At 38.3% G+C, this 71,072-nt stretch overlaps 6 protein-coding genes and 1 long non-coding RNA gene across 12 annotated transcripts; 5 read left to right on the top strand and 2 right to left on the bottom strand.

Moving 5' to 3' along the window:
- The first annotated feature begins 1,198 nt into the window (after positions 1-1,198).
- On the top strand, positions 1,199-3,862 carry ALKBH2 (oxidoreductase, 2OG-Fe(II) oxygenase family protein). The gene is made up of 4 exons (XM_089147354.1): positions 1,199-1,434; positions 2,385-2,501; positions 2,599-2,788; positions 3,139-3,862. The coding sequence occupies exons 1-4, from the start codon at positions 1,219-1,221 to the stop codon at positions 3,351-3,353; spliced, it is 738 nt and encodes a 245-aa protein (XP_089003480.1). The 5' UTR covers positions 1,199-1,218; the 3' UTR covers positions 3,354-3,862.
- Positions 3,863-5,361: 1,499 nt separating this feature from the next.
- On the top strand, positions 5,362-17,332 carry LOC149022848 (Serinc-domain containing serine and sphingolipid biosynthesis protein). 6 transcript variants are annotated; one of them, XM_089150742.1, is made up of 13 exons: positions 5,362-5,595; positions 5,805-6,043; positions 6,873-6,949; positions 7,329-7,488; positions 7,852-7,876; positions 8,068-8,157; positions 11,251-11,422; positions 12,351-12,427; positions 15,675-15,744; positions 16,164-16,235; positions 16,356-16,489; positions 16,592-16,665; positions 16,922-17,332. In XM_089150742.1, exons 2-13 carry the CDS (start codon positions 5,806-5,808, stop codon positions 17,002-17,004), a joined length of 1,272 nt encoding a protein of 423 aa, XP_089006868.1. In that variant the 5' UTR covers positions 5,362-5,595; position 5,805; the 3' UTR covers positions 17,005-17,332. The 6 variants fall into 6 exon arrangements, with proteins under 6 accessions (XP_089006868.1, XP_089006867.1, XP_089006869.1 ...); XM_089150741.1 differs by having other exon boundaries at positions 5,362-5,558; XM_089150743.1 differs by having other exon boundaries at positions 5,362-5,558; positions 12,354-12,427; positions 16,922-17,318.
- Positions 17,333-18,390: 1,058 nt separating this feature from the next.
- LOC149022849 (Disease resistance-responsive (dirigent-like protein) family protein) lies at positions 18,391-19,942 on the top strand. The gene has a single exon (XM_089150748.1). It carries the CDS (start codon positions 18,937-18,939, stop codon positions 19,687-19,689), a length of 753 nt encoding a protein of 250 aa, XP_089006874.1. The 5' UTR covers positions 18,391-18,936; the 3' UTR covers positions 19,690-19,942.
- Positions 19,943-22,181: 2,239 nt separating this feature from the next.
- LOC149022850 (Core-2/I-branching beta-1,6-N-acetylglucosaminyltransferase family protein) lies at positions 22,182-43,005 on the top strand. The gene is made up of 4 exons (XM_089150747.1): positions 22,182-23,406; positions 23,502-23,577; positions 23,685-23,800; positions 42,109-43,005. Exons 1-4 carry the CDS (start codon positions 22,830-22,832, stop codon positions 42,621-42,623), a joined length of 1,284 nt encoding a protein of 427 aa, XP_089006873.1. The 5' UTR covers positions 22,182-22,829; the 3' UTR covers positions 42,624-43,005.
- Positions 43,006-49,371: 6,366 nt separating this feature from the next.
- Positions 49,372-55,560, bottom strand: LOC149022851 (uncharacterized). The gene is made up of 3 exons (XR_016172472.1): positions 52,530-55,560; positions 49,892-49,996; positions 49,372-49,801 (listed from the first exon to the last, which is right to left on the bottom strand). It is a non-coding gene; the product is annotated as an uncharacterized LOC149022851 (long non-coding RNA).
- A 2,383-nt stretch (positions 55,561-57,943) lies between these two features.
- LOC149022852 (uncharacterized) lies at positions 57,944-58,797 on the top strand. The gene is made up of 2 exons (XM_089147716.1): positions 57,944-58,195; positions 58,312-58,797. The coding sequence occupies exons 1-2, from the start codon at positions 57,944-57,946 to the stop codon at positions 58,795-58,797; spliced, it is 738 nt and encodes a 245-aa protein (XP_089003842.1).
- Positions 58,798-59,735: 938 nt separating this feature from the next.
- Positions 59,736-60,535, bottom strand: LOC149022853 (nodulin-related protein 1-like). The gene has a single exon (XM_089150749.1). The coding sequence runs from the start codon at positions 60,405-60,407 to the stop codon at positions 59,964-59,966; it is 444 nt and encodes a 147-aa protein (XP_089006875.1). The 5' UTR covers positions 60,408-60,535; the 3' UTR covers positions 59,736-59,963.
- Positions 60,536-71,072: the final 10,537 nt, after the last annotated feature.

Below are 71,072 nucleotides of genomic sequence, written 5' to 3' on the forward strand. Positions count from 1 at the left end.
TTTTCAGTAACAATGTAGAAATTTGTTTGCTATAGGTACACAATTTAAAATGTATTAATTGTTGTTGAAATTTAGGAGTGTAATAATCTCTAAAAATGAAGCTAATACACTTTGAAATTTAAATCTTTGGTTTAAAAATTACTATTTGATCAATGTATAATAATGATTGATGATTATGTCAAAATTTATGTAGTTATGATATTGATAATTTGCTAGAATATCGTTATATGTGTGTCTTGTATTTGAATCCTAAAGAACAAGGGATTCTAATTATATGTGTATTGTATTTGAACCCTAAACAACAAGGGGGGGGGGGAAATCCGTCTTTGATCTTGATTGTCCTACTTTGCTAGTTAGCATTTAGCGATAATACAAAAATTGAAATAAAACACTAATGAATTTTTTTTTTTTCTATAAATAGGATTGAAATTTCGTTGAAAAAAAAAATAGAAACCAAATTCGCGGAAAGGCATAAAATTTGAAGAAAACTTTCTCTAGGTTGACATAAAATTTTGAAATTTTATGCTTTTAAAAAGGTAATTATTAATTATCTGAATTTTATAAATTTATAATTCAAACAACTTAAATAAAAATAAAAATATAAAGAATTGAATAAAAACAAACAATAAGATAATCAATGTACAATTTATGTGGCTCGATATTTTTTTCTAATTATTCTCTTCTTCTTTTGTCTTTCTTTTAAAATTAACTTCTTAATATATTGTTATTCTTTCTCAAAGATTCTAATAGAGAAAATGAAAACAGAAATCCTCGAAGGAATGACAGAATTTTGGAGAAGATTTTATTTTTAATTTTTAAAGTATTTTTAGTCAAGGGTAATTTAGGGTTTTAGAAAAATATGTAAAGGTAAAATTTAAATTTAACCGAGAAAGTTAGTGTGTGTTTAATATATTTGCTAGGTAAAAGGGGAGGTAAGTGATATTATCTAACTAAGAGGGAATGTAAGTGCTATTTGTCCAGTTAAGAAGGAGAGGTAAGTGATATTTACCCTTCCTTCTTTCTTTTTTTTTTTTTTTTTTTTTTTTTTTTTTTTTTTTTTTCTTCTTTTTTTCTTCTTTTTTTTTTTTTTTTTTTTTTTTTTTTTTTTTTTTTTTTTTTTTTTTTTTTGTAAACTTGTAAATTGAAATTACAATCTCATGGCTTTTACAACGCAGGCTCCGTTATCGATTTCCCTTTGGCGCCAATTTCTTTTCTATTATGAATGCCAAGCTTTTGGCAATGTCAGAAACCGTGAACCCTAACCCTAGCGAGAAGAAAAAGAAAGGAACGATCGATCTGGGTAACGGGAGTGAAGTCATTTACTTTCCTCGATTTCTTTCGTTCGATGATTCCTGGGAATGGTTTCGTTACCTCGATAAAGAAATTCCGTGGACGAGGCCTTCAATTCACGTCTTCGGTAGATCTTGCATCCAGGTACTGGTTCATGGGATAAAATTCTTCCTTAGTCGTCGAAATCATTTCATTCCTTTGTTCGATCGCTAATAAATTTAGGTTGGGAGGTAAGGGCTTTTCTAGTTATTGCAGGGTTTTGAGAATGGAAGAATATTCCTGAAGGAGAAATTCTGAAATTGAGTAGCATTGGTTGAGATCTGAAAATTTAGTTGTCATAATCATTTTTTCCTGCATTCAAGGATTTTCTGCAGGACATGGTTCGGCCCTTCTATGCAAAGATGTTGTGAAACTAAGCCATCTAACCTGGGTGAGGGCCGGACCACTGGGAGTACAAAAATACTCTTGCTTTTATTGTTGTATGAAAAGGGGGTGGAGGAACCTATGTTACTAATATTCATTTCTTGCCTCAAAGGTACTTGATCAATGTTTCAACTCTAGTGCTTCATTATAGATGAAGTCAACTTTTTTTTTGGTTGATCTCTTTGCTGTCATGTTCTGAAGAGGAGCATGTGGCTCACACTTTTCATCTGTATTTCCTATTGCATTTAACTGTTCTTGATTTCACTGTTTGGTGTTCTAATTTGTCAGATGGTTGTAGGGTTAAAATAGCTGGACTAAGATTAGGACCTGGTGGCAAGAGTTCTTGAAGTTTATATTGGACATGTTTGGTCTGGAAGCTCTAGACTAAGCACTTAGGTTAATTTTGGACAAGAGATTACTGCCTGGTCATGTGACCCCTGCAAGCATACAAAGGAGGCATCAACATAGATGTTTTATTTTTTCCTTTTGGGCACAGGAGGTGGGGTTGAATTTATTGTGCTCGTCAGTGTGGGTTCAGGGGCTATGCAAACCAAGGATCTTTTTTTGTTTTTGTTTTTCCCTCCCCTTAATTTTTCTTCCAAAATATTGATTTGTGTTGCTTCAATGTATTTTCTGGTTCTTGATATCTAATGATACATCCTTCTCTGCAGCCCAGGGATACTTGTTATTTTGCAAGTGAGGGGTTGCCTGAACTTCGTTATAGTGGGTATCAGCCACATGCTTATTCTTGGGATGATTACCCTCCACTAAAGGACTTGTTGGCTGCAGTGAGAACACCATGACCGTAACAGTTCCATTCTTTTGCTGCTTTGTTATGGCACATGTATTTTCCATACACTTAGCTTTCTCTTGTTTATTGTGTAGGTTCATAAAGCACTTCCAGGAACTAGTTTTAATAGCTTGCTTCTGAACAGATACAAGTGTGGGTCTGACTATGTTTCTTGGCATTCTGATGATGAAAAATTATATGGGCCAACCCCTGAGATTGCATCATTGTCCTTCGGTTGTGACCGTGAATTTTTACTGAGGAAAAAGCCCAGCAAAGCACCCAAAGGCATGAATCAAGCATCTCTATATTGTTATAGGATATCAAGATGCCTGCTCTTCTTAGATGTCTAATTTCTCTCGTGGGTTTCATTGTCTAAACCAGAACTTGATGTTGATTTCCTCTTCTTTTATTTTTTAGTGTTAACTTTGTTCTTTCTTTGCCATAAATCCCCCTATAGATTGGCAGGTTGATTTGGTCCAGGTCCAACTCCTAATAGATTCTGGGTTACAAATCCAGAGCACATGTATTTGAGTTTGGCAGTTCTAAAAAGCATGGACACCATAAACATGTTTCTTCATCTTATTAAATTGTAGTACTGTCATGGGAAACATAACCATCTTTCTTTCTTTCTGCAGTTCAAGTATCGAGTTCCAGTTGTGTGAAAGAACCAGCACATAAGAGATTGAAAAAGAATAATCAAGTTGATCAGCATTCGCTTACACTAAAGCATGGATCATTGTTGGTTATGAGAGGCTATACCCAAAGGGATTGGGTTCATTCTGTGCCCAAGCGTGCAAAAATAGATGCAGTTAGGATCAATCTTACTTTCAGGCATGTATTTATGAGCTGATGCATTCAGTACCCATCGAGACAGAAGAAAACAGTCATAACCCATTTTCCAGGTTTTTGGCTGAAGCAACAGTCAGAGGTGGAGTCACTCAAATTTGCAGTTCAATCAATTCCCATCAAACTCCCCCACCCCGCCCAAACTATAAAAAAAGTTGTAATGGTCTCACAGCTCTTAGTTTAGTGTTTTTTTTTTTTTGACTGCACTGCTCTCCATTGTTGTGGATCAAATCTGTGGAAGTAGAAGTTGTAACAAGTTAATTTATAGAGGTTTTGTTTGTCTAGTGAAGATGGAATTATGGTTTATGTGTATTTGTTCTTGGAAACCGCATGTAAGTCTTCAAGAATATCATTTGATGTTTTGCAAACTGGGACAGCTTAGGTGTATTTAGGATTTGACACCTTATTTTCATTTTCTTTTGTTAAGTTGGATAAATAAATTTTCTTCACATCTTTGGAGAACAAATATGAAATAATAGGATCAATACTCATGAAAAGAAAAATTTGTTATTCTCAAAGGGGTTTTCCAATAATGATTTATGATCAAATTATACAGCTTTCTTTGCATCTAACCTCTTTTTGTTATTTCTGTCACTGCTCTTTTGGCTTCCTTCAGAACAGTCCAAGTGACTCTTAAATATTCCAAAAAGGGAAAGAAAGAAAAGGCAAAGCAGGCCAAACCTGTTATTGGTATCTGATTGATAATGCTCTATTTTGTCATGCCCTACTGGAAATATTTATTTGGATGTGAACCAGTGACTGAGAAATAGAAGACAAGTTAAATGGTTTTTCTCCTCGGCCGCCCTGAAAGGTCACCGGTTCGACAGGTTTTGTGTAAATTAGGCTGGTGAAAATGGTTCAGACTTCCCAGTTTCTGTTCTAGATCAAAATTGTAACCTGGGAGTTGCATCCGAGAAGCAAAGTCTGCAAGCTCCAAATCAATCCAATTTGAAGCAAGTTACAATTATGTTTTCACACTGTTGTTAATTCCCTAATTCTTTAATTTCATAAATTATAATAAGAATGATTTTAATGTTTTCTTTGAGACTGACCCCACCCTTCACCTTTCCAGCTTCTCTTAGCAACCTCACCTAACCCCACAACCATATCCTTCTTTCATTTCTTCTTAGGGTTTATACTTACTAGTTAGTAGTAGTTACTACAGAACAAACCCAAAGACCAATAATACAAAAAACTTACCAAACACATATGTACAGCAACCAACGTGGCAGTGTGGGACCCATTATGCTGTTCATATCATTATCTAGAAGGTCATCCTTAAATTCCAGATCAAATTCACAGCATCACCATATCAAACAAATATATTCTAGATTTTGCTCCCATCCTCCTTTGTTGATGGTAAACCTTTCTTCGGGTTTTATCATTCCTAACCGATTCTGATCTGAATCGGATATAAATCGTTTGAACCAGTCTGGGTCAACTGGTCGTATAGGTGGTCATGAAATCTGATCATAGGTGGTTTACAAAAGAGAATGAGTGAGCATCTGCCTATCTAATTGATGAAAATCAAGATTGATAATAGGCCGATTCTGATCCGAACTGAACGATTTCACATTCTAGAAATCTTGCTCCATATTATAAATTTATAATACATGATTACTAGTTCTCAATTTTTTTTCTTTTTGAAGTTAACGGTTACTTATGGGCAACAGCTTTTCAAAAAGTACAGAAATCCCGCGCCACCGCCATCCCAACGGTAACTCAGACCTGGGTTTCTACAAACGCGTAGATTTGGGGAGTGTGGGACCCACTCCTTTGTTCCCTTGCGCTTGTCATTACATTTTTAAACATTCCTTGAGTCACACACTCACACCTAAACACTCCTTAATTTCAATCCCTCACATGCTACGCATTAGCTGTAATTCTCTCACATAGGAACAAGACAAAAGCATCGGACGGTTGTTATTTACCTAAAATGATTTTCAAACAAAAATTTTGGCATCCAACCGCAGGGAGCCCTGGTAGTGCTGTAACCGGTAATTCTTAAAGAACCCAGAAGAGTTTCAATTTTAATAAATCTAAACCTTCAGAACCCACATTTGAAGGAAGTGTTTTTCACTTCACTTCACTTCACTTCACTGAGTTCTCCTAGTAGTTCTTAATTTGGATGGATGGAATAATGTAGCTTACAAGTTTATCTGTGTTGCCTTAATCCATTCTACCAAGACCAGAGGGATTCTTTTCACAGGTACAATTCGAAATTGGATCTCCTTTTAAGATTTAAGGTTAGTTGAATTGCTTTTGAAAGCTTGAATCTCTGGTTAGATCCCACCCTACTCTTGTGTTTTGGTTCTCACTTAGTCTATGATTTTTCTTCTTGGTTTTCTTGAGCTTCTCAAGAAATTATGTTATATCATCACTTTAATTTCTTGGGTTTCTGTGCCAATATTGCTTGTAGATAAAACTAAAGATTTCCTTTTTCCTGCTATGGCAGAATGGAAAGCCACATTGAGACTGTAGACAATGGGGCAGTAAAAGTTAACCCTAGGGGATCAGAAGTGATTCCATTGGAAGAAACATCTGCAACCGTGCAGAAAAAGTGTGTTGATTACTCATTGGAGAGGAGGAAATCTCTCAAAGCTCGCTTTGTTTATGGCTTTGTCTTCTTATTGACAAATCTTATGGCTTGGTTGATTCGTGATTATGGACACCAAGCTCTCTCTGAGCTCCATTGTAAGTCAAGAATCTTTGCTGCTTCTTAAATTTCCACAACTGCTTCACCTGCTAACTTAAAGCTGAAGTGAAGACAGGTTTGTTGTTCAGTATTAGGGAAGACTAGGCTGTTAACTCTTATGGTGATCTTGACAACCAGTTTAAACTTCAATTGAGAAGCAACAAAAAAGATTTAGCGAATATAACATAAAAAATGAGAGAAGGAAAAGTTTATGGACAATACCCTAATACCACGAAACAGCTCAAGAACCTTTGGGGCGATATCAATGAAATAATCAACATTAAGTAGTACATTTATTCATAATTTGGTAGTGTCTTTGTATCGGCTGCCTTAGCTGTAGAGATTTTATGAGTTTATGGCTTGCAGTTCCACAATCATGTACTGTTCTGGAAATCATCTAGTCATATTTGATCCTTTACTTTTAGTTTAAAATCATTTGTTCCCTTATCAGGGCTCTATTTAATCAACATTTACTTTTCTCGTAGTCAGATTCAGAAGATTGATACCCTAAACTTTCTCAGATAGGCATTCTTGACTCCTTTTGGAGTGATTGGCAACATCAAGAATTTAATTTTATTACATTATGCTACAATATTACCTCTGCCTATTTATTTGAACAAATATCTGTCACATATGCATTAAATTTCAACATTAATTTGTGCAAGACGTGTGCTTTACAATATGCTCACTCTTTCCCCAAGGAAAACCAGCAGGAACCAAAGATACTTCCCTTGCATAGATTCTCCAGATACAAGGAAATCAGTAAAAAAATTCTTGAATATTTATAGTATTCTTTTTTTATTATTTATTTTTAAATCTGTTTTGCAGATCTAAAAGCGTGTGGAAATGAGGGTCAAGATTGTTTTGACATAATGGGAGTTCTTCGTGTCAGTTTAGGATGTTTTGTATCTTTCTCTCTATATATATAACATAAGCATCCTCTTGCCACTGTGAAGGAACTTCTCCATGCTTCATCATCTTGAATATTCGCATGGACAGTGGCATACCTAAGATATATAACTATGGGATTTGTCATTTGGAGTTTGGTCCTTTATTGTCTCATCATTAGCTAGTTCTGATGCCATCTATACCTTCTTTAAAAGAAGGTTATGGAGGGATGAAAGGATAGTGTTAGACCATATGCACACTCCCCCAGCCTAAAAGCAAACACACATTAACCATTTTGCTTTTGTTTACCTCCCCCTCTCTCATATCAACAGTGTGGCTTTACTCCATTTCCAAATATTATTTTCCTCAGTTTTTTCATCCTTAACAAGAATACAGATATTTTTCCTGTTAATGTTTCTGACAACATTCAAGACCAGAAAGTTGCATGGAGCTGGAAATACTTGGCATTCCAAATGGTGGAGTTTGAAGTTTGTTTTGTTGGTGGTATCAGTGGCAGTTCCTTTTTTCTGCCCTTCGTCCTTCATTCAATTATATGGTATGCAATGCCATTCATAGAGTTACGAATTTAAATGTGCTGGTTCTCTTTTTTTATTCCTGTTTTCAGTATATAGGTGAATTTCATTTCATTGGAGTAATTTATTCTTCATTCTTCCACCATTTCCTTTCTATTCATGAAATTTGATTTTTTTCCTTTGTCTCCTAATGCTAAAATTTGAAGGATACACAACTTTAGGAATTTCTCCAATCACTAAAAGCTCTGGCTCCAAAATTCCTTTCTGGTTGTTTTTAAATATCCTTGACTATAGCAGACCAATTTTAAGCCTTACAGTTATAGGCTACCCACCCAGTATAATGTACCATGAAAGCCCATTTGTAATATATATCTATCTTCTTGCAGGTGAAGTCGCTCGAATTGGTGCAGGGTAATCTTCATATCCTTTCTAAAATCTTATACTTAAATGTAATAGATAAACTTTTTCTGTCAAACATAACTGCAATTTGCCATGACAAAAACATACCTTTCACTGTTACCTCCTTTGATGCTCATTCTCTTGTGTTCTCATATTTGGATCTCCCATAGAGGTTGTGATTGTTGATTTGGTTCATGCTATAGGATTTTTCTTCTTCTTCAACTCATTAGTGTGATTGAATTCATCACATTGTGGAATAACTACTGGATGCCTGAAGAAGAATTAAAGCAATGGTACGGGTTTCCTGTTCTTTGCAAAAATTAAAGAAAGTTTGTAGCCAGTCTTGAAATATTTAGTAAATTCTTGTGAATAAACTAATGCATAAAGCTTCAGGATAAGGCTTTGAGAAATTCAATTCCAAAAGCTTGACTAGGAGAAAACATAGATCCTTCATGGTTGATCCCCAATTACCAAAACTCTTTTGATATATGAACTTCACTGCACCATTCCAGATCCTGTATGAAAAAGTGTTAGAAGATATGCATCCTTGATTGCTTGGTTAAAGTCTTAGTTGCTTGACTGATTAATTATGCAATGATCAAATGATGGACAATAAAATTTGCATGGCTAGAAAATTAAAATGCTGAATGACTTACACACACACACACAGAAATTGGTAAACTTTGTGAGGAGATTTGAAGCAGGGGATTGATATGCCATTGAGAGTAAAAGCTATGCATTATATGATAATAATCAAAGGTCACCAGACTTTTTTTTTAAAAAGTCCTTACTCCTTACATTGGTACCATGTTTAGAGATGAAATAAGATATCTTTTCTAACAAGTGAATACAAACCTTCTGAGGACTCTCTTTATCCATAAACTCTGGGTTCCAAGAGAAGGAAACAAATTATAATCTTGAAGAAAACCCAAAATTCACTGTGGGAGTCACACACTCCCACTGTATGTAAGGAAACCAGATTCACGAGCAGGAAGCATATTTGGGTACATCACCAACAAAATAATCTAATGAACTCTCTTGAGGTGGAAGCACTGCCGGATGATTCCTAAAGGAGGAACTGGTTTTTACTGGATTGTTCCATAACAGTATATTGCATAGAAATTTGAAAAAAAAAAAATGCTTAATCAAATATCGAAATGTGCTTCTCTGATGGCAATCAATTCAACGATGTCAGATTGCCTTACACCACCTACCTTACAATTTTACAGCAAAAAAATTGCTTGTTTCCAGTCAAGCTAGCCCAAGACTTTTGAAAAGGTTTTAGGTTTTCTGCATGAACACTGCCAAGAAAGGCACAATTTTTGGGATTATAGTCACCATTCATAGAGTCAAGAAAGAAAGGAAAAGAAGGAACAGAATGAAAACTTCATTCTTGATTCAATGAGAGTTATTATGAAAGCATTTCATTTGCTTTTCCTTGATGAAATTTCATTCCAGAATGTATCGTTAGTTAAAAGTAGTCTGCCAGCTAGTAGTACTCATAGTCAGAATGAGTAAATCTAAATTACCATATTAAATTTAGTTTCTTCCCTATATCTTGTGGGTGTGGCAATCCTAGGAAAATAATAGAAAATAAAATCCTTATAGTGGCAAAAACAGGACTTCATGAGAAAAAGTGCAATGAATAATTATTTGTTTACAAGCTCCTCTCCCTCCTCTCTTCCCCTCTCTGTTTGATGCATATCATACTCACATAGGGTATTGAATCTCGGTTTTGACCTAGGCCTCAAAACACACACACACACACACAAAACATTCAAAATGGTACTTGAGGTTTTGAACCAAGTTTGACTGTATATCTTTTTCTTGGATATTGGCTTGAAAACTAGGACTGTCACTTATTTATGCCAAATATCAGAGTATCATAAATCCTTTAATACATATCAGATTTAAGTAATCTTGGATTTATATGGAAGAAGTTATGTCAGAAAAAAATCCAGGATTGGTTAAATCATATTTATCTTGAAGGAATTATGTTTTTGTCAAACCTTGTTTTGTATGTGTAAATTCTGTCAAAATCTCTTTTAGTTAAAACTTTTCTTTTTTAGATATCAAAAGAAAAGCACATTTTTTTGACAATGTTTTACGATATTAAGGTTTATGTAATTCTTATATTTAACAAAACCTACAATTTGAAAGTTGAAAGTAGTACCTAGCTATGGAAATCTTGCTTTTGTTCTTGGCTGGGGATTGATTGTCTATCCTTTTAGAATCTAAAATTTTAACTACTCTTTTTTGGCTTCAAATAGAGAAACGATAATATGATAATGTTATCACTCAAATAAAAAGGTTATTTTTTTCATTTATATTTTGGACATATTTTTAGTAAATGTATTAGCAACTACAAAAACATTTATGTCAATGATATTTAGCATAAATAAGGTTTTTGTCCTAGTCTCAAATAAGATTTCCTCAAGTTTTGGTGAGTATAAGTGAATATATGTAGCTATTAAGATTGAAATTTGCCAAATTACTGAAGTATGGTCAGAACAGTTTAGTAGCCATACATTTTTGTAGAGTACCTGGTGATTTCATCGCAGATGTTGGTTTGTTTCTGTGGCTCAAAACTTGGAAAATAGCCTATCTTGAGAAGCAGGGTATCAGTCCATGTACATTTGCACCTCCCAAACCAGGTAATTGTGGGAGCCTTTGCACTAGGATTCTCTTTTTCTAATCATGTGACAAGTGCTGATCATAATGTCATCCTGTCCTCAATAAAACTAATATCATTTAAGACTCAGGAAATACTATGAAAGTTTGTGTAAATGACCAAGGTGACATTTGAGAACAAAGAAACAGAATTTAGAATGGAAACCTGCTTACTCAGAGAAATAGGCACTTCTCTAGTTCTCTTAGGTGATCAATAGTGGTATCCAAAGCAGTAACTTTGAATTCTCAAGGCACCTACACAAACATTCACATGATACCCCAACATCAAGAGGATGGTATAAAGTATAGTCAGAAATGTTTTGCAATAGTTTGTTAATTATTTTTCTGAAATTCAATTTGGTCATAGCCTCATAGGGTCCGAGCAACATATGAAATTAGAAGTCACAATACTGAATAGGCTTTATTCACACCCACCATTATCCTGCAAAGCAAGCACTTTATTCTGTTCTCTCTTTAGTTTTATGTCTTTCGATAAATGTGTGGAAATAAAATTAACTGGGAGAACCGTAGCACCTTCATTTATTGTGTGTAAAAGATCCATCCTCCAGAGGTTAATAAACCTCCAACTTAAAGGGAAGAGCATTGCCATGCTTACAACAGATTCCTAGACCTTTTCCAGTTTTCATTATATATTCTTCATCTCTCACATGTACTAGCTTCTTCTGCTTATATATCAATCTTTTCCTTATTCACAGTGGCTGCCTTGGGTTATTCACGTCAACCATTTTCTATATTGCTTCTATATGTGGAATCGGTCTGATGTACTTTCTTTATGCTCCACACCGTTCTTGCATGCTCAACATCTTTTTCATTACATGGACTGCAGTCTTGCTTATGGTGATGATGGTTATATCGCTACATTCAAAGGTATTTCTTTTGTCTGAACTAATCCAGATGTAATTTTTTCAAATAAGAGTTATTGATTGATCATTCAATTATTATTATTTTCTTGAATAAGTTTTACATCTCAAGTTTCTTGGTTGAATAGAAAACAGAAACATATGACTTCTATGTCACTGTGTCAAGAATAAATTAGAAGAGATGCTGCAAGTTTTATTAAAGTAGTCAGATGCTAATACTTTTCCAGTTTTTTTTAACATGGCTTATAACAAAGGAAACCTTTAGAAGCCTTGCAAATTTCAAGAACTTCAAAGAAGTTGTATTTTCTTCATGGTTTGTCTCATTTTCAGAACAATCAATGTTGTCTCTGTTATTATGGAACATCAGTTTGTGATCACTCAATATGTACCTTCCTCAATGTTATCTCCTGTTTACCCTTTGTGTCAAGCAGTCATAGACACTCTCTGGAATGTTTTCTGACATGATAACAACTCCAAAGACCCTCTTAGACTTAGAAATATGCATGAGTAGAGTGACATGAAGAGAACTTTCGAGAACTCCATAAATGGAACTCCCTAGTCCCTCCCCTCCCCTGATACTTCAAAGAGAACTAATTACTTTTCTACTTGATTTTGTAACCTTATGTAGTTGAAACAGGTTTTCATTGTGAAGGTCAGCTTTTTATTTTTAAAATCTTCTTACTTTCCATCTATTGAATGTTTAAAAATGAACTAAAAGTGGTATAAGTGCCATACAATCCCCACCCCACAACAAAAGAAACAGAAAAATAGTATTACCATAATGCTTCTATTGTGACGTTAAAACAAAGTTCACTCTAAGATTGCAAGTTATAACATGACTAATATCAGGAATGAACCAATTCTTTTCTGACATGTTTATTTTGATGACATTTAGTTTGCATCTTGCATTTGATATCTGGCCATGGTGCTTCCAGCAGGTCAATCGAGGTTTATTGTCTTCTGGGATTATGGCTTCATACATTGTATTCCTGTGTTGGTCTGCTATTAGAAGGTTAGAATTTAAACACTTCCACACAAAAATTCGTCAAAATGGAATCTCCATGGAAAATTACAGTTTTATGTTATCTGTACTGCAAATGATAATTCTATTTCTTCAATATTCAAATATTACCTGCCCTTGCATCAAACTACTTTGAATTAATTGAGACTGTAGTTTATTGATAGTCCTGATAATTGGAATAGAGCGAAAGCCTAGGTGCAGTGATGAGGTTGCTTCATGCTGGCTAAATGGTAGTCATGGGTTCAAGTCTAGGAACAACCTCTATGCAAAAGCATGGGTATGGCTAACTAAATTATAACCATCCTTGGACCCCACAGTGGCAGGAGCCTTGTGCACTGCATAGCTCTTTCCTTGGTTCTGATAATCAGAGTGCAAATGAGAATTAATTATCTGTCTCAACACAATTCATTTCATTACATATAAATATCTCTAAAAGGCCACTGTGGAGTAAGGTCCTGATCTGCATTCAGAACAGAGTGAATAAGAGAAGAAAAAAAATTCAAGGATACTGGATGGTGAAGAATGCTTCATGAAGGACAAGTTATACAGTACTTTTCAGTCAGAAATGATCCTAGCACACTGCTCAGCTCCTTTTGTGTTGACCAAAGGGAAACCTTTATCAATAAAATGAAGCTCCAACTGTGCTCAAGTGATGCACAATATAGCAGGAAAAGTAGGTCTTTTTCCCTGTAATAGAATCATTACAGCAATAACCAATATCTAGCTTTGTGCAAGGGACTAACAGAGGAATTAGAGAAAAATGATAAAGGAAAAGTAGTTGAGGAGGGTAGGCTGATTAGGGAAGAAGGTATCCTATTCAGATGTGAAGTATAATATTTACATTTAAGTAATTTTTTTTTCAATTACAATAAACATGCTGAATTATGTGCACTTACACATAAGCCCCTGAATAGATATTGTGAATTCATAAAACTCTTGTCAAAATAGAGCACCAATTTCACTTATGGTCTTGGGAAATATTTTATGCTTATGCAGTTGATTTGCTTGACTAACAAAAGGAGTGGAAATTAACTTCTGCATCACAGCCTTATAACAAATGAGAATCAACTTCTATATGTATACTGATGGATAACAAGACCATTAGTGACATAATTAGGAGCCCAATTATCACAACATATATTAGTAGTTTTATAAATAAGATAATTCAAAACTTCTTTCAGTCACATTAATTTAGCTGCAGATTGAGCCATAGCTATGTGCTCAGCTTTTGCACTAGACCAGGCAACCTTAGTTTCTTTGTTACTCTTCTAAGTTACTAAATTACCAGTAACCAGTTATAGACCTCCTATCAATTGCAGCTCCGTCTCTGTCAGCATGAGAATAATCAACACCATCAATATGATTATGTGGTTTATGACTAAGAAATTTTCCTTGAGCACCCTTAAGATATTTCAAGATGTGACTTGTTGCCCCAGTTCATTTGCTTAGATTTTTCTATAAACTAATTGATAAGATTGTGAGTGTTATGTCAAGTCTAGTGATGGTTAGATGAGGTAGCAATCAACCTTTTGTGCTGGTGCTTGTTCACAAAATCTTTATGATCACTATGTTTAGGATGAGGATAAACAGTAGTATCACAGTCTTGGAGCCTAAAATATTTATGTTAACAAAAAGATCTAATATACCTTCTGGGATAAGCCAAGATCCTTTTTTCTTCAAACAACTTCAGCTTCAAAGAATATCTAAGAGCTCCCAAATCCTTTATCTAGATGTATTGCTGCACATAAACTTTGCATGGTAGATGGCTGCTGAATTATCATATCAATGAAACAAAGCATCAGGGTCAAAACAACCTTGTGTAATTCAGTAACCAGTAACCACCAATCAAACCAGGCTCTTGGTGGTTGCTTCAAAGTACAGATGACTACAAAACTTGCACACTTCTTATTCATTCTCTCTCTGAGACTTGCTCCATCCAAACTTCACTTTAAAGTGCATATTTAATGTGAATTGATGCAAGAGCCAATGAGAAAAAATGTCAGAGAAATCAAGACACTTGCAGAATGCTTGCTGAACTAGCAGAGAAATGGATGAAAATGTCTTGAAATAACCACCTCCATGAAACTAGATGAACTTCACTTAATAGTGCATGAGAGCTGTATTTCGTTACATACACCCAGTGACACCTCACAAGTTCCTTACCAAGAGGTAAATTAACTAGTTCCCTAGCTGGTGGCTATAAAGAGCATCCATATTAATATCCATAGCCATCTTCAATCCAGAATAGGAAAAAGAACTTGCTGATAAGTTTTAGGAATAGAACTCTCAGACAACTAGACAAGCAAAAAGGCGCACGTTAGAGTAGGAAGATGATACATGAGAACAGATTGAGCAATAGAATATGCAGCAAAAATTTCTTGCGTATATGAAGGGATTTTCTCCAAATGGCTACAGGTAAATGATGTCAAATGGAGCTCCAGATGGATTCTGATGGTGGATGGGCTAGCAAGGAGGAAGCTTTATCTAGTGCTCTAAGATGGAAGTTATAAACTTGAGTAGCTTTAGAGCTTGACCAGTGAGGACCACCTACAAGAGGAACAGAATGAGGGAAATCAAAGAACTCATTGTTCAACATACAACCTTGATTGGAAAAATATGGAAAACCCTCAAAGAAAGCAACATTAGCACGAACATAATGTCAATGAGAAACAGGATTCTAGCATCAATAACCTTTTTGAATATGATACTACCTAAGAGGAATACACTTCATGGTATTAAGGAAAAACTAATCAGTTTCAGGGCATGATAAGTGAACAAAATAGATGCAAACTGACACTTTAGGTGGTAAAGAAAACAAAGAAGAATTTAGCAAAACAACAGAGAACAAAGATTGATGGGCAAAAACAGTAGAAATTTTGTGGTTAATGAGATAATAGATAGTAAGAAAAACAAAAGGGTGTACCCACTGCACTAGGCTCTAGCCACTGTGGGGTCTGGGGAGAGTCATAATGTTCTTTATGCACCTATTAGCATGCTAACATATCATTTTTTTTTCTTTTCATTTTTAAGTTAGGACATATATACTCACCAATAAAATGGAAATCTGATTTTGTGTCTAAAAATGTGTTATTTATTATCTTTATGTCATCAAATTATTAGTTATAAGGTGACCTATCTTAGTTTCAAAATTCATTTTGAATGCACAGATAATGCTTTTTTGCATGAAATTTTTCATGGCTATGAGTGTCTGACAATTTGTAAACTCATGGATTCCTAGTGAGCCTGCCATTGAGAAATGCAGCCCACAAAGAGAAGCGACTGGAAATGGCAATTGGACCACTGTGGTGGTAAGAAGCAACAGCGTTTCTCCGCCTTGTCCTTTTATTCCTTTCTCCTTCATGATGCTTTCATTGAATATGATTGTGTTGATTAGTGTCAAAGTACTCTTTTTCGCCTTTTCATTTCATTGCATTTATTTGCTTGCTTTATAATCTTAAATTGTTCACTGGTCTACAAGTTCCTTTCAACTTAAAATATTTCCTAGTGCTCATTTGGGAGAGAGCAGCTTTTTCTGAAAATAAAGAACTCTTGGTCTTACAGGCAAAGTTATAACAAATGCATCCATCCAGTTTAAGTTCTACCATTGAATTTTTTATTTTATTTTTAAGGCTCCTCCTAGGGTCACTACCTAATAATAAGTTTGTCTATCATGTCCCTCTCATTTTGCACTCACTGAAATTTTGAGTTTTGATTTTATTGCTTTCAGGGCTTCCTCATAGCAATATGTTCTATTGTCATGGCAACATTTTCCACTGGAATTGACTCTCAGTCCTTTCAGGTGAATTAAGCTTCTCCATTGATTTTACAAAGCTTTAGATATGGCAGTCACAAAGACAGCTAAGTCAGTTGTACTTCTTCCTTTTTGTTTAATTTGATGAAACCTTGATATGCTTTCCAGTTTCACAAGGATAAAGTTCAAAAAGAAGATGACATCCTTTATGACTATGGTTTTTTCCATTTTGTATTCTCAATGGGGGCCATGTACTTTGCAATGCTATTCATCAGTTGGAACCTTGATCACTCAACCAGAAAGTAAGGAACCTAGTTGCCTAAATTTCAAACCCATCCATTTCAGGTCGTGCACATCTTTACCCTATTTTCTCATTGTTTGCTTTCACCATTTACAAAAATCAGGTGGAGCATCGATGTCGGCTGGGCTAGCACATGGGTAAAGATCATCAACGAGTGGATTGCAGCCAGTATATACCGTAAGAATTCCATGAATGATGGGTTTCCTCTTGTAACTCCTAAATGGAATGTCCCTGTACAGTAAGATTGGCTTTCTTGTTTCATATGCTAATCAGCTTTAGGAGTTTTACTTAGGAAGGAACTTGTTCCCCTTTGGAGTGATTCAAAAGCTGAGGGGGAAAAGGCAAAATATTTGAAAAGTTGCATTATAGGCTTGTACATTAATTCCATGTTGAGATGCAAGTGTTGACTCTTCATCATTTATACTGATTGCAGTGTGGAAATTGATCTCTCCAGTTGTAAGGCAAGCCAAAGTGATGGATCCTGAAGCGCAAATTCATCACACAGCTTCATCTTAGTTCAGAATTTAGTTCTAAGGTCTTTTAAGTCACAAATTGTATATGGGATAGTAGTATTCTTTACAGGTTCTTTATTGTTTTACTATTATTCTTTCTTTATTTGTAATCCTAATCTGTAAAGCTCAAGTCACTGTTAGATGCTAAGAGAGACTGAAGAAGTTCAGCACACCAAGAAATCCCAAAATAAAGTGCATGCTTTTGGAGATTCCCAGTTATAAAAAGCAATTTCTTGTTATTTAGCTTATTCTTGGCATCTTGTTTGACTCAAAAGCAGTCTTCTCCATCAAGCTATGCTACTGATTTGGCAAAGCTCTACGTTTGGTCAAAAACTTAACGCGGAAGTATGCAGAGAATCTTTAGATTGTTGAAATAATTCACATTCCAGATATGTTGAAAGTGGATCTCAAAAAAGTGAATCACTGTGATTACCATCAAGGTTCATTCACTCTGGTTCATGATAATTAAAACTGATCTGGGTAGCTTGGCATCTAGCAAATTACTTGATTTGCATCTGTTTCTTTCTTGGGCAAAATCAAGCTGAGTTACACGCTACTGCAGTGGTGTGGCAGGCTTGATTTGGAAATCAGGGTGACAAGTCAGTCAACCAGGTTGGCTCAGTTCAACCTTACAATGATACTCTTTTTTCTATACAACTGAGCAAATGTGCCTGGGTATATGCCCGAGCTAAAGGGTTGAGCTGTCTCCAGCGAGCCCAACCACCACAGAGCACCACCACAGAGCACACCTCACGACTAGGCTATGTGGCACACATCTTGCTGGTCTCTAGGCATTGAGCTTTCTGAAGACGAGCCAAATCATCGGGATGAACGGCTTGTTGACATAATGAGAACCCAGGTTTAGCAGAGTTGAGTTCTGTTGATCCATCACTACTCATACATATCAGAGTCAGAGAGAGCTTATTCTTCATGGGATCCGTGGGAAATGTACAATGAATTAGGACCAGCTGGGTCCGGTTCAAGTTAGGTAAGGGACTGGAGCTGTTGCGACTTCCCGCCCTACCTGTCTGGATTAAAGATCATCATTCTGGACCCACTGCATCACCTAAACAAAAAGGGTTCTTAACTTAAAAGGCAGAAAATAAGAGGACAGAAAAAATAATGAAATCACGAGCACATTGCCATAAAACAGTACACACATGACACAACAAGATTCCCGTGATTCTACAAGATTGTCTTTATCATCCCAACAGTAAGATGAGATTTTCTATCTCATCTTTACTATCAATTTACAATAAGAATTGTTTGACGAGAACGCCTTTGACCAAGGTGAGAGACCCAACAACCATTTTAGCCACTTAGGCAGGTGATGGAGTAGAACTGTAGAAAGACATCATCACCCCACCATGATTGAACATACCAACGTCCAATATGTAGACCAGATCATACAAATGGGTCCAGATATGAAGAACCATGTCAAAGCCACAACAATCCAAACGCCAACAACTTCTTTTTGCCCCCAATTTGGTTTAGTTGTACCCACTATCCATGTGCTGATCATCTTCCAGACACTATTATTGTTGGCAATGGCCAATGAAATAGAATCCAGTATTGCTTGAAGAAGCTTTACAGACAAGTCTCTTCCCAATCCAATTAGGCCATAAACGTCACATGCAGGTGCTGTAAAAAGGAGGGTTATCGGTATGGTATGAGCTTATACTAAAACCAATCAAAAATTTCTATCTGTGAGAAGGGAGAATACTACACTTTCCAGGCTTTGACTGAATATTTACATAGCTCTAACTGCTTCACTTTCTGGATATTGGATCAATCAGTCCAACAGCTCCATCTTGATCATGTATTATTCTTCCTATTTAAACAGAGAGAAGCCAGAGTCTCAGTCCAGAAACCTGAGAAACCTTTATTCTTGTCTTCCTTCAGCACTTGTAGAGTTACCAACTGTGCAGAAATCAAGATGTTCGGGCAAGTATCACCTTCTCTCTCCCTTCTGGTGCTAATTGCCACTGTTCAAATGACAAGAATCATTAATGCAGTTGGTGGTGCCACAGCCGGTGGAGATACTGTTATGGAGTTGTACATGCACGACATACTTGGGGGAAGTAATCCAACGGCTAGGCCAATAACTGGTTTGCTTGGAAATATTTACAGTGGCCAGGTACCCTTTGCCAGGCAAATAGGATTCTTTCCCCCACAAAATGGGGTTGCCATCCCAAATGCCAATGGTGCAATCCCCACTGTCAATGCCAATGGTGTCCCACTTGGTACAGGTTTAGCTGGTACAACTTTTGCTGGGACTCCAAATGGCCAACCCACAAATAATCAGGCTGCAGCTCTGGGACCTGATGGTCTGGGATTGGCATTTGGTACAATCACCACCATCGACGACACTTTGACGGCTTCACCTGACTTGGGATCTCAGCAAATTGGAAAAGCACAGGGTGTGTATGTGGCAAGCTCTGCTGATGGTACGACACAAATGATGGTGTTCACCGCGATGATTGAGGGTGGAGAATATGGTGACAGTCTCAACTTCTTTGGAGTGTACAAGATTGGGAGTTCCATGTCACGTTTATCAGTGACCGGTGGGACTGGAAAGTTTGAAAATGCTTCTGGATATGCTGAGGTTCGGCAACTCGTCCCACCTGGTCAGCAAGTCACTGATGGAGCAGAGGCATTGCTGAGAATCACAGCCCATCTCACCTACTAAGACTGATCTGGACATTGAAAAGCAGATATTTGTTGGTTGTTTGTTTGGAAGTTGGAAATTATTGTGAGCTTCTTTTGTAGTTTCCCTGCTATAGTGTGATTGTGGTAGTTTTGTGAATCATGCCATACGTTAATGTGTATCAACACTAAAACGTTATAAATATAATTTCTGCGAATGAAGTACTGTAAGTGTTGCTTAAATCTCCAACTCGCGTTCAAACATATGGATTTACAATGAGAGATATAAAGGTGGTTCAGAATTACGGCAAGAGAGCGATCTTGAGCCCTCAGATCTGGAGTTAAAACCAGGATTACTAGAGATAGTCCAAGTTATTAAGGGGAAAAAACCTTAGTTCAAAGATAAGCATAGAAGATGAGTCCACAAAGTCCTAGGAATCATATCCAAAGCTCTGAAATCACGAAGAAAAATCCTGGAAAAAGCTCTTGATGCAGATATCCCCCCCCCCCCCCCCCCCAAAAAAAAAGAAGAAGAAGAAGAAGAAGAAGAAGAAGAAGAAGAAGAAGAAGAAGAAGAAGAAGAAGAGAAAGAATGTATCACCATACTAGTAGCTCCACAAACATGTAAGCTAAAATAATTCACTGGTCCAATCATAAGAAATTCTTAAGCATACGTACAGATCTAAACATCAGTTTGACATCAATGACAAAATCAGTGAATTCTCCTCTACTTTCTACTTCTATAATTATAATTAACAAAAACATTTTATTGCAGTAAAAATTCAAACTTATAAGTTATAACCAAGTTCATGATCTATCCTAATAGTCTTGTAAAACAAATACTGCCTCGTCAAGCATAGCTCTTTTGATTTCCAAGAGAACTGTGACGTTTGGTAGGATAAAGAAAATACCTTTTTTTTTTTTGGGGGGGGGGGTTGTCATCGAAATTAATTCAAGGGTATTTTCTTATCCCTTAACACCACCCCCCTAATGACAAACTGGGATAAACCTTAGAATGCAGTTAAATGTCAAGAGGGGGTCAACTAGCTTTTGTTCTGTAAATCAACTTAAGTTAACTTCAGATAGACGATAAACCTTTTATTGAACATCCCTTGTTGTAGACATGCATCGAACTTTAAACCAGGATTAAGCCCAAATGGTCGACATGCACAGAACTTTAAACCAGAATTTAAGCCCAAACTGGGGGAAGTTCAAAATGAAGTTTAGACACATACAGATTACACAAAATTTTATAATCCAACCACAACCAAAATATGCATGGGATTCATCTTTTGAACATATCAAGCCATCTACTTGTCTCACTTGGTGCAATGACAAGATCATCAGGAAATAAAACCCAAAACAACAAAGCATAATACGTGCAAGTTACAACAGTTTTAAGGAGTAGATGCTGAGGATATGCTGGGAAGGAAGTCAAGGAACCTACTACATTTTCATTTAACTTGCACACCACAGGAAATGAAATGAAGAAATTACGAAGGCCATTCTGATATCAACTTGCCTTCCAGGAAAAGCTATTCATTTTATCAACTTAAGCAGAGGATCCATACACACCACTGAAAACAAATTTATGGGAGCTAAACAATACCAACTCCCCAATGAGATGTTTTGTGTGGTGACCTCGGACAATACAGTAGCTTGATCAAGCCCATGCAATTAATCAATTAAGTGGATCCATAGCAAAGCTGAACCTCAATGTGCCAATCTCGCTGTTAAGGCTAAAAATGGAGAGTCTATAAGCCACTGCTTCAAAAGCATGTACGGTCAACCAATTCAGCATGAGAAAGCGAATCATCCTTCACCAGAACCAAAACTAAGTTGGAAGCACCGTCCAGCAGAACCGAGATGGAGTTCAAGTCAAGATTATCTCATTCAATGGGTTATCCAGGCAAAGAACAAGAAACTATCAAAGCTTGAGAAAATTTATTGCCAAGGTTTGGAGTTCTATATGAATGCACAAGCTTTAACATTCCACAACAGTGATTTGGAGAAAAAAAAACAACGACGACTGGGTCTGTTGTGTCACAGCTGTACGCTGGAAACAATTTTTTCAGGATACGAAACAAATCTAGCCACCCAAAGGAAAGAAGAAACGCTTAAGATATCCACACAACAAGGAATTAAGAAATAGAATTAAGACAGACATGGAACTAAAGCATAAAGGATTTTAAAGGACTAAATAAAAATTAAGGTATGGTTATGCCATATTGCCATTACACCCTGTATGATTTTTTACTTTATTTATTCTAACTTCTGGATGGGAATCTTTGAATTTTTTGAAGTTCAATTGCACCAGTCATATAGAAAGAACAGATGCTCACGAAAAGCATGGAACAACTCTTCAAGCGGGCGAGGACGAATGATGTTGGGTTGGACCTTGGCCCTCCTCACATGGAGAATACGTTTTAGACTTTAATTCCAGCGTCATATACTCAATCAAAGTCAGCTTTTTTACGGGCACAACTCAAATTCAATAATCAAAGAAACCCAAAAATATGGTTTTTCATGTATGATACCTCATATAACCACGGTGACGAAGGTGGTGACGAAGGTGGTGACGAACTGGATAAGCGATGTAAATTCTCTGTATTCCGCTAAAAATCTCCCTGTCTTCTTACCCGATATAGTTCCTTCTCCTTCCATCTTTCTTTCCTTTCTGTTTTCTTCCGAATGACTCGTTTTCCCATTTCGAGTTTCCAGAGATTGAGAAACTCTAGAAAACCGCTTTCCATAATTTGGAATTAGGGCTCACCAGTCACCATTACAATGACATGAGATGGACAAAATCATTCAGAGTTTGCTTCAGTGGCACGTCAGCAGAAAGACACGTTTCCAGAATATTTTTCTAATTGGTGTACACTAATGCCCATACCGTTTTGCAGATTTACCTGTATAGCCCAAGTCGTATCCATGAGCTCTCTCTCTCGCTCTTGTCTCTCTCAGTTGCTGTGACAAAAACCTCTCGTTCTCGAAAATTTAAAATAGAATATTGGCACATCCAAATCCAACAACTCCTCACCCTGCTCTTTCCGCCCTTTTGACGTTTGGGCAACACAGAGATTGAAAGAGTAACGAAGAGGAGGGGGAGAGAGATATGGGTAGAGAATGAAATTTTTAGAGAGAACCGAACCGAAGAGAGAATAATAAAGTTAGACAGGGAAGATGCAGAACACACCATTACCCACCACTGCCTTGCACGCAAATGCAACAACAAGCAAAGAAAAAAGGAAGTTTTACTCTCTGGTAGCCACGTCTGTTGTTTTTCTGATCTTCGTCTTCTGTGTTTCGTCGTCATCTTCTTCTGGGTCTTCTTCTTCGTTGCATTACCAACAGAAACAACGCCTTATCCTTAGCGGCCGAAATCAAGATGGTAACAATCATGGGTCCTCTTCGCTACCTTCCATTGCCTATTTTATAACCGGTTCCGACGGCGATTTGAATCGTCTCCTTCGCCTCCTCTTCTCTTTGTACCACCCCAATAACCAATACCTCCTTCATCTAGACCTCACTGCTTCTCAATCCCAGAGAGACGAACTCGCTGTCGCTGTACAATCCATCCCTGTTTTTCGTGAATTTCAGAATGTTAATGTTATTGGAAAAGCCGATTTTGCTTACGAAAAAGGGTCCTCCGCTATTGCCTCGACTCTCCATGGTGCTTCAATTCTCCTTCGACTCCCAATTCATTGGGATTGGTTCATTAACCTCTCTGCCGCCGATTACCCACTTGTTACACAGGACGGTATGTATCAGATCCCTCCAAAATTCTTATTCCACCCCTCAAGAAAACTTCTTTGATTGGTTAAAAATCTAATCTGGATTTTTATGGGTTTTCAGATCTTCTTCACATATTGTCGTTCCTACCTAAGGATCTCAATTTTGTCAATCACACAAGTCACATTGGCTGGAGAGAGTATGAAAACTCACCTTTTCCCCTGTTGTTCTCGTTTTATGTTTGTTATATATGAAAATCACACTGACTGCTTGTGTAGCTAATTTGAACTGTGCTAAATGTTGCAGATCTTTTAGAATGAAACCCATTATTGTTGATCCGGGGCTTTATATTTCTGAGAAGAGTTATGTACTTTATGCTACGCAAAAGCGGCAGTTGCCAACTGCATACAGATTGTTCACAGGTTAGCCATTCCTTAGTCCATTGCGATATTTTACGTTATGTGTGAGTGTTTGAGTTATCACTGATTGAAGTTTTCTTCTTTTGTGTGGGAGAGGGGTTTTGAAATATTAGATTTTCAACATAGATTTGAAGCAATAGTTTCACATCATAAAGTGTGGATGTCTTTTGCGCTGAAGTGCTAGCGCATATAATACAAATGATAATATTAGTGAAGGTACCTAGGACATTCAAAATGCATTTCACTAGAATGAGAGATTCTACTTTGCTGCGTTACACAATAACTGAACCACCAACAAACAAATAGAGTGGAGATAAACTTCTTCATCACAATGTTCACAAAAGGAAAACTTCAAAATGTTTATTCTATTCATGAAATACAAGATCATTGCTACGTAGATAGTGGCCTAGTTACAATAATCAATAGGCTTTTGAAGAAGTGACTCTTAACCACATTACTCAGCTACAGTATTGAGTTATGATTCTACATGTGGTGTCAGCACTAGACCTAGCTTCTATAGTCCTACTCCTCCAAGTAAGAATATTACCGCCAACGAACAGATGTACTATGATCAGTTGTTGAACCTTGCAACCTTCAGTGAAGCAGATCCAGCTCCTAATTAGGGCCTCAGACTTGCCGCCCTGCCCTTAGAAGCCCAGGTGAAGCACCTAGGCTTGCTGGCCAGCAGCACTTCAAGTTGCCGTTGTTTTCTCATGCTTCCCCCCCCCCCCCAAAGTGTTAGTAATTCTTAGTGTTAGTTTGGGAAAGAATAAGGTGAAGAATGAGGGAGAGGGGAAGAAGGAAGCCACGACTTAGTTGTGGAGGCTCAGATTGAACTACCTGACTCTCCTCAAATTAACTTCACTATATATAGGTTAGTTTACAAGTCTATTCTATATAGGAAAGCATCAATCAATTTTGATTGGTATAAAACTCTTAATTACCGCCTCTTTTTTCCTATCGAGAGTTAGCACAAGGCACTAACTCTCGATGGATCTGTCCTTTCCCAAATTGCCCTTTCTTAACACTCCCCCTCAAGCTGGAGCATATATATTACTCATGCCCAGCTTGTTACAAATATAGGTAACCCATGTATTCCCTAGAGCTTTGGTGAACAAATCTGCGAGTTGTTCTCCAGTCCTCACATGCTTGGGGGATATTATGCCTTATAGTAACTTCTTACAAACAAAGTGGCAATCAACTTCAATATGCTTGGTACGTTCATGAAAAACTGGATTTGATGCTATATGAACCGCAGCTTGATTATCACACCATAACTTCATTGGCGCGTCATCAATAATTCCTAATTCCTGGAGTAATTGTTTATCCATACCATCTCGCATGCTACCTGTGCCATAGCACGATACTCAGATTCTGCGCTTGATCTTGCTACCACAGTTTGTTTCTTACTCTTCCATGATACAAGATTTCCTCCAACGAATGTGCAGTAGCCTGTAGTTGATCTTCAATTAATAGGTGATCCAGCCCAATCAGCATCAGAGAATCCTTCAACATTTCTATGTCCATGATTAGTGTAAATAAGTCCGTGTCATAGTGCTTTCTTAAGATACCTCAGAATTCGTATAACTGCATCCCAGTGTGATGTTCGTAGGGCATACAAAAATTGACTTACAACACTGACAAGAAAGGCAATGTCAGGTCTAGTCACAGTCAGATAATTCAGCTTCCCAACAAGCCTTCTGTACTTCTCTGGGTCATCAAGAATGGTTCCATCTTCTGGCATTAACTTTAAGTTACATTCCATAGGAGTGTCTATGGGTTTTGATCCCAACATTCCTGTTTCAGAAAGCAAATCCAGTACATACTTCCGTTAAGATAAGAAGATGCCCTTTGTTGATTGGGCAACTTCAACTCCTAGAAAATACTTTAACTTGCCCATGTCTTTGGTCTGAAATTTCTCTTGTAAATAGGTCTTTAACCTATCAATTCCTGAAGTGTCATCTCCTGTAATGACAATATCATCAACATAAACTACAAGAAAGATTTTGCTTGCATCAGAGTTTTTAAAGAATACAGAGTGATCACTTTCACAACGAGTCATCCCAAATTCTATTACAACAGTAGTGAATCGTCCAAACCATGCTCGAGGTGACTGCTTGAGACCATATAATGATTTGCAGAGGCGACAAACCGTATTCTTCTCCCCCTGAGCAACAAACCCAGGTGGTTGCTCCATATACACTTCCTCATGTAGATCTCCATGAAGGAAGGCATTCTTCACATCCAACTGAAACAAGGGCCACTGGTAGGTAGCGGTAAGAGAGATTAAAATGCGGATGGAAGTAAGCTTGGCAACAGACGAAAAAGTATCAACATAATCTACGCCATAAACTTGAGCATAGCTCTTGGCAATGAGATGAGCTTTCTGGCGAGCTAAAGAACCATCAGGATTAACTTTCACAGTGAATATCCACCTACAACCAATAGCTGTCTTTCCTGAGGGTCAAGGCACAAGATCCCAAGTCTAATTGTCTTCTAAGGCTTGTTATTCTTCGTTCATTGCACTTACCCACCCAGGATTAGACAAGGCTTCAAGAACATTCTTAGGAATAGGATAAGTCTCTATAGTAGATAGAGTAGTAGGGAACCCAGGTGATAAAGTAGAATATGAAATAAAGCTAGAGATGGGATACTGAACACAAGAACGAGTACCCTTCTGAAGAGCAATGGGAATATCAAGGTTAGATTTGGCAGGAATGTCCGCAGGATCAACAGACGAAGTCGGCACAGAGATAGAGACCATAGGTGCAGAGGGGGGAGCCGATGGTTTTGGATGGCGCATGTACACTTTGGTGATGTTTGGCGGAGGTGGAGGTGAAGGAACTATACCCTGTGGAAACACACTTTGAAAAATACAGAGATCATCATTTAGGTCAATTAAACTATGAGATTCAGTAGAATAAGGAGTGGACTCAAAAAACGACACATTTGCAGTAACAAAATATCTTCGTAAATCAGAAGAATAACAACGATATCCCTTTTGAGTACGAGAGTACCCCACAAAAATACACTTAAGTGCACGAGGATCAAGTTTAGAGATCCCTGGGCGATGATTACGAATGTAACATACACAACCAAATACGTGAGGAGGCAAAGTAAATAAGTGAGATGAAGGAAATAAGAGAGAATGAGGAATGCCACCTTTTAAGACAAATGAAGGCATCCTGTTAATAAGATAACAAGCAGTTGAAACTGCATCAGCCCAAAAGGATTTAGGAACCTTCATCTCAAATAAAAGAGAACGGGTGACCTCCAATAAGTGTCTATTTTTTCTTTCTGCAACCCCATTTTGTTGAGGAGTATCGACACATGAGGATTGGTGAAGAATCCCATTAGAAGCCATAAATTTACAAAAAGGATCAGAGAAATATTCTTTGGCATTATCAACGAATAGGAACACCAAATTGAATACGAATTTCAATAACAAAATTGCAAAATATGTCAAATAATTCTGAACGATTTTTCATTAAATAAAGCCAAGTGACTCTTGAAAGTCATCCACAAATGTAACAAAGTATCTATAACCTGAAATAGAACTAACAGGACAGGGTCCCCACACATCTGAATGAACTAAAGAGAAAAGGTGGTCTGATCTGTTATTTATACGAGGAGGAAAACTCACACGATGAAGTTTTCCAAATTGACAAGACTCACAGTCCAACTTAGAAAGAGAATGAAAACTTTTATCTACCAATTTTAGGTAATCTAAAGAGGGATGCCCCAACCGACAATGTATTTGATGGGGGATGTAAATACTAGAACAAGCAGTAGAGGATATCTCCTCGAATAGATACAACCCCCCAGACATACGGCCTCTGCCAAGCATCTTCTTCATCGTAAGATCTTGAAATAAACAATATCCAGGAAAGAATTTCACCAAATAGTTATTAGTGGAAGTAAATTTATGAACAGTAATAAGTTAAATGGCAAATTAGGTACGTAAAGAACTGAGGGTAGGGTAATGGATGGAGTGAGTTGAACTGTACCCACTCCTTTAACATTGATATGAGAGCCATCAGCAAGTGTAACCAAAGAGGAAAATATACCTGTAGCCCCGGTCATATGATCAGAAGCTCTTGAATTAATGATCCATGGGCGAGATGTGGTTGAAAGGCAAGCAGTAGCATTACCTGTCTGAACAAGGGTGGCAGCGGCTGATTGTGGTTGAGTGGCCTGAAACTGAGTGAAACGAATATAATCTTCTTCAGTCATCTTTACAGTCTTACCCTCAGGATGAACTTTAGTAGTTGTAAACGCTGATTCAGAGGTGATGATTGCATTCACCATGTGTGGGGGCATCCCATGAAGCTTCCAACAATATCGTTGAATATGTCCTAGACAACCACAATGATGACAAGTCTTAACTTGTCTTGTACTGTCAATAGAGTTGTGTGTACCTGGATATTTTCCAGTATTATTTCCTCTAGTTCGTCCTATATTCTGTCCCACCGGGGTCTGCCCTCCAGAAGTGCCTCGAGAAACTGTTGCCAAAGCTGAATTTTCTTTAAAGTAACTAAAGTTATTGGTACTTTCCCTTGCAACACGAAGAACTCTTGAAAATGTGTCAGCTAACGTGGGTACATGATCACTACCAAGAATCTGTGCTCTAACTGCCTCAAACTCCTTTCCAAGACTTCCCAAGAAACCCATAACAGCTAATTGCTCTCTTTGATTTTGCATAGTTTTGACATCAGAGGAGATAGGTAGAATAGAGTTTAGTTCTTCATACATTCTTTTAAAATCTGCAAAATATTGGGTAATATCTCTACCTATCCTATCCTATCTACTCGATAAAATTCCTGGGACAATTCGTAGATTCTAGCTAGATTATTATGACCAGAATACAACACATTCAAGTACTCCCATAATTCTTTCACAGTTTGTAAGTGAGTAATCAAATCTATAATATTATCGGCCAAGGAATTAAACATCTGCCCTAGTATTCATGCATCAACAATTGCCCAAGAATCATCATCTTTAGGTACAGTCTTAGTCAAATGATCTATCTATCCCCGTCCATTAAGAACAATTTTAACTATAGCCTTCCATTGGTGGAAATTTGATACACCCTCCAATTTCTTCTCAGTTAACTGATGAGAGGATGAATAAATAATTTCAGTCATGGTATTTTTATTTGAAGTTTCTCCCATATCCAAACACAATTAAAATCAAATCCCATAAATCAGAATCAGAAATCAGAAACTTGAATCAGAATTATTTCCAGATTAATCTCATAACCATAAATAAACCAACTTGGACCACTTGAACCAACCAAACCAGAAAACAACTTAAAACCAACTTAAATCCATAAAACTTGCTCACCACGTCTCATAACTAGAAACCAGAAACACACTTCTCTTTCTCGAAGTCTCTCTCTTAACCACGTCTCATAACTAGAAACCAGAAAACGCACTTCTCTTTCTCGAAGTCTCTCTCTCTCACTCTCTCTTTCTCGGTTGGTGAAAACTCCGATTGATTCTCACCCCACAGCCAGCACCAGTGACGACTCCGGCGGCTGCTTCTTCTCCTAAGAATGGGGATTATCTCAATCCTCAACAGATCGAGGGTGAGGAGGACTACATACACTCTTCCTCAGCCCCAAATCACATAATGAAAAATATCTCAATCAATTGCAGTTTATTCGTACCTGAAAAATGCAGATCCGACATCAATCGTGGCAACGATCTTGAGAAGAGGTCATCGCACATCTCAGTTTGGGCATTCTCTTGCACCGATCTTCAATGAAGACACCAAAGTAATGGCAGCGTAAGAAGTTGCATCAATCTTCAAATAAAAATCACCAACAAGTGTAGCGTAAGGTGCTGCATCCTTTTAATTTCTGGAAACGACTCTCACACCAGGTAAGTTTCTTTCCTTTCTTTAGAACCAACTATTTGTACTAGTAATTCTTAGAATTGAAAGGAATAAAAGGACCTACAGCTCTGATACCATGTTAGTTTGGGAAAGAATAAGGTGAAGAATGAGGGAGAGGGGAAGAAGGAAGCCACGAGTTAGTTGTGGAGGCTCAGATTGAACTACCTGACTCTCCTCAAATTAACCACTATATATAGGCTAGTTTACAAGTCTATTCTATATAGGAAAGCATCAACCAATTTTGATTGGTATAAAACTCTTAATTACCGCCTCTTTTTTCCTATCGAGAGTTAGCGCAAGGCACTAACTCTCAATGGATCTGTCCTTTCCCAAATTGCCCTTTCCTAACACTTAGTAATTCTAATGATAGTTTAGCATGTTTGCCCCAACCTTAAGTTGCTTAGTCAGTACAAGAATAGGCTAACTGCTGTCATCGTTCAAATCAGTTTCTAAGTCTTATGTAAGTCATTGTTTTGGCTAATTCTGATTGATAGTCGAGATTCCCTTCCCTATCTACTAGTCTCTCTCGAGTACTAATAAAAATTCCCTCAATTGCTAACCCACTATATTTCTATGTGGCTTACAACAACTGAGAAATCATTAAATTCTATGGATTCCCATGTAACAACTACACAAACCATGTTGGTATATCTCAATCCTACATGTAATTCATGGCTTTTACTTCGATGAACTAAACACATAAATCCCCTCTCAGTTCATTATGATTAACAAATCAGTTGATTAGTGGCCAATTAATCAAAAGCATGAAGAATAGAAGTAAAAACTCAATCAAAGGAAACAATATTCAAAATTATATTGATGAATTCAAGAGTGGGAATTCAAAGATAGGCTACATCTGATCCCTAGAAAAACTAAATTAGTTCATACTCGAAATTAAAAACATTACAGAAGAGTTCAAGAATATTGAAAGAAGATGAAGAAAAACTTATTCCCAAGCTTCAGATCTCCAAAGCCATCCAACGTCTTCTGGTTCGACCTCTACGCTCTTCCAAAGCTCCCAAACACGTCCTCTTTCCTCTTCCTGGAGTTTGCTCTCCTTTTATAGATTAATTAAACTCAGAGTTTGAATCAAACTCAGAGTTCCTATCTGACTTAACCAAGGAGTCTTTTGACGTACAAATCAGACTAACTTAGAGATCTCCAATGCATAATCCCACCGTTGGATTTGAAGATCAAGAAGTCATGAAGCTCTCCTCCAAAATTCGGCTCGATCAGACACCGGATGACCATCCGATGAAGGGCTTGATCAAAACTGGACAGAGACACTCAAAAACGGGATTTTTGAGTCTTCTTTATTTGAATTGGATTCTTTTTCCTCTTTTCCCTTATTTGATCAAATCCTAAATAGGAAATAAAACATAAAAGCATGCAAGGACTCATTCTCTCTATGTTTTTGACTTGAGGTAGGACTCTTGCAATAATACCCAGATTTGATTGATAATTTCCTACACATAAAAGTAATAAATCTTAATTAGAATTTGTTAGGAAATATATAAAATCACCAAAATTATAGAAATTAAAGGAAAGGGTGCAACATATTCATTTTAATATCATATTAGGATAAATTGATATAAAACAATTGTAAATACATGGAAATATAGTAAATTAATCGTATAAAATAATATGCATGAAATCAACTTATCAACGGTGATTCAGATTATTTGATTATTTCTCTCAAGCCTTGAGTTCATTTATATGAATCTTGCTGCTACAACTATTGGTTTATGTCAACTTTGTTAGAAAGGTCTACAAGTTAGGTATTCCTTTAGGGTTTTTGGTGAAGTCAACTCAGATCTTGCTATGGCAAAGTAGACAACTTTTGAGTAGCCATTCCATTTATTTCACATCTCTACAGGGCTCCCCTATCTAGATATTTGGTAGCCTACACTCATTCCCCTTTCCTATCACTTCTTATTTAAATTTTTTCTAGAAGATCTTCCTAAGCGGAGCGGTTATTGAAGGATGATCATGAGGGTCCAATCCCAGGAGAAAACCATCCAAGGGAGTGCAACCTTTATTCAAAATGAATGCTGGTTTGCTGCCTTCGTTTCTACCATTGAATTCAAGAATGCCAAAGAGGCCTTAACTAACCCTTGTTCAATAGCCTGCACTCCCTTGGATGGTTCTCCTAAGGTTAGATCCTTGGGATGATCCTTCAATGACCTAGTCTTATTAGGAAGGTCTTCTAAGGGGTTATTGGACATTTTTCAAGTCCTTGATGCCATTGAGAACTTCAACTTTCTTATCATCGTCCTCACTTAGAGGTTGATGTTTTTCTTGAGGAGGTGCAGTGTCAAAAGTGATGTTCACAAATTCTTCCACAACAAGGGTCTTCTTATTGAATAGTCTATAAGCCTTGCTGTTTTGTGAGTGTCCAAGAAATATACCTTCGTCGGACGTAGCATCAAATTTACCAAGCTTGTCCTTTCTATTTAAGAGAAAACATTTGCATTTAAAAATTTGAAAGTGACTTACCTTGGTGTCTTGGACATTGACTTCCTCAAGGATTTGTGGTTCAGCATGTAGCATGCTGTGTTAACCGCTTCAACCCAAATGCACTTAAGTAGAGAGTATTCATTTAGCATTGTTCTTGCCATCTCTTGGAGAGATCTGTTTTCTCCCTCTACTACTCCATTTGATTGTGGAACCCTTGGTGCTGAGAAGTTGTGGGTGATTCCTTTGTTATTACATTACTCTTCAAACTGATGAGTGTTGTCGACTTCTCCACCATGATCACTTTGGGTGGTTGTGATCAGGTATCCTTTCTAGTTTTTAATTTTCTTAGATAGAGTAACAAAATTGGTTAAAAGCACCACTCTTATGTCTGAGAAAAGAGAAATAATGCCCAAGTATACGTTGAATGGTCATCTACTATGACATAGGAGTTATATTTCCCTCCTAAACTTGGAGTTGTAATTGGTCCAAATAAGTCCATATGCAAGTGTTCAAGTGGTCTATTTGTGGTGACTATGTTTTTCACCTAGTGAGGAACTCTACTTTGCTTTCCCTTTTGACATGCATCACTAAAGTGATATCTTGTCAAAAGTGAGGTGGGACAAGTCTCTTACAAGTGATTTGGAAGCTATATTTTTCAACAACATGGTCTTGGCATGATCAGGCTTCTGATGTTGTATTAGGGATTCCACACGGGAGACTATGCAAGTCATGCTTTGAGAGGCACTGACAAAGGTATATGTATAGATATTGCCTTTTCTAATGCCTTTCAGAATAAAGGAGTTTTTAGGGTTTTTAGCTAAACATTGAGAGACATTGAAGCATACCTTATATCCCATGCTACATAGTTGACTTACAGTTTTCAAGTTGTGTGTTGGCTTGTTCACAAGGCATAGGTTCGGGATTTAGGTTCCTCCAATGTTTATTTTTCTGATCCCTATGACCTTCCCTTCACTATGTCTCCATAGATGACATAACCCTCATCATAGTATTTTATCATTATAGATGACATAACCCTCATCATAGTATTATATCATTGTAGACAGCTTGGGGTTAGATGTCATGTGCTTGGAGTAGCCACTAGCGGTGTACCTTTTTTATGCTTTCCCTATCCTTCAAGACTCCTGCAAAAGATAGAGTCAAGCTTGTATCGGTAGGTCCCATTGTTTTATGGGTCCACTATTGTTAGTACCATTATTACCTTTAGGCCTATAGATATCAAAGGGAACTTGTTGTACTTGAGGCATTTGCTTGTCTTGTCTAGTCTTGTTTAGACTAAGCCTTTTTTATTTCCACTCATGTCCTCTATTTTGAGGAGTATGGTGTGTGGGCTGTGCAATGTAGGCAAATGGATCCATAGACACATGGCATTATTCCTTGATAGTAATTATGATAAGCATAGGTAGGATATCCTTATGGTTGAGGCCTGGGAGGTCTTTGAGGTTGCCTTTGGGATACCTCTTTTGAGAGGCTTTCTTTGAGAGGACCTTTTATTTTGCTGCTTTGGGCTTTGTCTTTTACCTTGAGAAGGTCTTTCATTGACTTGACCTTGGGGAGGTCTTTTCACTTCGTGGGGTGCATTAATTTCCCCAATGTCGGTGTATTGGATGCAGGTGGTATGCCCCATGTTCCACACACCTTGCAAATGATGGTGGTCAAAGGATTTTTCAATCCTATTTATATACTTTCTCTTCTTATGGTTGGGACTCCACTGAGTAGGCTTGTGAAGCCTTCATAAGCCCCTCCTTGTCTTGGGGTAGCTTTTGGGAAATTCCCAAAATTTTATCCAAGGTCTTTTGCCCGTTAGTGAACAAAATAATGCGCTTTTGAGCTTTATGTTATCAACCTCTAAATGAGAAACTTGGCTTCCAAGCTTCTCAATCTTATTGCTTAAGACAAAGTTCTGCTCAATTAGGGTGACATTAAGGGCTTTTAACTTTTTGCTTTTGTGAAGCAAGGCCTTAAAGCCCTCTGCAGATGTCATCTTCAGCTATGTTATCAACATTCTCAAGATCTTTATAGTTTGAGATAGACCTTGCCTCAGATGCTCTTCGAGCTATGAGTGTAAGATTTGTTACTTCCTTTTTGAATGTTTCCTCTTCTTTATTGTCGTTACTTGTTTCATATATTACTTTGGTCTTGTAGGCTTTCTTCTTTGGCCCTTTAGTCTTAGGGTAGTTTGATTTGAAGTTCCCCAGTCTTCTACACTCAAAACAGGCAATCTCTCTTCTGTTAATAGAGTTAGATTTGTCATTGGGTGTAGGTTTACATCTTTGATCTTTATATGATATACGATGATCCCTTGCTTGCTTGTCCTCCTTTTGCTTTTGAGGAATTTGTGAAACTTTTTGGTAATGAAGGTGTTGAAAGAAACGATTGTAGTAGAATGGCTTATTGATCCATGATCTCAAGCCCTCTATTTATAATTAAGTGGAAAGTAGACTATTACAAGGAATAAAATTTTACATGAATGCAAACTCTAATTTAACTGTCCTATACAAACTCTAATTGGACTCCTAGTAGAATCCTACAAAGGGACATCTCCTTTTCTAGATTAAAGTGTTCTTCATCATTTTCTTCGACATTGTTGTTTGTAGGCTTGATAGAAATAGGCTTCTTTTTAGATTTTTATGTCTCTTTGATTCCATACTTTTTCTCTTCCACAAGTTCAGCTTCATTTGCGAGAAGAGATCCTATGAGCTCATCGTGTGTAAGAGTTAAAAGGTTTGCAGCTTCTTGAATTGGCAATCCTTTTAGGTCTCCAAATGGTAGGCAGTGCCTTTAGGACTCTTCTTGTCTGTTCTGGATTGCTGAACACCTTTTCCAAGCTATGTAGCTCGTTGACAATTTTAGTGAAGTGATTAAATAAAGCAGTAATATTTCCGTCATCTAAAATTTTAAAGTGCTCATACTGCATCATGTATATATCTGGATTCATCTCTCCGATATGGTCAATCTCTTCATAGGTGACTAACAGCTTGTCAAAGATGTCTTTGGCAGAACTACACGTGCCACAACGATTGTAGATATTTTTGCTGAGAGTGTAAGCCTTGTGGTTCAGCTTTGTCCAATGAACCCATTTCTCCTTGGCCTTACTCAGTCCTGCCTATTTCATCATAAATTACAATTGGACCTTTCTTGATTACATCTCACACATACAAATCATGTGCACAGGATTAAGTTTTTAGACAGGGTTTCCAATACACAAATCTTTCCCCATCATTATAGGGAGGTTTGGAGGTGTTGAGACCTTTGGACTTTAGAGAGGCAAAGTTACATACATGCCATTTGATCTTTTACTCAACTGTTTGGTCAAACTACTGAGTTCCCGCTTTGATACCAAGTGAAAGTCAACTTGGATGGGGTGAATAGATTGAATCTGATGAATAACCCTTGCAAATGATTAACAAGTAAATATTAAAAATTAAAAGTACAGAAATAAAGAAAGTAGACAAGACAAGCATTTACAATGGTTTGATTCAACCAAATCTGCGTCACTTCCTTCTAGCACTTCTAAAAGGAATTCACTAGTTTGTGGGAACACAACTCCTTTCTTAAAATCCGTGATTCTGGGGTGTTCAACCGAATCTGCGTCACTTCCTTCTAGCACTTCTAAAAGGAATTCACTAGTTTGTGGGAACACAACTCTCTTAAAATCCGTGATTCTGGGTAAGAGCACCCTACAGAATCCTCACTTTCAGGCAAAAATACCCTTCAAAATCCTTACTTCTTGATACGAATATGGAATTGCAGATGAATTGAAATAAGAACAAAAATCAAATTTCAAACACTTACAAAACCTTAGGGGTGGCACTTTCCTTGGAATAAAATGAATGTGAGTGAATGCGAGAGCCTCTACATCCAGTCTCTACCTTAAGATCAACTCCTCAACCTTCTTAAATAAGAGGGAAGGGATCACTAAAAGTATTTGGATCTAGGGAGGCTAAATGGGTATTATAAGTGCATAATAATGATAGCTTGAAGCTCTCTAAGATTCATGCCAAAGAGTGTAATAAAGACGTTTGTTTATGGCCAAAGGTTGGGCCAAATTAAATTCCAACGGTATAAAATGGTCATATATTTTAACAACTTGTCAACCTATACATTCTAACCATTGGGATATAGCTATCACAGTCCTGGCCCATTCCCATTTTGAGCATAATAAATCTATTAATTCTTTGATTCTAGTTAGAAAGAGGGATCTTGAACTAAGAAATAGACCCTAGAAGCTAAAAGGGGTTATCCTAAGCCTTGTCCCAACTAAATGGGGTCAGCTACATGGATTCTTGCCTTCCAATCAATTCTGTTTGAGGCCATGCTAGATGCCAGGCCTAAGCTATGCATATCCTTTCTCACCACTTCTCTTAAGGTTAACTTAGGTCTACCCCTAGCTCTTCTAGTTCCTTCAATTTGGGTTATATCACTTCTCCGTACAGGGGCATTTATAGGTCTTCGTTGAACGTGGTTGTGCCACCTTAAACAACTTTCTCGAAGTTTATCACTTATGGGAGCAACTCCCAAACCAACTCTAATATGATCATTCCTTATCTTATCCATCCTAGTTTTTCCATTCTCCATCTTAGCATCCACACTGAATTTATCTATATGATTCTTTTAACAGCCTAACACTCTGCACCGTACATCATAGCTGGTCGAACAATGGTCCTATAAAATTTTCCTTTAAGCTTTAATGGAATACGCCAATCCACAAGACCCTGGACGCACCTCTCCACTTCATCCACCTTATTTTAATTCTTTGGGAAACATCATCCTCTAAATCACCTCTTTTACTTATGATTGAACCTAGGTACTTAAAACAATGACTCTAAGGAATCTCTTTATCATCAAGTATCACCACCTCGTTGTCAACCCGATCATGACTAAAGTTACAAACTAGATATTCTATCTTTGTTCTACTTAGTTTAAAGCCTTTTGATTCCAAAGTTACGCTCCATGATTCTAATTTGGTATTAATCCCCACTCGAGTCTCATCAATCATCAGCAAAAAGCATACACCAAGGGACCTCATCTTGCATGTTTTTGGTTAATTCATCTATTACAAGTTCAAATAGATATGGGCTTAAAGTTGATCCTTAATGTAGCCCAACTGTAACTGAGAATTCATTACTTTGTCCCCCTACTGTTCTTACACTTGTCACCGAACCATCATACATATCATTAACTATATCTACATATTTACTTGCAACACTTTTTTTCTGTAGTACTTGCCAAATTAATGCTTTAGGGACTCTATCATAAGCTTTTTCTAGGTCAATAAAAACCATATAAAGGTCTTTCCTACATTTTCTATACCTTCCCATAAGTCTCCTAATTAGGTAAATAGCCTCCGTTGCTTCCCGGCATAAACCCAAACTGGTTCTCCGTAATTGTAGTTAAGTGTCTCAAACGGGTTTCAATTATTCTCTCCCATAATTTCATAGTATGACTCATCAATTTAATGCCCCTATAGTTCTTATAGCTTTGAACATCTCCTTTATTTTTGTAAATTGGAACCACAACGCTTCTCCTCCATTCATCTGGCATTTTCCCTATGCTCATAATCTTATTAAACAACTTAGTCAACCAAATTAGTCCATGGGTTCCTAAGCTCATCCATACTTCTATTTGGGATTTCATCAAGACCTTGTGTCTTGCCAAGTTTCATCCTCCTTAGTGCTTCTTTTACTTCGGACATCAAAATTCTATGTATATAAGTTTAAAAATTGGTGCCTTGGTGAAAGGTGTGATCTTCAGAATCATTAGTGCTTGAAGTATGCTAATTTAGTAAACTAGAGAAATAGATTTCCCATCTTTTCTTAATGTCCTCATCATATACTAATACTTTACCATCTCCATTTTTAATATATCTAACGTAGTCAAGATCTCTACTCTTCCTATCCCTCATCTTAGCTATCTTATAAATAGATTTTTCCCCTTCCTTTGTGCCCAACTTAATGTATAACTCTTCATACTTCTTTTTCTTTGCTTTTCCCGCAATTTTCTTAGCTTCATTTCTATCCAACCTATACCTTTGAAGATCCTCAACATCCTTAGTTCTTTACCATATCTTAAAACTAGCTTTCTTATTCCTAATGGCAGCTTGAACCTCACTATCCCACTACCATGTCTCTCTATAAGAATGGAGCTTTCCTTTTGATTCACCTATGACATCCTTAGCCACCTTCTTGATACACATAGCCATCGCATTATTATCCCCCTTAAAATCCCACTTTCCTTGTTTGACTACTTCATTAACGAAGGATTTCGAGCACTCTCCTTTTAAGTTCCACCATCTTATCATGGGATAGTTAACCTTGGACCTTTTATGAGTTTTTGGGGTTAAGCACATATCCAAGACCACAAGTCTATGTTGTGTAGTTAAGCTTTCCCCCGGTATCACCTTGCAATCCTTGCACAACAATCTATCAGTCCTTCTAGTTAGGAAGAAATCTATTTGGCTTCTATGATGTCCATTTTTAAACATAATTAAATGTTAATCTCTCTTTTTGAAGTAAGTATTTATAATAGATAGATAAAAAACAATAGCAAATTCTAAAATTGAAATCCCTTCCTCATTCCTCTCTCCAAAACCATATCCTCCATCTACACTCTCATAGCTTCTTTAATCTTTTCTAATATGTCCATTTAGATCACCTCCTATGATAATCTTTTCTCCTTGATGAATTCATTGCATTAATCCATCCATATTTTCCCAAAATTCTAGCTTTTGACTTTCATCCAATCCTACTTGAGATGCATATGCACCAATTATAATTACGAACTCTTTCTCCATTACAAGCTTGATGGCAATAATTCTATCCCCCACTCTTTTAACATCCACCACATCATTTTTTAAATCTTTATCCACTATTATACCTACTCCATTTTTATTTGTTTTATCCTCAGTATACCAAAATTTAAAGTCATCCAACTCTTTAGCTTTTTTACCCCTCCATCTAGTCTCTTGAATGCAAGTTATATTAATCCTTCTTTTACTCATAACATCTATCAATTCTAAGCTCTTACCTGTTAAAGATCCTATGTTCCAAGATGTCAATATAATCCTAAGTTTTTGGACTAGCTTCTTTACCCGTACTCGTCCACGACGCGGGAACCTTTGCCTACTTATCACCGCATCCGGGCACCGATACGACGCGTCGCTTATAGGGGACACCCTAGCTAACCTTGGCCCACTTATCACTACACCCGGGCCATAGTGTAGCGCGTTGCTTCATTTTTCGGGGAACACCTTAGCATAGATTTTATCATATAAGGTCGAATCCATGAAAAGGGTTTGGCTAGATTTTTTCCGGTGCTGGCTGCCAACCTAACGCACCAATCCTCCTCCTTTACCCGGGCTTGGGACCGGCAGCAAAACACTGGCGGAGTTACTCCTACATGACTTATGACTCCAACAAATCAAAGAATGAATTCTATTTTAAGGAACTCCTAATTAGATAGAAACTGCAAAATTAAAAGACTCCTTAAGAAGGAAACCAAATTAAGGTGGGATTCTTACTAGACCTTTTCTGATGGGACTAGGACTCCTTTAGAAGTAATCATAGACTGACTCAAACACAGAATGAAAGTAGTATGGAATTCTAATTGCATTCTGCATCCAATTAGACTCATTAGGACCACAAAAGAGAGGGCAAAATGACCAATTTGCCCCTGGTCAGATTCGGCCTTCCTGGAGGGCCACAGGAAACTGGCAGGGGTGCTTCATGGTTTGATCACCTATCCCATTGGCAAAGGAATATGAGAAAGTCAAAGATGTTGCTGTCAAGAAGGTGGGTGTCCAGGAAGCCATGGGCTTGACACTATTTAGTCAGAGAAGCTTTGACAGTGTCGAAGGATGGAACAATGAATTGCTCCATCGGTGCAAACTTCCAGAGGAGAACGCCAGGAAGAGCAGAGTCAGGGCAGTGGGCAAGGAGAACAGGGAGGTCCAGGGCTTGATGCTGGCATTGGTGGCAGATGGAGAAGGGTTAGGGGAGGTGTGATGGGGAGGAAATACTGGACAGATTCATCAGTAGTGGTGCAAATTGTGGTGGGGACTAGAATTCCCATTTCTGAAGCTTTGGTTAAGAAACACTAATGGATTCATCGGTGGTTAAGAAAAACTAACGATGTGGAATAGAATTCCTGTGCTCTGCATGAAGTACCTTCCTTCTTAGGTCTCACACCCTTACTAAGTTACTATTAGTTTAGAATGTTAAATGGCTGAAAGCCAGTATTATTTATTAAGAAGCCAAAAATGCCCTTTAGAGTCCTCTTTTAGTGGAAATCTAGGTATATTATTTATCAAAAGCCCCAAAATGCCCTATTTTAGTGGAAACCCAAAAATGCCTTCTGGTTTTTCTTCTCCATTTCACTGAACCTTAGCCTCCTCCTGTTAACACAGTTCTCAAGAACTGCAGGAATTCTAGCATGAGTGTTTAGCTTTCTTCAACTGGACTTAAAACCAGCAAACCCAGCTCCATTGAGTACGTAACTGGGAAACCATGTGGAAGATAGCTGAACAGATAAAAAAGAATCTCCTTCAAATCTAAGTTAAAAGAGTATAATATAAAACATCTGAGAGTATGATATAAGCTTCCCCTTTTCTTTTTGTTTTTTAGATTTTTCCATTCTAAAATGCATTGAGGATGGGGAACTGCTACTTCAGGTTTAGTTGAATGTGGTTCATCTGTGAGGCTATGAACAACAGCTACATGTTTGCGTTTTATCCCAGTGAAGCCAGGAATGAGGGTGCAAATGTGGAGATGGCAAACCGTTCACCTTATCAACAAGTCCATACTTGCCATATAAAAACACCCGCAACAACTTCAGAAAACTCTTCTTTTGCCATTTCCTTTGACCTACTGTTAGGCAACCATGGCAGGTGAAGGAGATGATGACCGCTGGAGCTGAAGGAGATGATGGCTGCCAGTGGAGTTCTCTTTCCGGGGTTTTTACATTGAAGATGATGGTTCATGGTGGAATTAATGAAAGGGTATTTTAGTCTTTTAGATTATATTATGTTAGGGGCATTTTTGTCCTCAAGGTAATATTAAGTAAAGTTGTATTTTGGTCTTTTCAAATGAATGGGTGTAAAACTGCCACTTCTACCACTTAACTTCCAAACCTAAAGGTAGGGGTGTGACATTGAGTGCTATGTTTCAGATCAAGAGGGGAGGTACTTGTTATTTACCCCTTTTTATGGGGGTAGTTCCCATTTAGATCTGACATAGTAATACTAATTGGCTGTGACATTACTTCGTTTGGATGAATGAACTATCAATAGCCAAAGACCCAGAAAGGCAAGAGATATATACAAGGCAAGTTGGAGGGTGGAGGGTACAGTCTTTAGTTGCTAGGCTGTAAAGAGGAAGCTAAGCCTCAAGTAACCATAATGAACGTGTTCCTTGGGGTGTGTATAACAGATGGATGGGGGAACAATTGGCTATTATATGAAACATCAAGGTTGATGGCTTTGACCTTCAATTGGAGGTCCATTTTCTAAGATTTCACTCTCATCAGAAGTGATGAATGGTAGCTCGAAAACCCAACTTACAAACATGATCACAAATAGAAGGTCCAGGGAAGGATCTCAAGATCCACAACCTGTCTTGAGCAAACCCATAAGATCGTTTGGAGACTGGCATTACTGGTTTGGCATTCATCATAAACCTTAAATACACTTTATAAGTAACTCCTAATTGAAATTACAGTAGGATTCCTGATAACATAGTTTTTTATTCATAGATTTGTTGATGTTTCTGCTTTCCTGAACAGCAATTTTGCTTGGCTGAGAAATAATGAAATATCATATCCTGTGACTGTGTGAAGTAACCCCACATTTTAAAGATTTGTACAGTTTAGAATGATTGAATTATAAGATGACTATTATGTTCATGAGGAAGAGAAGGTCAAATAACAATTCAATAATTTATATGCAGGTTTGTCTTCTGCTGTTTTGAGTCGCAAGTTTGTTGAGTTTTGCATCTATGGTTCAGACAATTTACCAAGGATTCTCCTCATGTACTTTTCGAACATGCCCTCATCACAAACCAACTACTTCCAAACTGCTCTCTGTAATTCACGGGAGTACAACAAGACCACTGTTAACCACAACTTGCAATATTTGTCATGGGATGACCCCCCTAAACAGAAGCCACACACTCTGGGTTCAAGTGACTTTGATGACATGATTAAAAGTGGAGCAGCCTTTGCTACACCATTCCCCTTGGATGATCCAGTCCTCGACCGCATCGACAAAGAGGTCTTGAATCGTGGCCCTGGTAAGATTGTCCCTGGGGGCTGGTGCTTGGGTGACGAAGATGATGACCCATGCTCAGTGTGGGGAGATGCTAATGCTTTGTGGCCAGGTGAAGGATCCAGAAGGCTTGAGAAACTCCTTGTTAAACTTCTGTCAAAAGATGAATTCCATTCTCATCAATGTATGATTGAGTGATTGGTTAGAGTTGATCCTATGCTTCCAAAGTTTTGACACACTTGATCTGTGTCTGTTAATTCCTTAATATAGTTATGTGATCTTCATCTGGGTTTACTAGAAAGTTGAAATTGTTCAGGAGGTGAATTAGAAGTCCATTTCTTGATAGCAAATCTAAATCCTAATGCTACAAACTTGGACCAGAAACCAAACGTACGTTACAGTGTCTAAACTTACCCCTCACATATGGGGAGCAAATTGAGTTGGCAAGGTCTGGAATGTATCTTGACTGATAAAATTCATAATTTCAATGCTCATTAGTCTGTAAATCATTTCAACAGTTAGTTTCCTTTCCTCTGGATATGTTTATAGCATGAAATAGGGAAAACACAGGATGGAGAAATGAACCTGATGTAGTTTTGCCATCGCGAGTAATGGTCTTGAAATGGCAGAAAGTATGCTGGTGTGTGTATTCATAATTAAGGATGCAAGTTTGGCCTTGATGGCTGCCAATGCCTGAACAAGCTCCAAGTACAAAATTCTAACTTAACGGTGGGTCAAGGTGGCCTTGGATTAGGTTGGGTTGGATGTTTCACTTGAAGCAGGCTTGGTCTAACCTTACCACCTTATAAGAAACATTTCTGTAAAGGTGATGTAGGCATTTACATGAAAGATGACCCCATAACCAAATTTATTTGGGTAGAAGCTCCATAACCAATTCAACACCCAGAAAAATGATTTTCCTTATAAAAGGGTTTTGGGGAAAGACCTGGGGGGGGGGGCTTGGGGGGGGGGGGGGGGGGGGGGGGGGGGGGGGGGTGGGGGGGGTTAAAAAAGGGGGTGGGGGGGGGGGGGGGGGGGGGGGGGGGGGGGAAAAAAAAAAAAAAAAAAAATGGGGGGGGGGGGGGGCTTTTTTTTTTTTTTTTTTTTTTTCCCGTTTTTTGTTTTTTTTTTTTTTTTTTTTTTTTTTTTTTTTTTTTTTTGTTGGTTTTTTTATTTTTTTTTTTGGGGGGGGTTTGTTGGTGGGGGGTTTTTTTTTTTTTTTTGTTGGGGGGGGGGATATGATTCAGATAGTTTGTAAGTTGCAGAAGAAGAATGAGCAAGGAGACGAAGTAGAGATAGAGAGCAGAATAAGGTAGGAGATAACTTCTTTGATGCTGTATTACTGAATTGTATTACATTTATAGCATTTCATTAGATCTAGATCTCAGCCCTTCATCTAACAACCCACTTCTATTTCAATCTCAGCCCTTCATCTATAACAACCCATTTCCCATTTCTATTTAAATCTCAGCCCTTCATCTATAACAACCCATTTCATCATTGAGCGTAATCCTTCAGAAAAGCAGGTCTTTTGGTAATTCGTTTAGTCCTACGTGGAGGATCTTCTTGAGCTGCTCCAGCTACCGTCGGATTCGTATCATTGCTTCCCCCATATAAGACAACCTTGTCCTCAAGGTTAAAACTGGGAAAACACTGTACGAATTCATCTTGATCCACCCACGTTGCCTCTTCAAATGGTAAGCCTTCCCATTTAACCAACATCTGGTATGTGATAAGATTGCGCCTTTTAACCTGTCGGGTCTGAAGTATTGCAGCAGGTGTGAGTTTAGGAGGAGGGAGCTGAGGTGAGGCAGCAAAGGGCGGTGGATCTCCGAGCCAGGGCTTCAGAACCGAGATGTGAAATACGGGATGAAGTTGAGAACCTTCAGGGAGATCAACGCGATAAGCAACCTTCCCCACTTTCTCTGTTACCTGATAAGGACCGAAATATCTGCGTCCAAGCTTGGTGTTGAGGCGGCGGGCAACGGTGGTTTGGCGATATGGTTTGAGGCGAACAAAAACCCAATCTCCTACTGCGAACGCCATATCTCGCCGGTGTTTATCAGCTTGGAATTTCATCCGGTGTTGGGCACGGAGCAAGTTTGCTTTCAAAGTGTTAATAATGTGGTCTCGCGTCCGTAGTTCGGTATCCACAGTAGCATTCAAAGTGGAGCGTGGAAGGTAGCGGCTGAGCACTGGAGGAGGTCGTCCATACAAGGCTTGATAAGGTGTCATGTTAATTGTTGTTTGGTGTGCTGTATTGTACCAAAGTTCTGCCCAGCCTAGGTATTTTTTCCAGCGTTGCGGTGCATCCACCACAAAGCTCCTGAGGTACATCTCAAGGGTGTGATTGAGGACCTTTGTTTGGCCGTCAGTTTGGGGGTGGTAGGCTGTGCTATAGGCTAAAGTAGTACCTTGCAAGCGATGAAGTTCCTTCCAAAAGTGGCTCAAAAACAGGGGATCTCGGTCGGTGATGATGGAGCGAGGTACCCCATGGAGGCGTACAACATCCGTGAGAAACGAATCGGCAACCTGAATGCTTGTAAAACCCGTAGGCAAAGAGCTAAAATGACTATATTTAGAGAGACGGTCAACCACGACCATTATAGCCGTTTTTCCTTGAGATGGTGGAAGTCCTGTAATGAAATCCATGGAGATGTCTTCCCAAACCTCCTCTGGTATTGGCAGTGGTTGTAACAAGTCTGCAGGGTTTTGTGGTGGAGTTTTCAGCTGTTGACAGAGGATACAATTAGCAACATATTTTTTGGTTTCTTTAGCCACCCCATGCCACCAAACATTGGCGGTGAGACGTTTAAGGGTTCGCATATAACCGGCATGTCCTCCAGTAGGAGAATCGTGGTATTCCTTGAGAAAGGCTGTGCAGAGTTCAGAGGCAGAGGGTATGAGAATACGCCCTTTGTAAAATAATAAGCCGTTGCGATGTGCATACCGACTATATGCAGGATCAGCAGCGACAGTGCCTGCCAGAATTTGTGCAAGCTCTTGAGACGTTGCAGTTTGGTGACGGAGGCGGTCCAAGAAAATTGGAGATGGTGTGTTGATGGCCAAGGTGTGAAGCTGGACATCGGGTGTATTGAATGTCAAATTCAAAACCAAGGAGTTTGCTCAACCAATATTGTTGATCCGGTGTTTGAATAATCTGATCAGTAAGCTCTCGTAGGCTACGTTGGTCAGTTCTGATAGTGAATTTACTTCCCAACAGGTAATGTCTCCATTTGGAAACTGCTTGTGTGATAGCGAGCATTTCTCGTGTATAGGCAGAAGTCACTTGCAAGCGTGGAGATAATTTGCAACTGTGAAAAGCGATTGGATGACCCTGTTGAGATAAGATGGCGCCAACCCCAGTAACCGAAGCATCCGTTTCAACAATAAATGGTTGTGTAAAATCAGGTAAGGCGAGGAGTGGGGCTTGAACAAGACATTGTTGCCGAGCACGAAAGGCCTTCTCAGCTGCTTCAGTCCAGGTAAAATTTCCTTTTTTCATTAAATCTGTTAAAGGTGTGGCAATCTGGGCATATCCTCTTATGAAACGCCTGTAATATCCCGTTAATCCGAGAAATCCTCTGACTTCTTTTAGGTTTCGGGGAATCGGCCAAGCAAGAACTGCTTCCACCTTGGAACAATCTACAGAGAGTCCTTTACCAGAAATGATATGCCCCAAGTATTCTATTTCAGAGCAACCGAATGAACATTTGCTGCGTTTGGCATATAAGTGATGATGCAAGAGAGTTTCTAATATAATTTTGAGGTGGCCGAGATGATCTTCCCATGTCTTGCTGTAAATTAAAAGATCATCAAAGAAAATGAGTACATACCGTCGCAGGAAGGGATGAAATATATGGTTCATTGCTGCCTGAAAAGTTGAAGGAGCATTTGTCAGCCCGAAGGGCATTACGAGGAATTCGTAATGGCCTTCATGGGTTCTGAACGCTGTTTTTTGTACATCCTCTGGTCGGACGCGGATTTGATGATAGCCTGCTCTGAGATCAATTTTGGAAAAGAAACGAGCTCCATAGAGTTCATCGAATAACTCATCGACGGTAGGAATAGGGAACCGATCTCGTATTGTTATCGCATTTAGAGCGCGATAGTCAACACAAAATCTCCGGGTGCCGTCTTTTTTTTTGACGAGGAGTACCGGTGATGAGTAGGGGCTGATGCTTGGGCGGATGATGCCGGTGTCCAACATGGTAGTGATCTGGCGCTCTATCTCTGTTTTTTGAAAGTGTGGATATCGATAGGGTCTGACATTAATTGGTTGGGCTTCTTTTTGCAGGTGTATAATATGGTCATGGGCCCTTGAAGGAGGAAGCCCAGTGGGTTCTTCAAACACTTGAGAGAACTGTTGCAATAGTTGTTGTAAAGTTGTTGAAGTAATGGAGTTTGTGGGCTCAGCTATGGGCTCCATTTCTAAACGTAGTAAGACCACAAGCTCATGGGCTTCATAGGCCTTGCGCAAACCATGACACTGCAATTGCATAGGTGTGTGATTGGTGGACCCTTTCAAAATGATGGTGTGATCTGAATCGTTGAATTGTAAGGTCCTCTCTCGGTAATCAAACAGGATGGGCCCCAGTGTGGCCATCCATTGTACACCGAGGATAACGTCTGCACCGAAGATGGGTAGCACATATGCCTCAAGGTTAGTATTGTAATTTTGCAAATGGAGGGCCATCTTTCGTACTAACCCGGAGCACGCGAGTCGGTTGCCGTCGCCGATTAGAACTGAAATTCGGTGTGCTGCCTCCACTTGTCGATTCAGATTGTTAGCAACCTCCGTCCGGATGAAATTGTGAGTGTTGCCTCCATCAACCAATACTTGAACCGGCTGCCCTGCTATGTACCCAGTGAGTCGAATAGTGGTTGGAGAATTTACGCCCATTATAGAGAACATCTCACGAACCATTTCTTCAGATCTGATTGAATCAATTTCGGTTGATTCTGTTTTGTATTGTTCAACATGCTCCACTGAGTCGTTACCATCTTCTTCAAATTCCAACAGGTAGAGTTGTCGGTGTTTACACTTATGTCCTGGAATAAATTTTTCCTCACAATTATAGCATAATCCTTTCTCACGACGAACTTGCATTTCAGATATCGTCAGGCGCTTAATTGGAATGTTAGAGGTAGATATAGGTGACGGTGGTGTTTTTGAATATGTGGAAACAAGTGGAAGGGAAGCCTTCTGCAGCACCGGAGTGGGTCGCATAAAAGAGCGTTTTCCTTCTTGGTGTTTTTGTTCCTGGATTCGTGCTAGCATAACAGCGTCCATGAGTTCCGTTGGTCGGAATGCCTTTACTTCGTTGCGGATGTCAGATCTGAGACCAGAAATGAAGCAACTCACTAGGAAGTCGTTGGGTAACCCGTCAACGCGATTAGCAAGTGCCTCAAATTGTGCTTGGTAATCAGCAACAGTTGCAGATTGCATAAGTTTTGCTAATGCGGCACGAGGATCTTCAAATTCAGTTGGGCCAAAACGAATTTCTAAAGCACGAGTGAAGGTAGACCAATTAGTGAATAGTTTGGTTTTGCTTACCCACTGAAACCATTGGAGAGCCAATCCTTCCATATGAATTGATGCAAAGTTGATCCGTTGGTCTGCAGGGATAGTATGGACTTCAAAGAACTTCTCAGCGCGAAAAAGCCACCCGACAGGATCAACTCCATCGAATTTGGGAAGATCCACTCGAGTTGAGCGTGTCTGGATCGGAATTGAACATGTAGAACTCGTCGAGCCAAGGCGGTGTACCCAGAATTCCTCTTGTGTCTTGAACTGGAGAGCTTGCTGTTACTCGACCATCCATGGTGTTCAATTTAGTCATTATCTCTGCCAGTAAGGAACGTTGTTCTGTCATGGCGGTTCGTTGCTCAGCCATTGCATCTTGCAGGGATCCTATCTGTGCAGCGTGATCGGTGGATGCTGTACTTAGTTGTCGCAACAGCTCTTCAGCATGTCGTGCTCTGGTTCCCTCAGCCATGGATCCGGCAGGTCGGACCAAATTGATATGATTCAGATAGTTTGTAAGTTGCAGAAGAAGAATGAGCAAGGAGACGAAGTAGAGACAAAGAGCAGAAATAAGGTAGGAGATAACTTCTTTGATGCTGTATTACTGAATTGTATTACATTTATAGCATTTCATTAGATCTAGATCTCAGCCCTTCATCTAACAACCCACTTCTATTTCAATCTCATCCCTTCATCTATAACAACCCATTTCCCATTTCTATTTAAATCTCAGCCCTTCATCTATAACAACCCATTTCATCATTGAGTGTAATCCTTCAGAAAAGCAGGTCTTTTGGTAATTCGTTTAGTCCTACCTGGAGGATCTTCTTGAGCTGCTCCAGCTACCATCGGATTCGTATCATTTCACCTCTTAACCATCCATCCCCCCCTGGTTTCCCCCCCCCCAGGAAGGAGGTTGTTATTTCTCTTGATTTTAGAGATCTCGTAGGCGTCGTGGATACATCACTGTTAATCCAAAGACACGTATAAGTGTTCTACCAACTATCAACTCTGCCTTTTGTTCTTCAATTTTTGGCTTGTAAATCCTCCATCAAAGGTGCAACTGGTCGCCCTTCATGACTGGAGGATGTGGAGAGTGGTAGATGCTAAACCTTACCCTTACGTGAAGGTTTGTCTTCTGATGGTAACCTTGACAAACCTTCAGAACTGCACCAAGGTTTGAGAGTGGAGACTATTGCATATACCACAAAAAAGAATCAAACTTGTAACTTCTTCAACAAGGGGTATTGATCAGTTTCATTAAAATTTTCTAACCGCTCACATTTTTGCGACACTTGTTCACTATTCTTGGCAAGGAGACCCTTGAGCCGCCAGCCACAAATTTGAGTTTTATGGAATCTATGAACATTGAAGCAAAAATGGTAGATAATGCATATGTAAGGTAAATCAAGGAAAGAAAAATCTTCATATGAACACGATTACAAAATTAATAATCATGAATCCATGGTCCCAGTGATTTCGCATTTGTTATAAAATTTGACCATAGACTAATCTTCTTTTTTTGGGTATAAACCATAGACCAATCTTTAGAAACACGAATTTATTCAATAGATTGTGCCGAACCAATAGTTCAATTTTTGGCTTCTCAAGTAAAAATATTCAAGAAAAAAAAGATTGAGATAGATTTGAGGTGAACAAGTTCAGTAAGCCCTTTCTTTTGGGCTAGACAACCATCAACCTTGCCAAATCCTGTCTGGTGACTTTTAAGGGCGTGGCACACACTTGTGTGTGCTTTTCCGTCAATCAGACTCCTGTAGACTTCTCAGAAAACTCCCAGAAATGTGGCAACTGCAAATACAAGGAAGAGAACTCCACCCAAATACCCAACCTGAATGACAAACAATGACAGTTAATGAGAGAAAAAATGAGATAACAGATAGCTTGATATACAGGTTTGAGCAGCATCAGTTGGTAATACTAGTTTTTCAGAAATATAGCTGGCAAGAAATGCTCTTTCCAGAATTGCCAGAAATGTCGCAAGTGGGTGTCCAATAATGGCCACACGAGCCACACCCAATGGGGACTGTAAGAAAGTAGGTAAAATGAGAAAGCAAGAATGGATTCTGTAGTGCATTCAGAGAAATTGTTGCTTACTTGGGTTATAACCATATAATCATACCTGAGCAGCACCTAGAGCGATGGTTACAAGCATTGAGCGATCTCCACATTCATGAAAAGGTTCAAAATCCAATCACTCATTTTCTTTGGTTATGAATTGTTTTCTTGGAAGATACTACTCTTAGCAATCAATCAACCAAAAAGTAACACAGGTGAAACACAATCAACCAATTAGCTGCTCGGATACCTGCCACCAAAATCCGAAGGGGGCTTGGGGATCCGCTGCATCTAAGATGTCAATGTGGCCTACCTCCTGAAACCCATTCATTGGAAAGTTGTTTCCAAGCATGACTCTATTTGGGTCAGATGGATCTACTCCTACCTCTTCAAATCTGTTACTATCACCCCGCCAACCCCTCTACAGTGCCTCTTGGGCTTGGAGGAAGCTTCTCCTCCTTAGACCACATGCCCTTCCAGCCATCTCCTCCCATATCTCCAATGTCTCTGGTAGAAAAAGTAAAACCTGGTGTAATCAGGAGCACGAGATAACAAGATGACAGCTGAAGCTTCTAGGCACGTTACTATGTCGCTGTCCTTAAGACGTAATTCGCCCCTCACGGAAGGTGCTATGAAGTACCAGCGAACCGTCTCCCAGGATACAAAGAAGCCCAAACTCAAGGTTGTTTCCCGAGTTTTGCAAAGCACAGACAAAACTCAGAACCGAGAAAACTTCGGATTTTCTTATCTCCTGTTGAGAAACTAGAGAGGATTTATAGGCATTGAGGTGCCTCTATGGACAGTTCATGACCCGTTCGTATGGGTGCACCTCCGCGAGGGATACAAATGCCAACGTTCAGATCCGAGCCGTTGGATCGTTCGGCCGCACGATCTAACGGTCCAGATTGAACCATCAAGATGACATTTATGGATCTACTTCCATCGCCCTAGATCTGCCGTTGATCAAAATAGACAGTTTAGATCTGATCTCGCTCGAAGCGTGCTAAGTGCGTGCGCCAAAAACGCCTAAACAGCCCACGCGCGGGCGCGCGCCGGACGGCACACCGTCCTCGCTCGACCCACGCATTGGCATGTCTTTTGATATTAAATCAAAGTTAATAGGCAGGACCTATTAATTAACTTGGATTCCAACATCTCGGTTTCCAATGTGGGACTATATAACACACTTTCCTAAAATAAACAAAAAGGAAAGTTTCCGCACTTATAAATCCAATTTTAAATGAAACGTTTATTATTTTATTATATTAAAAATAATACAACAGTCTCTTCTATCTCTTTTTGGCTTGAGTAGTGGCATCCGATGGCCATTCTTTTCACTCTCTTGGGCCCCCACACAACTTATGAGACCAGCATCCTTAAAATACTACCCTCTCCACCTTCATCAATGATGGTTCTTGGTCCCCCCCCTCCCCCACCCTAGCCTCGCACTTGTCTGGGATTCCCTCCCTCCCCTTCAAGATATCCCCCAAGACCTCACTGTTTGGCTCCCCACCTCTACAAATTCTTTCACTACCTCCTCAGACTGGAACCTCATCTGCCTCCCTTCCCCTCTTGTCCCTTGGACTCGCTTGGTTTGATTCAAAGGGCACATCCCCCACCACTCCTTCACCCTTTGGAGAGCCCTTAACCTTGCCCTCCCTACTCAATATTTTCTCATTAACTGCCATATCACTGCCAACCCTAACTATATCTTTTGTTGGGATGGTTCAGAAGATCTTGACCAACTTTTCTTCACTTGCCCTTTCTCCTGCTCTCTCTAGGAGGAATCCCCTTGCTTTTACTTGACCCCGTTCTAGGCGATCTTTTGGTTTTGCTCGAGACTGGTCTGGGATGATGAGAAAAGTTTCAAGCACCTCCATCTGCGGCCGGGTTGGTAAGCTAGTCTTTAGTGCCACTATCCACCACTTGTGGTGGGAGCGCAACCTCAAGAGATGTACCTCTAGATCTCGATCTTTGGACTCGATTTGGATGCCATCTATTTTGATGTTTCTACTAGGCTCCATTCCATTCCCCACCCCTCAGTTGTTGATTCCTCAAGGAACAGGCTCATTGTTGTCTCTTGGGATCTTAGCTCTTCCTTTTGGCTTCCCTCTTGAAGGCTGGTTCCCCCCCCCTCCTTTTCGTTTGCCCCTTGTTCATTCTTTTTTTTGCAACTTAATTTAGTTATTTATTCATCCAAAAAAGGAAAAAATCAGAGATGAAACAATTTCAAAACCCTTTTAGTTACTCAACACAGCATGTTAAATGCTTACCATGCATGCATTTAAATTATTATTAAAAAAAGAAAAAGGATCCATAGATGAAGTCAAATTTCTCATAGCAAAGAATACGAGGCCAAAAGACTTCCAGATGATTTCAAGTGGACTCATGAGTCGCTTTGCAATGTGGGACATTTGACACAATACCCCATGTTACACACACACACAGAGATTACAGTGATGAAATTTCATAGAAGAGAACAATGAAAATTAGAGAATAACCTTTTCCTCGACAAGCTCCTCAGCTTCAACAGACTCCCCAAGTTCTGAATTCTCTTCACCATTCTTGGCCACATTTAATGTTTACAGATTTGAGACCAACGAACATAAGAAGAGTAACAGCTGCATATTCTCCAATTGGCAAGGCTGTTCAGGTAGCCAGTTTCAGTGATGCACTAGAGCTTGCAAGATATGAAACATTATATCGTGAAAGTAGAGATAATATAAACCCAAAACTCAATCAGGTTTCTAAGATGGAGCTGACTGAAGGATATGCATGTTTATTAATTTCAGCAAGATACTGTTTACATCAAATACCACCCAGTATTAGTTGGAAGTTAATAACAAGGAGAATGATGAAGTAGAAGGTTGGAGAAGAAGGGTGGGAGAGAGAAGATGGTAGAATGTTTTGTATGTCAGAGAATGTTCTCATGTACACATATCTTAGTCAGTAACAAAATATAAAGAGTAACAAACCAAAAACTAAGGAGGTGAAAAGTAAAAAAGGAGAAAAAGACAATGTAATATAGTAAGTAAATGATCTAGTTCCTCAAGTACCCCTAATACATAGTTATAACACTTCCCTCAGGATGGTAATCAAATGAAATGCATTCCCAGCTTGCAAGAAGGTACTGAACTAATGAGGAAGAAGCCCCCTGGTAAAAATGCTAGCCACTTGGTCATCTGTCTCAACAAAAACAGAACAAGTGTAACTTGAGTCCTCCTAGAAATAATGTCAATCCACCTCAATATGTTTTGTGATGTAATGTTGCGCAGCATTGTGCTCTATACTTAATGGCTGTCTTGTTATCACAATAGAGTCTCATAGGTCTGTTTATCAACTCACACTTATTAGACTAGTCTTCTCTACCATAGGAGTTCACATACTCCATGAACCATCACCCTGAACTCTGTCTCCACACTTGATCAAGCCAAGCAGGTTGCTTTTTAACTTCTCTTAAGTGACCAAGTTCCCCCCCCCCCCAAAAAAAAATGTACAATATATGATGTAAATCATCTGTCAAAAACTGAACCAACCCATTCCACATTGATGCCTGATATAAATCCTTTCCATGGGGGCTTCAAGTACACCGAAGATATGATACATAGCATCTAAGTGCCCTTTCTAGGAAGCATTCATAAGTTAGACTCACCACCCCAACTGCATGGGTGACATTTTGCAAAGTCAGAGGAGGTAGATCAGCTTTCCAACCAATCTCTGATATTTTACTTCATAAATGAGAGGACTGCAGTCTTCTTCTAGTTTGGACTAGCAGATTTGCAACCGAGATTACTTATTTCTGTCAACAAGTTGAGAACAAATTTCCACTGACATATGTTCATTCCCTTTTCTGATCTTGATAAGTCAATCCCCAAGAAATAATTCAAGAGTTCTAGATCTTTATTTTCAAACTATTGCACCAGGGAGTTCAGTTTTCCCATCTCAGCCTGGCCATCAATAGTAACCACAATGTCATCAATACTTAAAATAAAACATATGATGATGCCATTACCTCATTAGTAAATAAAGAATGGTTACTTCGGCTCCAGGACTGCCCATTCTTCAAAATGGCCTGTCTAAACCTCTCAAACCAAGCCTTAAGAACTGTGTTTAAACCACATAGTGCCTTCTCCAGAAGACACTTTCCCTTTAGCTCAGCCAGGTGGAGTCTACATGTATACTTCCTCTTCTAGATTACCATGGAGGAAAGCATTTTTCACATCCAACTGGTATAAAGGCCAATCATTATTAGCCACCAAAGACAAAAGCACTCTAGCGGCGTTTAGCCACAGAAGTCCCTTGATAATCAATCCCATACACTTGACTCCATCCTTTGGCCACCAACCTAGCCTGATATCTATTAAGCATACCAAAACAGTACTTGGTTTTGTAAATCCATCTGCATCCAACTGGAACTCTCCCCTTGGAAGATTAACTAGTTTCCAAGCACAGTTATTTTGATGCCAACATTTCCTCAAACATAGCTTGCTTAAACCATGGATCAAAGGGAAAGGCTTGAGTGATATTCTTGGGAGTGGAAGCAGAGAGAAGAGTAACAGTAAAAGCAACACTTGCAGGGCAGCAAACATCATAGGATACAAGCTGAGATGTAGGGTTAGTGCTGGCTCTCTTTCCTTTTCTCACACCAATAAAAAGATCTAAACCAGAAGCAAGAGCATGGACGTCATCTAAATGAGGAGGATACAACTCAAGATATGGGATTCTTGGCAAGTCTTATTTTACTTCTTGTTCTTTCTCTTGTACACAAGGTGGTAATCCTTCTCATTACCAGAATCATACTCTGAATTATCACCAATATCAACAACTGCCCCTTCTTTGTTTTTCTAATATCAAGCAAGAATAGGGAAGTGGGAAAAGGTAGGAAGAAAAGGACTCAACAGCCTCTCAGTTCCTTCTAGTCTCCTTGTGAAAAGGATGCAGATGAGAACAAATAAAGGGAACTGATTCAGAGAAGGAGAAGGTGATAACTTTGGAAAGAAGTAGTTAACAGGAAGAGAGTGATAGCACTTAGTGCCCTTGGAACAAGACGAATACCTAAGAAACATACATACATTTAAGGGCTCCAGGATCAAGCATAGTTGTAGCAAATTTATTCGCACGATTTAGTGTTTTAATCAAAATTTGTTGGCCTCTAGCCTTAGAGAAGTCACATAGGGGTGGAGCTTGGATAGCATGGACTAATGTGTGAGGGGCTGTAGTGCATTAAGTTTGGATAGGGATCTCTTGATTTGGGTGGAACACGGGATCGATCAAGGAGTTCAGGAGTCAAAATAGAAAATAAGAGTGATTACAAGAGGGAGATGGGGTGCTGGCCTCAAGCTTTCCTTGATGGGTTTCAACCACATGAGGTTTCATCATATTACTCTAGAAGAACCCCGGGAAATCCACCTTGGATGTTACTCACCAAGGATAAACACCAATCCGTAACTCGATCAGCACTACCCACAATAGAGAGGCAGAGTTTTAATCACTTAAGCAGTCTGTCTTCATCCCACCAATTTGTTTTTCTTTTTTTTTTTTTATTTTTATTTTTTTTGGGGGGGTGGTGGTGGGGTGGAGGAGAGCATTTATAGCTTTACATATTTTTTTTTGGTCAACAAATAAAAGTCATAACATTAAGTAAAAGAGTGTAAGCCAGGAAACCTGGACACCAACAAAGAGACATCAACCATGAATAAAGGTGGGATATTCCACCAAGATTGAGAGAGGGAAAGACAATGTGCCCCCTAGCATGGTAGAAGATCTCGCACTCGAGAGAGATCTCGCCACCTTGAAAAAGAGAGATCTCGACCATCTCAGTGAGATCTCGATCGAGATATACAACTTTTTGGCGTCAACTCGGTGGCCCATCTCGGTGGGTTTTAGGGTCCCAATTGGGTTGAAACTTGGTATTTAGCTTATTTAAGGCCTTTTGAACACTTGGTGGCCTTGGATTTGTTAGAAACACCCCTATGTATGATTTCTAAGTCTACCCATAGTGTGAAACCGAAACGTAGTAGGATTAGGGAATGCAATGTTATACAACATGTAATATAGAACCTTTAAGGCATATAAATGAAAAGCAAGTATATCAAATGCATCAACTAACTTAAATGTTATAAAATTCCATCCATATGAGTATCACAATCTCAATTTTCAAGAATAAAATAATTATACAACCATTAGAAGTTCTATATAAGTCATTAAATCATAAATTCATAAGACAAGTAGAGAATGATTGATCTTCCTTGTTGTAGATGTGCTAAGAGTAGTTGCAAGTGAAAATTCAGCCAAAATCCACAAAAAAAGGTAAAAATTGAGAGTTCCAGAGAGATCCAGGGCGAGATATGGCGAGATATAGCGAGATATGGCGAGATATGGCGAGATCTCGAGCGAGATATCCCAACTCGCTGCTCTTGCCCTCCATCTCGTCTCGCCAAGCTAAAAAAACGAGATATCTCGCAAGATCTCGCCGAGATCTCGCGAGATCTCCCACCATGCCCCCTAGCAAGAAAATCAGCAAAAACATTGCTAGTCCTAGGAACAAAATTAAACAGAACCACATTAAAGTCTATGACAATCTTAAAAATTTCAGAAACTAAACTAAGACTAGACCAATCTAAAGAAGAGCTAAAGCCTTGGAGAGCCAAAACGACTGGTAGGCAATCAGAGTTCACTTGTATGTGAGATACTTCTAAAGATAGTGCAAGAAGTAGGCCATTTCTCACAGCAAGAAGTTCCATCAAAGATAGCTTTACATATTTAGTCCTTCATGAATTAGAACTCAATAACCCCTGCTCCTAGGACTTAAAAGTCTTGAAAAGAGTGATTCACCCTAAATTGTGGGCTGTTGAACTGAAAATAAAAACACTGCAGAAAGACCTGATGGGACATTTCTGCCCCCGACTTAAAGTTGAGCAGAACTATATGTATGCCAATGCCTAATCAAATTACTAATATGATGAAATAAAATATAAAAAATACTATTAGACTGGCGAGAGCTGCTGGGCAGAAAGCCTAGGGAATTTTACTGAGTGATTGAGCATGCATTAATTTCTGTGTTTATCCCTAGCACAACTTGCATCACCATGATACAATAAGATATATCTCTTGAAATCACCCTTCTGATACAATACATGATAGCATAAACCTCAAATCCAAGTAGATAACTAATTTATTATGATCCCATAAGGATCATGGCCCACAAAATTCAATGACAGAAGAAGCCTGAATCTGTGCAATCAGTTCACAAGTGATCAGGGTTCTGTCTTCTCTAAAGGACCGCCTATTTTGTTTCCCACTTGGCTATTAGTCAAGTTTACAAATCAATTCATCAAAATATACAGCATATGAATTTCCATGAAAATAGCATCCCACTCTTGATGAACTTTCTCCAGAGATAAGCTATCCAACAACAAATTTAGATATAAAGCTTTCCTCCACTAGTCATTAACTAAGACAAACTCAGAAAAGCTGTTCAAGTTACACAGTCCTCAAATGCATAATATCATTAAAGTACACATCTAATAAATCCATTTTTTATTAAATACATTATTCAATTTTATGCATCAAAATTCTCAAGACATTATAAAATACAGGGGAAAAACTAATATTCTGTCACTAGTAAGTTGAATCCATGGAAGCATCAGTTAGTACAGCAGTATAGCTATCTTCATCATACTTTGTTAGATGTATGAAGATCATTGCCACACAAATCCATCAAGTCATATCACTGAAAGTATATGGATGCTACTTAGTTGTTTGAAATTGAGCTGGAACTGAATGGAATACCTGTCCATGAAGAATCACAGCAACATTCATCTACTTCCCATCTCCCAAGTTGGAAAACCATTCCAAATACCACTTGGAACATGATCTGGAAGTCGCAGACTCTACCAAAAATAAAAAATTTGCTATGGCGGAAGGTTTAGCTACTGGAGATAATCTACAAAGGAGGAATATGGTTGGCAATTATACATGTCCTAGAGGCTGTCCAACTGCTGAATCAATAGCCCATTTATTCTTGGATTGTGCTTTTGTTCGCCGGGTGTGGTTTGCTAGCCCCTTCAATTATAAACCACCGGAGAATCAGCAACTACAGATCGCAGATTGGCTGGAGGCAGTGAGTACAGTTCTTCCAAGAGATAAAAATGAAGCCAAGAAGCTAGTGACTCTATGTTTCTTTATTTTCTGGGAAATTTGGATTAATAGAAACGATTACATTTTCAACTTGGGGGGAAAATCTCCAATTGATGTAATTTCTAAAGCAGGTGAATTGCATAGAGAATCTGGGAGATGAAAGACGATATTGGTGGCAGGACACCTGTGCAAAGATCTGCTGCATTTCAAAGACAGCTGACCGACTCCTGTCAAGCATTTCCTATGGGCTGCTATCTGATTAAAAGTGATGCCTCACTCCTTCTAACCCACAATCGTATGGGCTTGGGCTATATTTTCTACAAGGAGAATGGAGATATAATGAAAGCAGTTTCCATACATACTCATTTTGAATCAGCCCTCTTGGGAGAAGCCTTAGCACTATGCTCGGCTATGCTGGATGCAATTGGAGAGTGTATTGATAGGGCGGTGTTTCAATCTGATTGTGCTGAACTCATTAGGATTATTCATAATCCTTCGGTGGGGGTCCCTTTGAGTCTAGATCCTATAATTACGGATATTAGGAAAATCCAGAATTATTTCATTGTATGTCAGTTTGATGTTATCTCTAGGGTGAACAATGCCATTGCTGAGTTAACCACAGTAAATTAATATCAGGGGTCATCTGATAACTACTTGAAATGAGAATCTTTCAAGGAACCATTGATTCTATTAACTTTGAATTACTACAGAGTAAATAGGTGCATTGGCTGCTATTATGGTCTTCTTTTTCTCTAAGTTGGGTTGATTTAGAAAATAAGACTCTCTCATGAAATTTATCAACAGAAAAAACGAAAATAAGTTCTATAATTCCTACATGTACTCTGATTATAAACAATGTATCCAGTTAAATTATTATTAACAAAAGAAAAAGAAAAACCCTTGTGTCTATGCAAGGAAGGCGGAAAGATCACTTTGTCTCCAATCTCAGAAACAAATATCAACGAGAAGGCAACAGTGAAGCCTGACTTTGCAAATGCTTCCACAATTGATGAAGGTTCCCCCCTTCACAAAAGCAATCACTGTGTGAAAGACGATTGCTTAAGAATCTGAAGTGCAACAATGCTCCTTAGTATGAAATGTCATGGAAATCCATAAGTTCAACTCAGATTAAAATTATCTCCTTGAAGCTTTGATTTATCTGAAAAGCCAAATTTGGATTGTAAGAGGATGCAGATTACGTTTACTTCATGTTCAGAACTCTGTTTGCAAATGCGTTCCCAGGGTGAGAATTTTACCTGAGTTTTAAGATGAGTTCTTGGGGATCCTAAATTAGTTCAAGCAAGTAAGTCAACCCAGTCTTTTTCCTGTCAAAATAAACACAACTGTTTCTTATTCATGTTATTCCACTTCCTCATTATAATTCCATGTTATTTTGAAAGCTAAAGACCAGAACACTCACTCCTTTGCCCCAGAGGTTGAGAAGTTGGATTCTTTGGGAATATCTGTGACACTTTGAAGGATGGATCAATCTAATCTATTTCTTGTTATGTAGAAAATAAAAATTAGTAATCCGAGGGATGGCACAGTTGATAAAAGACCAATAGAAGTATTCTATTATTATTATTATTAATTAATTTGGTTTATATATATATATATAACACTAAACACTTAAGCTGATTGTTGCTCATAAATACATAAACTTAATACTAGACGCAATAAAATATTACAAGACCCCTTCCTTCTCCTCTAGCTAGATTCTAATTAAAGCAATAATTAAACTAGGAAAATTAACATGACAGGTTACAGGCTTACAGCCAACAGAAGAAATACGTATATCAGTGCTTCTTCAAGAAACCCTGAGCCATGTTGATGACGTCCCCATACCCACCGCTCCCGCCTGAATGTGATTCTGAGGTAGTTGTGGTATCGGTGGTGGTGGTGGTGGTGGAGTCTGGGTGGTGGGTCGCCGGAGTTTCTGTTGTTGAATGGGTAGTGGTGGAGGAATGAGAGGAATGGTATTGATGAAGGTACTGTTCCCCCTTCTCCAGATACTTTCCTAATCCTTTCTCTTCGTCTAGCTTGCCGTACTGGGAAGCAGCATCAACCAGATCAGCAGCGGCGCCGGCAACTTTTCCTTTGTCAATCTTGTCTGATTCCTGGTGAACGCCGAATTTTGCTGCCTCAGCCACCACCTTGGCACTGGACATAAGTTCGGAGTTGGAAGGTTTGTGGTGTTCATGGCTACTTCTGTGTTCATCTGAAGAATGTGATGGCTCCATGATCTGATTTGCCCAAGGAGAACAGAGTTGAAAAGTTGTTGGATCTCGATAAGATTTGAGATTTCCAGCTGCAACAAGTACTCTATTTATTGGTGAAGATGCTCTCAGCCACTCAAGCCCCCCAGTGTCCATGATGATCTTTTATTTTTCTTTATAAAAGGGGTATCCATGATGATCAACGCGTATAAGCCACGAAGCCTGGGTGTTGGCCACACCTTTCGTACGCGGTTTGCCGAGTGCCACGTGGATCTCAATTATTTAATGATGCAACCTATCTTTCATGTATTTATTTTATTTGATGATAGAAAAGTAAATATTTATATAATAATTAATAGTATAAAATTGATTGGAAATTTTAAAAAAAAAAAAAAAATATAAAAAAAAAAAAAAAAAAAAAAAAAAAAAAAAAAATTTTTTTAAAAAAATTTAAAAAAAAACTTATTATGTTTTGAAAATATTTGTTAAACTAATCATCATATTGAGACTATAAATGATGGTAAAAGTGAATATCGATTCATTACTATAAAAATTTTAAATTTTTTCTCCAAGTTTGTATTATATGGATATTCGCATGGTTAAAACGCATGTTTTGATAAATCAAAAGAAAATTTATTCCGATAATTTTATTATTTAGCATGACCGGTTAAACCATTCCGAATCAGATAAGATGCAAAAAATTATTAAAAATTCATTTGTCATCTATTAAAGAACTAAAAGTGTGAATTTTTTTTGTAGTGTTTATTCCCAAGGAAAATTTATTATTAGACGATTATTAGCTAAAGTTGAGATTAAACTTTCTGCATTTTTTATATGTATACAAGATTAAATATATGGATTCATTCATTCATTATATGACCTATTCAGTTAATATATGATTTTAGTAAATGCATCTATAAATTGTCATATATATATATATATATATATATATATATATATATAAAAGTACTATTAAAAAAGAAATTTTATCCATTGTTTTATGCATTCAAAAATTTGAAACGGATTTACTTAATCAGAAATTTTTTAGTACGTGTTGATTGCAGTGCTGCAAAACAAGTATTGAAAAAAGATGTTCAAAACATTGCTTCAAAACAGATTTTTGCTCGCTGGCAAGCATTATTGTCCAGTTTTGATTTTGACATTGAGCATATCAAAGGAGAATTCAATTCCATCCCTGACTTCCTAACCCGTAAATTCTTACAGGGATGCAAAACTACCAATACTCCATCTTTCGATACCATCCAATAAATCCCCTCTTTGACCAGGACTGTTTAACGATTGTCTTTTCCACCATTCTTGAGAAATGTTAACCATCATGTAAGTCAACAGGCGGAAAATCCAGCCATCAATATACCAAACTAAAAAGAATGGAACAAAATATGAACAATATTTGGCATAAAGAAAAATATGCGGAAGGAAGGTATGGTTCGGTGACCACGGCGTTGGATTTTTCTTGAGCCGAGAATAAAGCGGCTCACAATGGGATCCAATTTGTGGGATGAAATCCCTAACATAGTTCAAGGCTCCCAAGAATCTCTGCAGTTGGGTTTTGTCAAGGATAAGATCAGGGAATTTGTCGGCAAAGGCTAAAGACCTGTCAATGGGGACAATGGTGAATGTTGTGACCTAAAAATCGAATCTTTGTTTGGAATAGTTCCATTTTCCTTAGAGAAATGACTAATCCATTATTTTTCATGATTTGATGAAATTTGTTTAAATGTTTGGATATATATATATATATATATATATATATATATATATATATATATATATATATATATATATATGTGTGTGTGTGTGTGTTCATTAGGGTTAAAATCCTTGGCGGCACTCATCGGAGCGGCCAATCAGCAACCGCTACGGATGAACGCCACATGTCATTTTTGAATATCTTGTTCATTGATTGATTACCATTGTATTTCTCTATAAACTGTGCAAATTGAACTCGGTACTAAGTTTAACCGACTTATTCAACCAAACCCTTGATCCATCCTCGACTCACTTTAAGAAATAATAATAATAAAGAGGGAAAAAATAAACCCTATATCGAATGAGTTTGAAGCTCTCGTCTATCGTCTTCAAGCAGTGTTGCAGTCCCCAGCCTGAGTGGACCAAGAGTCCAACAACTAAATGTGACGAAAAGTGTGCGAATAAAAAGATGCTCTATTACCTTCTCAAATACATAAACCCTTTCTTTCCCATTCTAATACACTTGATAAATTCTGATTTTACTTCCTTCCATTAATGGACTAAGGGAACAAATGTTGCATTGAATCAGTTTCCATGAAATTCAAACCTATCAATTAAGAATTCATACTAGACGCACCATCCAACCCAAATTCTATATAGTAGCAATTGTTTCTCCTTTACTGGAGGAAGATTTTGATTTGATCGTATTTGGTGAATCCTTTGCCGATGCAACTACACACTTCTCTTTTCTCTCATATTTGTTCATTTGCTGCTGCCAGACACTCAAATTGCAAAACGCGCTATCATCTCTGCAAATTTTGTGCCATCCACTTCTCAAGTCACAATTTTATTAAATGGGTTTATCTTTGAGTATTAGGGAATCAAGATAAAACACCAAAAAGAATTTTTGTCGCATCTAGCATCTTCGTCGACTCTAGTAGGCAATTACGAGTTACAACTTCGTGATTTGGGTTCCCTTCGCTGGACTCTCCGTTGCTTCTATTTGTTCCGATTTGGATTTTTATAATTATTTCTTTAAGTGAGTCAAGGTTGGGTCGAGGGCCTAGTTGAATAAACTAGTTGGACTTAGAATCCGGATTTATTTTACGCCGTTTGCAGAAAAATATAGGGTAACCAACCAACGAATTGGATGTTTTTCAATGATACATGGCGTTCTTTTGTAGCGGCCGCTGGTTGGCAACTTGGATGAGCGCCACTAAAGATTTTAGAGCAAATTGCATTGACACCCCCAAAATAGAGGCTTTAAAGCACTGGACATCCCACTTTATGTTTAAAAACACTGCCACCCCATTTCAATAAACATGTTAATCCATTATGTTAGTTAAACCTAGGGGTGTCAATTTTCAACCCGAACCGTTGAAACCGGACCGAACCGATCCATTATAGCCCGAACCGGCCCGAACCGAACCTTAATGGGCTGTGTTTGGGCTGAAGACCCTCAGCCCGAATGGTTTCGGGCTGGGCCGGGCCAGCCCGTGTACGGCCCGCTAGCCCGAACCGGTAGGCCCGAACCCCAGCCCGTTAACCCGTTTGAATAAATAAAAAAAAAAAATTTTAAAAACCCTTATTCCTTACAGTTATGGCGCATTAACTCATTGTTCAACTTCAACCCACCCCACGTTTCATATTCTTGAGAATTTAAATTTTAAATTTCAAAATTTTCATTATTTTAGTTTTTTAATTTTACCAAAACGGTAGCAAACCCTATTTGGCTATTTCATTTAATTTTAGAAACCTACCGCCTTAGTTTTCTACCAAAAACAAAAAAGAACCTAATGCCTTAATTCCTTAATCGGTTAATCCTTACAGTTTCTGCCTTTCTGGTTTCACTTTTAGTTGCAGAATTTCTTTCATTGTTTCGTAAAGGATTTTCACTTTTACAATTTTACTTTCTCTGTTCAGCTATTTTCACATTTTACCACTCTCTAGCAAATCTATTTCTTATCACAAGTAATTTTAAGATGAGCCTTCATATAAATCTAATTTCATTGGGTGAAGATTGAAAGGTTGACCTACACATGATAGAAGAATCTAAATTTTTTACTTTTTTGGGGTTGGGGTGTTTGGATCAAGGCATCAAGCTAATGCCATCATTAGATTTACTTGGAGTCTTCTTCCTCTCTCTATCGTAGTTTTTTGTGTGAAGAGTTGAGAAAAAATAAAAATAAGTTTCAATATTGATTTTTAATTTAGTCCAAACCGTTAGCCCAAACCGAATCCAACCGTTAGCCCAAACTGCTAACCAACCCGAACCCAAACCGCACCAAATCGAAACCGCACCAAAACCGTTATCTTTTAAATGGGCTGTGTTTGGGTTGGGGGGTTTTCAGCCCAAAATCGTTAAGCCCAGCCCGAAACCGCTCCAAACCGCACCGTTGACACCGCTAGTTAAACCATTAACTCATTGTTATTTTTTTTTAAATTCCAAAAATACCCCTACCAAAATCTGAGAGAAAAAATGGGCCAAGTCTATTCTCTCTCCTCACTTGGTTTTCCGCTGCTTCACCTCTCCATCTCTTGTTCAGGCAGCGACGCCGCTACCACGGTTACAGCCTCCGGACTTGCAGAATCATCAGGAAGAAGAATTGCAAAGCTAGAACCAGCCTCGAAGTTCCTTGAAGTCTAATAGAATTTCAATGGATTTCATTTGGGTTTGCAGGAACTTTGAGGCTGGTTCTGAGATGGGCGTAGGGGCCGAGAACGGTGGCTGCAAATGCAAGAGCGGAGCCAACTGCACCTGCAACCCCTGCACCTGCAAATGAGGATCCCAGAGGGATGATCTAGCTATTAATCAATTAGACGTTATATCAAATAATCTCTATAATAATTTATAGAAATATTTATGTGTTACTAACTTACTAGTAGTCGGTGGGCTGTTGCAGCTGTTTCATGTCTGCTTTTTATTAATGAAAATGGGCAAATTAAATCTATCCCATCTCAGAACCAGCCTGGAAGTTCTTGCAAACCCAAATGAAATCCATTGAAATTCTATTAGCTAAAGGAATCCCTCAGGTACTAAAAACTGAAAATAACTATTCATACGCTTTCTCAGGAGCGACGCCAACAATGACTGTCTGTGTGGTGGAGCTCTCTTCTGGGTACATCTTGCACCTGCAGATCGCTCCCAATAAATAAACAAACAAACTCATCAATTTAAAATCCCCCAGAAAGACCCAACTCAACTAACCCAGTTCTCTACGAATAATAATATTGCATAATTAATCCAACAAGAGAATAAGAAAGAAACTCATACCCTCCACAGCCGCCGCCGCACTTGCAGCCAGAGCCGCACCCGCAGTTTCCTCCGCAGCAAGACATTTTCTTTTGGAGAAGATAAGGACAACGAAACGAATTACAGACAAGAAGCGATGAAATGGATAACTACAAGACACTCGAAAACCGACTTTGCCGTGACATGAATGGGGAACTCTAGCTTTGCAATTCTGAGTTCTATGAAAACTCATCAATGAATTAAATGTATCACATCTTTATACTATGAAAATCCTAGCTTTGCAATTCTGCTTCTTGCCGATTCTTCCAGTCCGGAGGCAGTAATCGTGGTGGCGGCGTTGCTGAGGCTGCCGGAACTGGAGGTGGAGAGGTGAAGCAACGGAAAACCGAGTGAAGAGAGAGAATTGATTTGATCCATTTTTTTCTCCTCAGATTTTGGTAAGGGCATTTTTGGAATTTAAAAAAATAATAATAAGTTAATGGTTTTACTAACAGAGTGGACTGACATGTTTATTGAAATGGGGTATAAGTGTTTTTTAAACATAAAGTGGGGGTGTCAGTGCTTTAAAGCCTCTATTTTGGGGTGCCACTGCAATTTGTTCAAGATTTTAACTTATGTTCATTATGAACTCACACTTTAGTATTTGTGAGATTACTTGCTCAAATAATTAAATTAAGAGCACAATTTATATTTTCAGGCTTTATGATTCTTGTGTAACAACTAAAATCATAGTTGAATAATATGTTGCTCATATTTATACCCAAAATGGTTTAGCAAAATTATTTATTAAATGTTTCTAATTAATAGCTAAATTATTATTTATGAAACAAAATCTTTGTGTCAACATGGTGATATGATATTTTATATACAATATCATTTGCATGCATCAAGCCTAAATTCTCCCTATTACAATTGGTATATGGTTAGAAGCCAAATATTTTTCATCTTAGGATTTTTGGATGTGCGGTTATATTTCAATTGCTCAACCACAACGCAGAAAGATGAGTCCCCAAAGAAAGTTGAGAATATATGTTGGATATGAATCTCTTTTATATAATTTAATATCTTACTAATGACTAAATATTAATTTAAAGCAAGACTTGTTGACTATCATTTTGATGAATTAGTTTTTCTAATTTGAAGGGGATAAAATAAACAATTGAAAAAAGATATTGATTACAATGTATTATCTTTATCTCATTTAAATCCTCGCATTGAACAATGTGAACCTGAAGTTCAAAAGATAATGAATTTACGAAATATTACGAATTAACTGACAGATTTACTGACCTGCCAAGATTTACTAAATATCATATTCTAATTGCAAATGCTCTAATTTGAGTTAATGTCCCAGCAAGATAATGTCTCAGTGCAAATGAAATTAAACCACATTTAAAATGTGGAATATCAATTGGCTCAAAGGATGAAAAATTAGAAAAAAAGAAAGTGAGTAAATGATCAAAATTGCTCATGAAAATCTTGAAGACATAGCTTTCTATAAAACCCCATAAGAGGTTCAGACAAGGTTTAAAGTATCGTGTATCAGTAATGCATCCACCGATCTATTTTAAGTGACATTTCGATTCGTATCGAAGATACATATCAATGGGTGAATAATATAATAGAAATTATCAAAATACATATGAAAGTAATCTAATTTAAATAAAAAACAATAGAGTCTATTTTGAGAAAGAAGGAAAATGGCCATAAGAACCAAAAATCATCTTCCAATTGAGAGGCTCGTATATCCAACTCATTATCTTGCAATTGCTAGTCACATGGCTTGAAAATTGCCCTGAAGCAGTTCTTGCCTTCAAAAAGTTCAAGGTTTCACCTCACATCTTTACTCGAATTTGTGTCAAATGCATTTTCTAGTGTATATCCAAGGCTAAGCGGTTTGGAAGCTGTTCTCTTTGATATAATACATTCTTCAGTCCGAATATCTTCCCTAGAGTTTTGGGGATGTGCAAATCTAGGAAATTTATCCCATATACAAGGTTCAGTGTCAATAAGCGAGCTACCCATAAATATTAAGAGCTGCAAGAGTCTGCAGCTTGTCATGAGACCAGGCTTTTTTCCTTTTTTAAGTTGGATTGATACTTATGGGTATCTATCATTATGTATCACATCGTATCGCTATGTATCGGTATGTATTGCATTGTATCGGCACGTATCGGCACTAGTAATTTTTCATTTTATTGAAAGTGGATCACCAATAATTTTTCTTACTTAAGGGTGGGAGATCAGAATTTTACCCCTACTTAAATGTGCCATTAGAAAAGAAAACCTCAAAAAGATATAAGGTATAAGTTCTATATTTCCAATCTACATATATTGAAGTCATCGGTGTACATATTGTAAAAATACAAAAAGGTAGATCAAGGGAACACAAAATTCACCTCCTGTATCTAGATCTGTTGTATTCAAATTCAATAAGGTGTATGATATTGAACTCATCAATGCTGTATTGTTTAATGAGAACAAACAAAAGTAATTTCATGTTAATGTAGGCTAATGATCCTTCTACTCATTAATTGGTGTATTTACACATGGATCAATCTAATCTATTTCTTGTTTTGTAGAAAATAAAAATTAGTAACTTAGAGGGGTGGCACAATGTGAATCTGAAGTTCAAAAGATAATGCTTTTACAAAGTATTACGAATTAACTGCCACATTTACTAACCTGCCAAGAGTTATTAAATATCATATTCCAACTGCAAATGCTCCAATTTGGGTCAATGTGTAACAACCCCCGTATCTCTAACCCGGGATCCATATTGCAGATCTGAGTATCTGAAGGTCCAACCGGAATAAGTTGTGGAGTATCCAGATTGAAGTCCATGATCTATACCCTAAGCCCATGGATTTGGATTCCACTGATGAAGAACCTACCCTATAGAGAATCCAAAGAAGAACCTATAGAAACCTTGATGGATTGGAAAGTGGATCACCAGTTGGAGTTATGGTGTGATTAAAGATGTCCATAATCAAGGTAAGATCACCCCCCACATGTTGGTTAGGATTAGGTTTGAGTTGGGGATCAACCCCTTGAGCAAAGCACCCAAGTACTGAAAAGTACTAGGGGCAGTTGCTTAAGGCAATTGATTGACCAATCAACTGCCCCAAGCGACCGCCAAGTTTGCTTGCGGGATTTTATACCCTATTTTGCTCCAATCTTCTACATATAGCCAATCCCGACCTTTTTACTCATTATTATTTTTGGGATTATGGCTAAGGACAATTAGGAGGCAAAGAACACGTGCTGGAAGGTGAGAGAAGCGTGATTGGTGAAGAAGATCCATCCTTCGTCAATTTAGCGAATCTTTCGGAGGTAAGTTGATCTCACACTCTTTATATCCTTTCTCATCTCTTTGAATGGTGTGGATCCATCCTCCTTTGGTGGTGAGTTATTTGTGACGGTTCTATTCCCCATCAAGGATCTTGATGAGATCATGTCCGAAAACGGATTCTTGCATCTGAATAAAGGATACATCTTATTGGAGGAGATGACGTGAATATTGAATCATTAGAATTTTAGGGTTTTGGTTTGTGCTTGTGTTGTAGACTCCTTAAGGACGAAATTCAAAGTTAGATAATCCCAAAATCGGATTAAAATTAGAAGATCAAAAGTAAGAATTTCAAACTTGGAAGTAGTTTGGAATAGTGGAGTTTGCTTGGCCAACCAATTGCCCCAAGCAATCGGCTGGTTCACATAAGCCAGATCAGTCCAGCTGATGCTCTGTTTTGACCATTGTCTTTAATGTATTCTTACAACCCTATTTTAGGTAATCTCTGAGGTTCTCTGGACTTTTTAATTGAGAGGTTCAATTGCAATTACAGTAGTTTTTACATATCTATAGGTAATGATACATTCTTACATATTCTATGATGAATTATTTTATCTTTGAATGCATTGTAATCTTGTACCTTGTTGTAATAGTAGGTTCATATGAATTATGAATAATTATGTCTTGTGAATGATGATGAGATGTACTGCAATTTCTATGTGATGTTAGATGTTTAATTAGATGATAATGGTTGATGATGTAATGTAACTATGGTGGAGGGTATCCATTGCTTGGGATATCAGGGGTTGTTGTATGGGACACTGCCTACTGATGCCCCCAACACTATCATGGTTGTTGGATGACATATCTAGGGAGTCTAGATCGCATGGTTAGGCACCCACACATGCTACTACCCTTTCGGTAAGGGTATTGAAGCCGAATGACCCATGATGATGGCAACGTGACTTTATCTCATCACACCCTCAAAAGAGTACAATGAGGTGAAAGTAAGAAAGGAAATTACTGAAATGATGGTGGATGGTAATGTTCAAAACTTCGGCCCTCAAACAATCGGGGGGCTCATCCCTTGCTTGTTCTGGCCCGCGCCAACCTAATAATTGGGCAAAAGTGAGCCTTTGGCTCACAACCTAATATTATGGCTACAGCGGTAGCCAGTTTGTGTGGAGATTCAGTGGTCCATTGTTGATCATGCATTGGTAAGGTTGCATATGTTAGGTTTGGCCTCATGGACATCTGAGGAGCGGCCAAAAGTCGTGAGAGGTCTTGAGAGCATCTGCCCCAACAATATGTGGATGACCCTAGGGTTAGGGAATGGAGTCCAACAGGGGTAGCAAGTTTGTGAAGATTCTCATTCCTAGGTAAAGAAGGATACTGAACCAAATTGGTTGGTGTCATAGGGGAAGTATATGGACTACATGTAGTATGTCACTGTATGACCTTGTATGACTTTGCATTGGATTAGAAACCCCGACATGTGCTAGTACTCATGCCAATGGTCGTGGTGAAAGAGTGAGGACCTCAACCCCAACCAGGGTTGATTGACGAGGACTGAACCCCTTGCCCAGGATCCCAACAGAGGTAACCAATCCGTGAGGGATCAGAGTGACTAGACTTACCCAGAGAGGGCTGGTGTTATATCTTAAAGCATATCCGCCATATAAAGGTTTTCATAGTTAGATGTATAGCTATATCCATATATTTGCATATCATTCTTTATATGTGTGCTTACCTTGGAACACTGCCTATATGTATGTGAATGTGTTTTCCTTACTGAGTTCGTTAGAACTCATTCCTTTTTGTATGTTGCATTATATTATACAAATGGGTATTTTGGATCAGGAGAAGTTTCGAATGACTATAGCGACTCCTGTAAAGAAGTCATGGAGGCGTCAATGGGAAACAGAGATGTATGTCATAAAGCCACATGCGGATGCATGGAGTGCACTTATAGAACCCATTGATGGCAGGAGGAGGCAGATAGCTCAGCATTTTGAGAAGTCATTGGAAGAGAGCTGGATAGCTCCTACATTGCTAAATTCGAAGAAAAGACCATAGCCCTAGAGAGATCTAAAAGAATCAAACTGAATTAGTTTAGTTTTTGCTTCCACTGAACTCGATCAATTTTGGAACATATTATTTTATTTCATTTCCTTTGATTTTGATTCATCCTTTGGAGTATTTGGACTCTTGTAACACCTTTTATTTGAATTATTTGAATTAACTCTTGCTCTTGATTAGTATTGCTTGCATTTACTTTTATTGATGGTAAACCAAGGATCCTATGACGGATCGCACCCACAGGTTGTCGGACAAGACCGATACCGACGGGTGGAGTGTGATATAATGTCCCAGCAAGATAAACTGTCAGTGCAAATAAAACTAAACCAAGTTTAAAATGTGGAATATCAATTGGTTC

This window comes from Hakea prostrata, chromosome 3 (genome assembly GCF_041222555.1).
Source record: "Hakea prostrata isolate BN-2017 chromosome 3, UWA_Hpros_2, whole genome shotgun sequence".
Lineage (NCBI taxonomy): Eukaryota > Viridiplantae > Streptophyta > Magnoliopsida > Proteales > Proteaceae > Hakea > Hakea prostrata.

What these genes read in the sequence shown, in the direction of transcription:
- LOC149022848 (XM_089150742.1), top strand. Translation starts at nt 5,806, where the DNA reads ATGGAAAGCCACATTGAGACTGTAGACAATGGGGCAGTAAAAGTTAAC. An exon ending in GAAGAAGAATTAAAGCAATG is followed by an intron (nt 8,158 to 11,250) that starts GTACGGGTTTCC and finishes CCTTATTCACAG; the next exon opens with TGGCTGCCTTGGGTTATTCA. An exon ending in TGTTGGTCTGCTATTAGAAG is followed by an intron (nt 12,428 to 15,674) that starts GTTAGAATTTAA and finishes ATGGATTCCTAG; the next exon opens with TGAGCCTGCCATTGAGAAAT.
- LOC149022853 (XM_089150749.1), bottom strand. Translation starts at nt 60,407, where the DNA reads ATGGAGCCATCACATTCTTCAGATGAACACAGAAGTAGCCATGAACAC.
- LOC149022849 (XM_089150748.1), top strand. Translation starts at nt 18,937, where the DNA reads ATGTTCGGGCAAGTATCACCTTCTCTCTCCCTTCTGGTGCTAATTGCC.
- LOC149022850 (XM_089150747.1), top strand. Translation starts at nt 22,830, where the DNA reads ATGCAGAACACACCATTACCCACCACTGCCTTGCACGCAAATGCAACA. An exon ending in CCCACTTGTTACACAGGACG is followed by an intron (nt 23,407 to 23,501) that starts GTATGTATCAGA and finishes ATGGGTTTTCAG; the next exon opens with ATCTTCTTCACATATTGTCG. An exon ending in TGCATACAGATTGTTCACAG is followed by an intron (nt 23,801 to 42,108) that starts GTTAGCCATTCC and finishes ATTTATATGCAG; the next exon opens with GTTTGTCTTCTGCTGTTTTG.
- ALKBH2 (XM_089147354.1), top strand. Translation starts at nt 1,219, where the DNA reads ATGAATGCCAAGCTTTTGGCAATGTCAGAAACCGTGAACCCTAACCCT. An exon ending in TCGGTAGATCTTGCATCCAG is followed by an intron (nt 1,435 to 2,384) that starts GTACTGGTTCAT and finishes CCTTCTCTGCAG; the next exon opens with CCCAGGGATACTTGTTATTT. An exon ending in GCCCAGCAAAGCACCCAAAG is followed by an intron (nt 2,789 to 3,138) that starts GCATGAATCAAG and finishes TTCTTTCTGCAG; the next exon opens with TTCAAGTATCGAGTTCCAGT.
- LOC149022852 (XM_089147716.1), top strand. Translation starts at nt 57,944, where the DNA reads ATGGCGGAAGGTTTAGCTACTGGAGATAATCTACAAAGGAGGAATATG. An exon ending in AAAATGAAGCCAAGAAGCTA is followed by an intron (nt 58,196 to 58,311) that starts GTGACTCTATGT and finishes TGAATTGCATAG; the next exon opens with AGAATCTGGGAGATGAAAGA.